The sequence below is a fragment of the Miscanthus floridulus genome, chromosome 18 (assembly GCF_019320115.1).
Source record: "Miscanthus floridulus cultivar M001 chromosome 18, ASM1932011v1, whole genome shotgun sequence".
Classification (NCBI taxonomy): domain Eukaryota; kingdom Viridiplantae; phylum Streptophyta; class Magnoliopsida; order Poales; family Poaceae; genus Miscanthus; species Miscanthus floridulus.
The window spans coordinates 86,321,553-86,393,641 of NC_089597.1; the positions used below are offsets into that span (position 1 = coordinate 86,321,553).

The 72,089-nt window shown below is 45.1% G+C and overlaps 3 long non-coding RNA genes and 1 pseudogene across 3 annotated transcripts; 2 read left to right on the forward strand and 2 right to left on the reverse strand.

Moving 5' to 3' along the window:
- The first annotated feature begins 25,552 nt into the window (after nt 1–25,552).
- Nucleotides 25,553–28,803, forward strand: LOC136522274 (uncharacterized; annotated as a pseudogene).
- Nucleotides 28,804–39,258: 10,455 nt separating this feature from the next.
- LOC136519498 (uncharacterized) lies at nt 39,259–41,934 on the forward strand. The gene is made up of 3 exons (XR_010774939.1): nt 39,259–39,848; nt 41,117–41,222; nt 41,334–41,934. It is a non-coding gene; the product is annotated as an uncharacterized lncRNA (long non-coding RNA).
- Nucleotides 41,935–65,943: 24,009 nt separating this feature from the next.
- Nucleotides 65,944–67,296, reverse strand: LOC136519516 (uncharacterized). The gene is made up of 2 exons (XR_010774943.1): nt 67,087–67,296; nt 65,944–66,098 (listed from the first exon to the last, which is right to left on the reverse strand). It is a non-coding gene; the product is annotated as an uncharacterized lncRNA (long non-coding RNA).
- Nucleotides 67,297–67,370: 74 nt separating this feature from the next.
- LOC136519515 (uncharacterized) lies at nt 67,371–69,710 on the reverse strand. The gene is made up of 3 exons (XR_010774942.1): nt 69,627–69,710; nt 68,941–69,516; nt 67,371–67,662 (listed from the first exon to the last, which is right to left on the reverse strand). It is a non-coding gene; the product is annotated as an uncharacterized lncRNA (long non-coding RNA).
- Between the last annotated feature and the right edge of the window lie 2,379 nt (nt 69,711–72,089).

The following is a 72,089-nucleotide window of genomic DNA, read 5'->3' on the forward strand; positions in this document are numbered from 1 at the left end:
TCACCGTAGCAGCTCCCGTGCCAACGCCGTCGTCTAGCTCCATGCGCTGCTAGCCAAGCACGACCGCGCGCCACCACAACCATGCCGCCGCTGTCCCGCGCTGAACCGCCGCCGCCACCTGTGCCTTTGCTCCCGCGCGCCTCCCGTGAGCTAGCTCCACCGCGCCGATCTGCCACGCCAGCGTACTCAGGCCAGCCTCATCGTGCCGCCGTCTGATCCCGTGCTCCAAGCACCACCGTAGCCACACTTGCCGTGCCCTAGCCCTGCCTCCTCGGTGGTAAGGCCATAGCATCCACTCTGCTTGATCTTGAACCTTTCAATTTTCAATGTTGTGACCTAGATCAATTTCCAAGCATTGATTTCAAATCATCCAGGGCCGCTGATTCATCGAAGTGCTTCACCGACCCTAACCCTAGCCGGTTCCAAGGTTCCGCGCGTGACGTCTCTTCTTTTCTCGGATCGCCGGTTCGTTAGGTAGAAAGCCCGTCGCCTCAATTTTGTACCTACATTGCTTGCTTCCTAGGGTTTTCACATCTGTTAGATATATTGTATTTATTTGTATATCCATCTATTCCATCGTGTAGTGAGTCCATGCCGTTGAGGTTCTTGTGGCAGTAGTCAGTTAACTTGGAGCCAAGCTCGCGAGTACGGATCGAGGCCAAGCCTCAGGAGTGTCAGTTTGACAGTTGATCTTTGTCAGCGGCAGTTCATCCTCTTGTCAGATCAGATGGCTCGCACGAAGAATGTTGGGGGTGGTCCAAGAGATGACGATCGGAGGCCCCCGCCTCGCTTGCTCGCAGGAACCAAAGGCAAGGCAACGAAGCAGGTTATATCTAAGAAGCGTAAGTACCCTGACGTAGAGACAGCGAGAGCAGCAGCAGTCGCTGAGGCCGCAGAGCGTGCCGAGAGAGGAGGTGCCCGTAGTGGTGTTGTCATAGCAGATCATCTGGCACCAGACGCGCAGGGCAGACTTAGGGAGATTGAGCGACTTCATGGTAGTCCACCTGGGACTGTCATGATGGTAGGACATCGTCTAGCTATTGAGGAGCCTCAGCGTCAGGGGGAGTCTTAGTAGGAGCCACAACAGCAGCCCCCACCAGCAGAGCCTCAGCCAGCTCAGGAGACTCAGGAGGGCCAGTAGGCCGAGGAGACCGAGCCAGCACCCCAGCTATGCTGCTCTGGTCGTACCAGTGCTACAGTTCCACCGAGGCCAGCTACACAGCGTAGGGATTCACGCCCACCACCTAGACCACAGGGTCCACCTCTAGTGGTACATCTTGACTTGAGGGCTGCCATAGCCAGATAGGTTCGCCAGCTGAGGTTTGTTGAGTTTGACATGTGGTTCCCTCCGAGGAGGGATGAGAGAGTAGTAGAGGGTTTCTACACGCCACTGCAAGAGGATTTCTACAATGCTTATCTCAATAGTGGGGCAATGTTCAGATCTCAGAGAGTCTGTAGTATAGAGTCTATTGTGGCAGCAGCCGAAGAGCATATCCGCCCCTACTTGTCATATTTGCAGAGGCTGACAGATCTGATTGGCTGGACATGAGTATATGTACCATCCTAGGTTCGGTAGTTTGATGCTTCACTCTATGTTGACCTACAGCATAACTTCATACACTTTGCATTCAACGACAGAGACTACAGGGTGATGAGTTTCAAGGCCTGGAAGATATTGAGGCTACAGGATCAGCCTGTCAGATTGCATGAGGTATGTTATGGACAGTAGGAGCCTCCCAGGCGTCCTCATGGAGGGATGGTGCCCCCTACAGATCTTGTGCGCCATTGCTTCATGGAGCCCTTTGGTGAGGGGTCGAGGAGGAACCCCAGTGATCTTACTCCTATAGCTCATGTGCTAGAGGCTATCATCAGGAGGACACTACTTCCTAGGTTGGGATACAGAGAGGGTCTAACTCACCTATAGCTCTGGCTCCTTAATGCCCTGATGCAGCAGACCGTGTTCGACATTTGGGACCTCCTTCTATCAGAGATGGAGGATACTATAGCTAAGGGCTTCAAGGGTCGTAGGCAGCTTCCGTATGCACATTGGATCACATTCCTGATGCTTAAGTCTATGCAGGTCAGGACCCCAGAGATGGTTGCCAAGTACAAGGGTGCCACTACTGAGTTTCTAGCTTATAACATGGCACAGAGGATCAAGCACATCACACCATAGGCACCCACTCAGCCTAGCCATCGGCTAGATGTTCCAGAGTCAGCAGCTCAGTAGGACGAGATCATCAGAGGCATAGCCGCTACTAAGGAGGAGCAACTTGAGGCACAACAGGAGATGACCGAGTCCAGTGATAGTTCGGATGATGACTATCAGCCGATTCCTTAGATGCCTCCATGTAGACATGATGCAGATGCCGGTAGTTCTAGCTCAGCTCTACCTACACCATAGATGGACCCTGCTTTGATTGCTATTCTTGAGCGGATGTAGCAGGATTAGGCATGACAGGCTTAGGAGACCGCTACCAACTTTGCACAGTTTCAGGCTCGTCAGGATGAGTTCTAGCGGCAGCAGCAGATCCTCCAGCAGCAGCAGCAGATGCATCAGCAGCAGTTACTCATGCAGCAGCAGCTTATGGGATTTGTGTAGCATGTAGTAACAGCACTTGGGGCCCCACAGCCATAGCCTTTGCCCTAGCTTGCTTAGCCTGCCACCACTACGACGACTCCAGCAGTACAGCCTAGTGGGCTTTAGAGTCAGGGACAGCCTCTAGCTCCATTTGCTTCACCCATAGTTTAGGTGTCCTAATGGTTTTCCTCACCCTGGTAGCCCCGTAGTTCACACCATATCATATGGGCTTCTCACCGGATCAGTCTTCCTCGCTATTTGTGCCTGACACGTTAGTCTTCAGGAGTCTTGGAGCATCCTTCAGCGAGTTGATAGGCATGCCTACACCGCCACATATGCATGCCGCTGGTCCTTCTATAGCAGCTCCAATTGTCATGACTACTCAGAGGCTCCCATCTTCTGTCGCATCTTCAAATCCTACGACAGACGTACCAGCAGCATCACAGGCAGCACCTGCCCTAGCTCAGACCCAGACCGCTTCAGCGACACTTCCTGCCATAGAGGGTCAGTCAGTATAGAGCTCAGGGTCAGATGATGATGGCGCCCAGTTCCAGCTTGCCCCTCGTACCTCAGCGCCCGGCTCGTCCACTGCAGCCCCGCCGACCAGCCCTTAGGTTTTGGTGTTTGATGCCAAAGGGGGAGAGGGTTCGAGTATGTAGACTCAGGGGGAGCGACATTTAGGGGGAGCTAGTTATCTATTATTAGCTTACTATATACATTTGGAGTCTTATTTGTGTGATACACTATTACTATTATGCATTCGTGTGTTACTTTCATGCATATTATTATATCTATGTGATAGTGATATCTACGTGATTGTGATATATGACATGTGTGCTCTCTACTTTACATTATTTATATGTCATATCACTTGTGTTATGCTCATTTGCCTTTGCTTCCATGTTTATACTCCGATGCAAATGAGCTTTATTACTTATACTCATGCTTATTTCATATCTTTTGAGTATATTGTGTTGGCTTGGGTCATATAAGCTTGACTAACACTTTTGTTCTTATCAACAAAAGCTTATATGAACCAAGCCTATCAAAAACCTCACTCTTTTACATACTCGAGGTGGTATTGTCATCAATCACCAAAAAGGGGGAGATTGAAAGCATCTAGGCCCCTAGTTGGGTTTCGGTGATTAATGACAATAGAAGATTACTATGACTAATGTGTGTTTTGTAGAGGCAATTAAGTTAGGTCATGGTAATGGAGATCAATTGGGCAATCAAGGTTGTCATGCCCCTACGATGAAAATCGTTTTGGTTTTCAAAGGATGGACGACAAGGTTAATGATGACTAGTTCTAAGTGCCAATTGGAGTTGGAGTAACACTTAGAGTAGTTTAGGACTTTGTTTTTCCTTTGGCCGTACTATTAAGGGGGGTATGGACTGGTAGCTTGACCTAGATGAGTCTAGTGAGTTAGGTGTGGTGCACACTTGTTAAAACTAGCACTAGGTAGCTCCACAATAGCCCTATGATCCTATGGAGCAAACTTCATTCACATATGTTCGAGAGTTGGAAGTGAATGGAGGGTCAAATGCTGACCGGACGCTGGCTCCGGTGCGATCGAACGCTGGCCGCAGGGTCCGGTCAATTCATTTGATCAAGAGACTGTGTTCGGTGTGACCGGACATTGGAGAGGTCAAGTGACTGAACGCTAAGTGGCAGCGTCCGGTCGACTCTAGTAAGGTTCTAGAGAAGGGAATCTGCGATCGGACGCATCCGGTCAGTGCTGACCGGACCCTGGGGGTTCAGCGTCCGGTCGAGTATAGTAAGGTTCCAGTAAGTGTCTAATGCGACTAGACACGTCCGGTCAGTGGTGATCGGACCCTGCCTGCGTCGGATCAACACATTTTCACTGCAATGTGGGTTGAACTGACCGGAGCATCCGGCCAACATGACTGGAGCATTCGGTCCCCCACAGAAGCTCATAACGGTTCGTTTTTCAAGCTGCCTTTTAAATAGAAGCTCCACTCGTGTGTGGAGTCACTTTTGCTCATTCCAACAGCTGAGAAACATGTTTGTGAGTGCCAAGAAGAGCAAGGTCCTAGTGAGGTGATTGAGATTTGAGAATCCAAGAGAGTAGCCTCATTAGTGAATCAAGAGTAGCCAAGTGTTCATCCATCTTCTCATTAGGCTTCGTGTGGTCAAGTGAGAGTTCGTGCTTGTTAGTCTTGGTGATCGCCATCACCTAGATGGCTTAGTGGTGATTGGGAGCTTGGTGATCATCCGGCAGAGCTTATGGGTGACCCAACTCAAGTTGTGAGCGGCTTTGGGTGATTCACCACGACAGAGTGTCGAAGAATCAACCTATAGAGAGCACTTAATCCTTGCGCGGATCAAGGGGGAGCTACACTCTTGCACGGGTTCTCCAACAAGGACTAGTGGGGAGTGGCGACTCTCCGATACCTCAGCAAAACATCGCCGCGTTCCTCTATCTCTATTTACTTTGAGCATTTACTTTGAGCAATTCAATACTTGTTTTTACATTCATAGAATTGCCATGCTAGAGTAAGTTTAGAACATAGGTTGCAAGTCTATTGTGCGTTAGATCAATAGAAACACTTTTCTAAGCACAAGGGGTTAGTAGGATTTGATTATTGCAAGAAAATTTAGAATTAGCCCAATTCACCCCCCCCTCTTAGGCATCTTGATCCTTTCACTACCTACCAACACGCCATACAGGCCTGCCTCAAAGACAAGATAAAAGACAACCTCGTCGAGGCTTATGTTGACGATGTTGTTGTTAAAACCAAGGAAGCATACACCCTTGTCGACAACCTAGAACGTACCTTTGCAGCCCTTAACACATTCCAATGGAAATTAAACCCAAAGAAGTGCATCTTTGGTGTTCCATCTGGTATACTGCTCAGCAACATCATCAGTCATGATGGCATACGCCCTAACCTAGAGAAAGTAAAAGCTGTCTTGGAGATGAAGCCGCCCAAAAAGGTGAAGGACGTTCAGAAGCTTACTGGATGCATGGCCGCCCTCAGTCGTTTCATATCCAGATTAGGTGAAAAAGGACTATCGTTTTTCTAACTGCTCAAAGCATCCAAGAAGTTTGAGTGGTCGGAGGAAGCAGACGCTGCCTTTACACGGCTAAAACAATTCCTTACATCACCTCCGGTCCTCACTGCTCCCAGAGAAGACGAAACCCTCCTACTTTACATTGCGGCAACTAATCGAGTGGTCTCCACTGCCATGGTGGTCGAGCGCGACAAGCCCAACCACATCTACAAGGTACAGCAACCAATTTATTTTGTCAGTGAGGTGCTTAATGAATCCAAGACCAGGTACCCACAGATTCAGAAACTGTTGTACGCCATACTAATTACATCCTGAAAGTTGAAACACTACTTTGACGGATATCGTGTGGTGGTCATGACCGAGTACCCTCTAGGAGACATCATTCGCAACAAGGATGCAAACGGGCGCATCGTCAAATGGGCAATGGAGCTATGCCCTTTTTCCTTGGAATTTACAAGCCATACTACAATCAAGTCTCAGGCACTTGTCGATTTCATCATCGAGTGGACAGACTTAAGCACACCTACCTCTTAGGGGCCCATCAAGTATTGGAAGATGTACTTCGACGGCTCTCTCAACATCAATGGTGCAGGAGCAGGAGTCCTTTTCGTATCACCATCTAGGGAGCAGCTCCGATATGTCCTCAGGATCTATTTCCCGGTGTCTAATAACGCCGCCGAGTATGAAGCATGCCTACACGGTCTGTGCATTGTGGTCAAGCTCGGTGTCAAGCGTCTCTATGTTTATGGAGACTTGGCTCTGGTCATTAACCAACTCAACAAGGACTAGGATACGACCAGCGAAAAGATGGGCGCATACTGCAAAGCGATCAGAAAGTTGGAAGGCAAGTTCTATGGCATCGAGTACATACATGTGGTCTGGGACAAAAATCAAGCAGCAGATGCGCTGTCAAAGTTAGGATCATCCCGAGCCAAAGTCCCACATGGCGTATTTGTTCAAGACCTGCTCACGCCCTCCATCAAAGAAGAAGATCCCACGGTCGACAAGCCTCTAGACCAGCCATTGGTGGCTATGATTCTAGCGTCGAACACAACCAAACCATCTTCAACCACAAAGAAGCCTGACTGGAGAGTACCTTTCATCAAGTACCTGACAGATGGTAGCGGTTACACCGATCAAACAGAAAATGAACGCCTAATGCATCGTAGTAAGCAGTATCTGCTCGTCGATGGCAAATTGTGGCACAAGAACGTGCAGAAGGAAATCTTGATGAAGTGTATAACCTAGGAGGATGGTGAACATCTCCTAGACAAAATCCACTTTGGCTCCTGCAGCAACCATGTGGCCTCGAGGACGCTAGTAGGCAAGGCTTTCTGAGCAGGGTTCTATTGGCTGTCAGCCGTAGTCGATGTAGAGAAGCTAGTCCACCATTGTGAAGGTTGTCAGTTTTTCACCAAGAGAATCCACGTACCAGCACACGAGATTTAGACTATACCAGCCTCTTGGCACTTCGCATGTTGGGGACTGGATATGATTGGGCCTTTCAAACTAGCCCTTGGAAAATTTACATGCATCTTTGCGCTGATCGACAAGTTCTCCAAGTGGATAGAGTACATGCCCCTAGTCAAGGCATCTTCAGAAAAGGCTATCGTGTTCCTCGACCAGGTCATCCACCGCTTCGGCATACCCAACAGCATCATCACTGATTTGGGTACTTAGTTCACCGGGAATGTTTTTTGGGACTTCTATGATGAAAGGAGCATAGTAGTAAAATACGTCTTGGTGGCACACCCTAGAGCTAATGGACAGGTCGAGCGGGCAAATGGTATGATTCTGGACGCACTTAAGAAGAGGATGTACAGAGAGAATGAAAAAGCTCCTAGAAGATGGCTCAAAGAATTACCAGCCATGGTCTGAGGTCTTAGAACCTAGCCCAGTCGCAATACCAGCATATCACCATACTTTATGGTTTATGGCGCTGAGGCAGTGCTCTCAGCAGATATAGCCTTCAGATCGGCACAGGTAGAGAACTTTGATGAAGACAAGGCCAATGAAGTGAGGGAGCTAGAAGTGAATAGTGTAGAAGAGAAGCGGCTTGATTCTTGCATACGTACAACCAAATACCTTGCTGTTTTACGTAGGTACTACAACAAGAACGTCAAGGAGCGGTTCTTCGTGGTCGAGGACCTAGTCCCAAAGTGGAAGACGAATCAGGCTGGTGTCCACAAACTCGCAACCCCATGGGAAGGACCCTTCATGATCAAGGAGGTTACACGCCCTACATCTTATAGGTTAGCTCACCTAGACGGCACAGACATACCCAATTCCTGGCACATCAACAAGCTTAGGTGTTTCTATGCTTAGCTACTAAGATATGTACTCCTCTTGTACTCTTGATTTATTTTAATAAAGCTATTATGATTTCTCCGACCACTCTAATGTGTCACTTCAAAGTCTATTGTTATTCTAACTCTACCAGTTAAAACCGACCACCATTCCTTCTTGGGTTCTCGAAGCAGGCCCTGTCTCTGGTTTCTCCCAACACATGCATGGGATCGCTCTCTATGCTACGGGTGATCGGTAGGTGCTCTCTGGTTTGACTTGTGTGTTTCTACGTGTGCACAAGCTACGCACCTCACACTCTGACCACAAGGCAAACCATGTCCATACAAACCTTTTAGGATGACATGTCGACTAAACTGGTACAACTAAACAGAATGCCAACACATTCTAACTTAGTTACATCAACATGATATCCGAGCTTAAACACGTTTTCTACAAAACAAACAAGCTTATGTTAAAATACAGTTACGTTATTACAAGCTTGCCTGAAAAGGTCCAAGTTTACAATAACCCAACTACATCTTCTTCTATAGCTATAGCCTACACTATTGGCTGGTCGGGGCATGCGGCACCTGCTGCTCGCTAGACCTGACATCGTGCAAGGGTCTCGGGGACTCTAGCATTGATCGAGTTAAAGAAGATGGCCCCGCCGATGCCTGGCTGGTCGAGACCGTAGGCTTTGCCGGTTGGCTTGAAAATGACGGCACTCCTAGCTGACTTGTTGATGGCATTCCTTGTACGAGTGGTGTCGCACCTCCACACAGGTTAATATCACCAATTATTTTCATCGACAAGTCTAGCTGGGTCATTCGTAGCTCCTCGGCCTTGTCTAGATCTACCTCCTTTGGGTATCTAGCCTCTAGGCGCTTGAGATCGATCAGGGGGTAGTGAGCACGTACCATGCTTAGCACATGTGCACCTGCGTACTCCCCCGCCTCCTTCACGAACTCCTAGAACCATCCCCATGCCCTTTGGCATCTCTCGATCAACCCCAGCTGTGGTGTCCTTGGCACATCTTCTGCTAGTGTCGGATCGATGAGGTTAAGGACTGGCAAAATGCCCTATGCCACCTCCTGGGACCGGCTTTTCTAGGTGTCACAGTCCTTGGTGATCTCTTGGCATTGCGCCTTCCAGCCATCTCGATCTTTCATCATGGCCTCTAGATGCTTCTTTGCATTGATTTTTATAACTGCAAACCGCACAAGCTGTTAAGACGATATACCATGACAAACTACGGTAGGCAACAAAAATGAGCAAAGGTGGTTGGACAACTTACCTTTCAGCTCCTCTGTCATCTTGGTCGTGTGGTCCCGGAGCTACACTGGTCTTGCGCTAGTTTTCTGTTGTCCTCATTTAGGCGATCACACTCCCCGACCACACGACTGTTCTCCTCTCAAAGATGGATCACTTCAGCTTCTAAGCCTGCACTATAGTTGTTACTACCAACAACACAACAACACTTGTTAGTAGTCGGTATGATAAAATGGCTATTTACTTGTTCTTTCCCGCTCTTTCTTACTAAGTTGGATGACTAGGTTCTACTTCTAGGAATCTTGCATCATCTTTTCATGATCGGTGGCTTCAAGTCGCTGGCGCAAGCGGTCCACCTCCGCCGTTAGCTCCTTGTTGTTTGCAACGATTCCCTCAATCTAGTCAAAGCATCTCTTGCGGTACCTTGCAGTCTTCATTAAGTCCTGAGTGCAGATAGCTAAGTAAGACAACTACGACTAAACTGCAAGACCAATGGGTGAAGCGAAGCTTACCTGCACTTCTGTAACAAGCTGCTTTGCCGCACGTTCAACTTTCTTGGTTTCTTCAACCTCTGGGATTTCCTCATGGATAACCCATTGGTCATTCCACCAATGTGACACATAAATATGTTGTCGCTTGTCTTGCGGATGGCCCAGGACCTCCTCCACCTTGTCCTCTTTGGGCCCTTCTTCGAGTCCTGGTACTGGCCCGACGTCAGCAGCATTTGTGATCACCACAGCCTTCCTACGAGCTGCAGCATCGGTAAACATGGTCTGTGCTCTCACCTCCGACCACTGCTCCTCGGTCTGCTCTGTTACCCTCGACGCTGAGGTGTTGCCCTCAGCAGGTTTAGCGCTCGGAGCACTCGTGCCTAGCTCGGCTGGTCCCTCAACCACCTGCTCGGGGACTGTTGTCTGACTGCTCGCTTGCCAGTGCCTCAACGGATCTTCTACTATGGCTTCCTCGGTGGTCGGCTGCTGGGTAGTCTGCTCCGTACTTATTGGCGGTGCCACGCCACTTCCGGCTACCTAGTCCGGACTTTCTATGGACACCGAGCTAGTACATCCAAGATAAGTTCAGAAAGCAATCATATTAAATGCAAATTGCTAACTTATAACAAGGTTATAAATACTTACATGATGGAAGCACGGAATGATGTGGAGAAGGCGTGTCTCTTCAGCCGTACTTGCTCCACGTGCTGTGCGGGTGACTCCTGGTCTCCCTCTACATCTAGCACTATCACTGGGCCTTGGTGCTCGAACCCTCCGCTGCTTTTCCTTCGCGCTACAGTGTCAGTGGTGTGCTCGATCGAGTTGTCGCTCCCATCGCCAGTCGCGTTCCTTTCCCAGGTACTCTCGAGGTCGACCTGGCTGCATCCTTCACCGCCGTCGGCGATGTGGGTCCCACAGGCATGGAGGAGACACCTTGCTCCATCGACTCCAGTTGCTTCCTCCTTTTTTGAGGGACAAGTCGAAAGGTGTCTACATCCTCTCCCTCCTCTACGTCATTGTCTGACCAAGCAAAAATCACCTACCGATGCTTGCTGGCTGGGTTCTCCTTCGGGCCCCCCTCGGGCTCATTGATATTTAGCACTCCCCCGGTGAGCAGGGTGGTTACTAATCTCTTCTTCGACTATTTATGGGCAGCCGGATGCTTACTAGCTGCTTTGGCCACTGCCTCCTCTCCAACTCCGAGCATCGCCTAGTCGACATCCTCGTCCTCGATCTCGACGCTGGTCTGGGTGATGGGATCAGCTCCTTATGGCCAATCTACTCTAGGGGGTGGCAACACAAACACTATCGCTCTATCACGACCATTAAACTGGGTAAAAAAAGGGAGTGAACACAGTAAGTTTCCACTTACCCTACCACAATATAAGACTACCGGTACGCAACAAGACGAGTTACCTTTGGGGGAGGTCGGGCAAGCTTGAAAGCATGCTCGATGTCGCTCAATCTAGCATAATTTGGATCGGCTAAGTTAAATAGCTCGCCAATTCTATCTTTGACTTCGATTTTGTCAAGCGTCCTCTGCCTCGTCCTCGTCGGGTCTGTGCTCCCTTGATACTCATAGCCAGGATGTACCCTCCTCTGGCAGGGCTAGACCTATTGGCTGATGAAACTCCTGACCACGCTCGGACCATCCAGTTTTTTCCATGGGATCATTCCAAATATTTCTAGGATTTGTCCAAGATGCTCGAGCTTCTTCGACCAGCTTGTCTTCTTCTCCGGAATGTAGCCCGTGTCGCACAGTGGGATAGTGTTCGGCTCTTTGCGTCTGTAGAACCATTTCTTGTACCAGTCGTCGAGTGATGTGTTCCATGGGTAGTGGAGGTACTGGGCTTTCATGCCGTCACGGAGGTTGAGGTATACACCCCCAGCTATCTTCGAACCACCGCTTCCTTTCTTCTGCAGACAGAAAAGATGGCGGAAAAAATTGAAATGGGGCTAGAAGCCGCCATATGCTTCACACAGATGAATGAAAGTGGCAACAAGGAGGATCGAGTTGGGATACAGATTGCAAATCCCAATCTCATAGTAAAGACAGAGCCCCTGAAGAAATGGATGTACCGGAACCCCAAATCCCTGTTTAAAGAAATCCTCGAACACCATGATCTCACCTGGTTGTGGATCGGGGTACCCCTTCCCCTCCGGCGCATGCCATCCTGCGAGCTCCTTGTTGTGGAGTACCCCCATGGTGACGAGGTCTTCAATGGTCTGCTCGTTGCTTCTCGACTTCCACCATTCCTTCGCCATGACCCCTGTTTTCTTCTGCGCATCACTTTTCGCCATGACTCCGGCCTTGTTGGTGAACGGGGAGTGTTCTGATCTTCAACAGTAGCGGGGGATTAGTAGAGGCGGCAGTCGAAGCAGGAGCAGATTGATTGGTGGTGATTTCAGATGTGTTAGGGTTGGTTGGCGAGAGGAAGAAGAAAGTTGCGGTTGCGAATGGCAATGGGGTTCAGTAAATAGTAACTGACCTATCCTATACTGTATTTAACCCAAGAGTTATGCTGTTTTGTCTGCTTGGGTTTCTTGGGAGACGTGCGCACATGCCACAAACGGTTGTTTTCATAGCCTCGAGATCTACACCAATATATGCGCCTCTTCGTTGCTAGTGTGGGAGGGCCCACGCTGACGCACCTACTAACAGGTGCCACACAACTGTTTGCTTGACAAGAGAAAAAGGCAGTATGACATGCTATACTCGTCTACTTTTTTGACCAGACGTGTCAGACCGGACTTGTCGGAACAAATAAATAAATAAATACATAAAATAATAGTAAAAGTGGCATATGGATTTTTTCACACTTTTTGTGCTTGGGGACTGTCCCGACCAACCTAGTGCTCAGGAACTGTCGTGACTATCCTCGTGCTCGTGACTGTCTCAACCACTCTCATGCTCGGGACTATCTTGACCACAATCGTGCTCGGGGACTGTTTCGACTACTCTCATGCTCAGGGACTGTCCCGATTACCTTTGTGTTCGAGGACTGTCCCAACTACGGTTATTCTCAGGGATTCATTGTTTTCCCATGTTGTGTTCGGGGACTGTCTCGACCACTCTCTGGCCATTGCTCAGGGACTGCTCTCCTCAGCTACATGTGATTTGTACTCACATACAGTTGAGAGGCATTTATTTTTTCTCTCCAGCCATTGCTCGGGGACTGCTCTCCTTGGCTACATGTGATTTGTACTCACATACAGTTGAGAGGCATTTATTTTTTCTCACTTAGACCTTGCTACAAGGCTAGTACCTCGTCTTCCAACAAGCTTGGGGACTACATCGGTACGATGCACCTACCGGTGCAGTTCGTATCGCTTGTATGACGATTGGATTCACAGCTTAACTAGAAATTCTGTTTAGACCCTGGCACCACGTGCCTACGTCACCTACTATTAGGCTCAGGGACTAAGTGGGCACACTTCACCTTGCAATGAATGTGCTTATTTTATCGACCCCTACGCTCTGATTGTTGGCCATATCTATTGCTGTACAAGGGTCACTTACATTTCTTTTCAGAAATACAAGTGGGCACACTTGATCAGGAAAGAAATCTTTTTCTTTTTTCTTTAGAGCACCATGCATTCTTCAGACAACTAGAATCTTCGGCTATGATCATGGTCTACTGCTCTTTGTGCTGACCAAAATACTGGCACATTTGCTTGGTCAATGTTTCAACCAGTTGGAGATGAAGACAGACTGCATTAGCCAAAGAAGATCAAATGGCGTGTCGCAACATAATACATGGTGCTCGGGGACTAGCTGTGGGGGTATTAACCCCTATACCCTTATGACTAGACTTAGGCCGGCTTGGACCAGGGGGTCCGGCCCCCCAGAAGACAACATGCGGCCCAGCCGATCTGCTCGGAGTCCCACACAAGGAATCAAGGCAGATTTGGAGATCAAGCAAGATCCTGGTCGGTTAGAATAGGAATCCTTATCCGGTCACCTATGGCAATTGTAACTGATTAGGATTAGTTTCTGGATAAGGCGGGCAGGGGACCCCTCTCAAAAATCATCTGATATACATACAACAATACAACAATACAATCAGACATAGGACGTAGGTATTACGCCTTCGCGGCGGCCAAACCTGGATAAAACCTCATGTCTATCTTGCATCACCATCTCGTTTGTAGCTTGCGCACCTGTCTGCCAATAATCTACTACCTTGGGCATACCCCTAGGTAGACTACCGACCATATTTCATCGACAATGACCGATATACAAACAAGTTTGCCCCTCTTGATAGTATGGCCATCTATCCTAAACCCGGTCATAAACTTCTCTATACACCTATGACCGGTGAAATGAAATGCCCTATAGGTTATACATTTTCCTTGCACATTCCATTCCATCTTCTCCAATATCGATGCAACACATGCACTAACATGATCAACAATGATATGATCCACTTCATATCATCATGTTACCTTATTGGTTCATCGATCTTGACCTCACTTACTCTTCACCATTGCATCGGCCCATTGGTGCCAAGTCTTTGTTCAAGCTTTACCACCACATGGTCCATCGCTCTAAAGCCTCCAACTTACCCTTCACGCTTGCAACTGGTCCATCAAGCCAAGCCTTATCTTGATCTTCTCCACTTTAGTCACATGACTCCATGTCATGTCTCATATGCAATGAGCTCCTTCTTCACATGTGTGAGCTTTGCAACATCTCCGAGCCATTTTCACCACCATGACATATGTTGCTCACACACATGTACCTGTGGACTAATTTACTATGTATCTCACATCAAACACGATTAGTCCACCTAGGTTGTCACTCAATTACCAAAACCAAACAAGAACCTTTCAATCTCCTCCTTTTGGTAATTGATGACAACTCTATAAAGATATGGAAATTAAGCTCTTTTGGATTCATGTTGCTTGCCCAAGCAATTTTCTCATGTGCAAATGAGTTTGGACAAGTACCACAAACCCTAATTGGTAATATTAGCTCCCACTACATACGTGCTACAATATTTGGTTTGAAGCTTGCACATATGCATAGATTGGAACTGTGGGAGAGAATTTACTATCAAATGATGCTAAGGTGTATAGAGTAAACCTTTGAAGCATGATACCAATCGGAGTTACACCTTTAAGTTCATCCTTAGCACCATGGTTAGCTAGATATCACTTGGAAATAAAAGCACTAGATACCTTATGAGATCAACATTAAAAGTAAGGTACTAACATTACTTGAAAAGTATACCAAGTGTCTAGCTATCATCTTATACATGCTAGTTTACATTCCATCAATCAAATTCTACAACTAGCATACACCACATAAGCATGCATATTGAATTTAAATGCTTATGCAATGCAAGCAAACACATGAATATGCACATATCAAATGCAATCAATCAAAGTTCATGAGCTTGCTTCCCCTACTTGTGTACTTCTCTTGTTCAAGAATTTTGATCCTTTCACATCCTTCAATGTTGCTCCCCCTCTTTGTTTATGTCTATGTCCAAACTCTACTTCTTTGTCTCAATCTTTCCCAAAACTTTCATATCTTTGTAAAATCTCTCCCCCTTTGGCATTAATTTTCATAAAAGGTGTGCTTCTCATTGATGCAAAGACATACTTTTGGGTAGATGGTTGAGGCTTGTATCTTGCATTTTTTATGGACATCACTTGATTATTAGAATGACACCACTTGTATAGCTTCTTGAGATACCACACATAGAATCTTTGACCTTGATACCAATTGGTGGGACACCTCCCCCTAAGTCATTTTATGGGTCATCCATTTGATAAACTCGAGCTCTTTGTAGTGAGGGATGCATTCTTCATTTGATGATCTCTTAAAGTTAAGGATCACTTATGGAACCATCTTCTTGTATGGTTGATATCATGTGTAGAGATGTGATACCACGCATATGATTGATTTGTCAATAAAAACTATTTCTTTAAGATATGCTATTATCATGACTACCATGTGTAGGATATCACTTGTAAGTTGATCTAGACACCACTTGTGAATTCTTGATAGAATACTTGAGTCTAGATGCCACTTGAAACAATTCAAACTAGATATCCATTTGCATTGTTGTCTTGTGCTTGTACTCTTGTCATTATCATGAGCTTTTAATTTTGACTGGACTAAATTGATTTGCCTAAGCTTTCAAGTCCAGTTTGAACCAATAACAAGCTTCTTCACACCTCTTGTAAGGGTTATCTTGCCAATGTTACACTTGTCACTTGTTAGCAATCCAAATTAAATTAGGTACTTAGGTTCACTATCTCATGAATAAATTCATATACTAACCACTAGATCAATTAATCATTCAAGCAATAGTGGTAGGCTATGAATTTAAAACTTTCATTTGTTATGCATGATCCTATGAAGTATGAACTATATGTACTAACCACATACTAGTAAGGGATGAAATAATCATGCACATTATAATGATACATTTACTATCTTGGAGCAGAGGATAGTCACTAGTTTCCAATTAAGCTCCGCAATAGCAATGTAAAGTCCAATTTATAGCTTGGTGAAGACCAATCATCATAGATATAGTCCATTCTTCATCCATATGAAATGAGAACCACTAATGATCAAGTGCACTTTCTTGTTGTGGTTGGCTTGCTTTATCTTTTGATTAATGCTTGCATGAGAGAACTATTTGGAATACCACTTGAATTACCATGACTAGCTCTCTTTTAGGTGTTGCTTACTTTTCTTGATCAACCCTTTTGATTGCTTCAACTAAGAATCTCAAATATCCCTTAGATTACCACTTCCATGTTAGCCTTCCAAGTACCACACTTGGTTTACCTACACATAGGAGGCAAGCCCCTATACTAGGAAGAAGTGACCTCTCTTCAAAGAACAATCCTTGATACTCACTTGAAATAACTTGATTGATTGATACAAGTGATGAACTTAACTTGATGAGTAACCTTGATTCATTCTTTAAGTTTTTTTTTAATATTTTTTTTAAGTCATTTTTTCTACCAAATGATTTCCAATAGTCATTAGAACTTAAACTTCATCTTCATCTTGAATTTGATCTTGATCTTTCAATTTGAGCACCAAATATGTGCAAAGTACACTCCACAATCAAATAGCCTTATACTCTTTGCTTGTTATGCTTCTAGATCATCTCAAAACCAAATTTAGGGACGTCAAACACTTAAAAACATATTTCTGATTTGAGGATCTTTCAATCAAAATGACTCCAAATAAATCCAATAATTGTCACTTTTCTAGCAGATTCTGTACTCTTTAAAGAAAAATGCATATCTCCCAAAGTACAGATCCAAATACCACGAAATTTGGTGGAGATGTGCTTCACTAAGTTATCTAGCCGATAGAAAAATTTGAGCTTCATTTGACTTCTATATTGCTACCATATTTTAATTCTTCGACCACTACTACATGCTGAAAACTGCTGCACTATAGTTAATAAGATCTACTCCAAAACCGAAGCATCTTTTATCTAATTGTCATGAAATTTGTACAACATCTTATACCATAAGTCTAGAGCATGTACACCAATTTTCATGCCAATCCAATAAGTTTAGATGACTCAAACATGGCTCAGATCACAGCTCACTCAGATTTTCAATATAGGACAGATTTCAATCACTTGAGCTATACTTCAACAAATGTGAATCAAACTTGAAATCAACTTGTTTGAATACTTTCACAAGACATAAATCCAATCAATCCACTTACTAAATGTTATTTTATGACCTTATCCAACACAAATCAATTCAAACTTGATTACTAAGCTATTTATCCATTCAAACATCTCAGAGGAAGCAACATTGCATATTTATCCAATTCAATTAACCCGTACGCACCCAAATAAAATGATTAGTAAGAGATATACCTCGCTTAGCTCATGGTCAATCAATTTACAAGCTTTAACTCAAATTCTTTCAAGCCATCAAATATATATATCTAATAAATCATCCACAACTTGAATATAACACTTGTATGTTGTTGCACTTTTGAACTTCACTAATTCTTGGCTTGGTATTGGGATAGGATTGCAATAAGCTTCAATACTTGGCTCAACATACGATGATCAATGTGAAAATCAATTGAATCAAGCCTCCAATGCTGATAGTACCTACAAACAATCATCCACTATTTGATGGTATCCAAACAAGTTTGGGTCCTCTCAAGTTAGGAGCAATATACTTAGGCATAGCCTTAGTATGAGTAGCAGGATATTTTGTAATCGTAACCAATGAGGTACCATTGTCATCCTTTCTAAGCATATTATTATCAATAATTGAAATAGGCTTAGAAATATTACCTAAGGGACATGAATTAGCCATGTGTTCCTTTTTTTGGCATGAGTAGCACTTTCTCTTTGCTTGAGCCTTTTTTTTCCTTGCTCATGTTGTGCTTCTCACTGCCTTGCTTCTCCTTGTTTGCTTGAGCCTTCTTCTCAAGCTTGTTTGGGCAACCTGAAACTAGGCGATCCAATATGTCACAACTATAACACCTCATGTGAGCAATCTTCTTCATTTTCTCTTCTTTGTTCTTGCTTATTTGCTTTGCATCTTGATTCATCCTTGGACGCATTACTCTTTCTCTTACTTTTTCACCCCTTCTAGTTTTCTTTATTTTTATCATTAAATCACCACTATCTTCATGGTTGATCTTGATTTGAGTTTGGGGCTTCTTTTCTTGCTCATCTTATGGCTCTAGTTGAGGCTTCACTTGTTGCTTTACCAATTACTTGGTTGGGCACATAGAGGTGAGTTGACCCCATGTACGGCACTTGAAGCATTTTACATGCTTGAGCCTCTCTTTTTCTTTTATCTCCTTGAGCTTCTCTTTGTTTGGGAAAGTATTTGTAAGATGTCCCACTTCATGGCAGCGATGGCACATCAAACGAGAAAGCTTCTCTTTCTCTTGCTTCTTTATCTTTTTTCTCCCTTTCTTTCATCCTTTGTCATCTTTTTCTTGAAGCCAAGGCCAAACTTATCACCATATTATCTTTGAGTCTTCAACATCTGCTCAAAGATGACTTTTGAGTTGTAGCACCTCTCTAAATTATTGCTCAAATTCTTCACTTTACTTTTGAGCTCATTGTTCTCCTTCAAAAGGTTAGTCTCACAAGACATAGAAGTAAAACAAGCATCTATTTATGAAGAACATGGCATTTCTAATAAGTCATCACAAGAGGTGGATACATTGCCTACATCACAAGGGTTAGCAACAATATGTGATTGATCAATTAACCCATGTGATGAGTTCTCACTAGTTTTAGTTTTTCCATTGGAAAGCTCCATAGTGAGAAAAGCGTGGTCTTGTACCAAGTTATCATGAGCAACACTAAGTTCCTCATGAGTCAATTTTAGCTCCTCATATAAACAAGTAGTAACATAAAGTAGATGCTTTTGTTGTTCATATGTGTTTTTTAGAAAAAGTGTTTTCATTTTTCAATTTCTCGGTTTTAGCCATATCTTTTTCTAAAGATTTGATCATGCAACTATTTCTATCTAGAAGGTCATCATATAAATCAAGATCAATCACATTTACATTAGATACCTTAGTGTCACCTTATGACATGAAGCAATGTGATGTAGTTGGAGAGCTTAAAGAAACATCACTCTCATAGCCCAAGCATGATCCATCATTATCACCATCAAGTGTGCATGGAGTAGCATCATTATTGGCATCACTTGTGGCATCATCATCAATCTTGTCAAGTGATCTTATGGTATGATCATCATCATCATCATTTGACCATGAGGTGGAGCAATCTTCCACAATTACCGAATTATGGCTATGCTCAATATCTTCATGTGCCTCTTTCTTGGGCTCATCATCATCATCGAAGACTATCCCATACTTCTCATTGAGATAATTCCAAATCTCATGAGCAGTCTTTATGTCAATGATCTCACCAAATATGCTATCATCCAAAGATCTATACAAGATGTCAATAGCTTGGGTGTCGAGATCTAGGCATTTATCTTGTGCTTGAGTTAGATTATTTTTATCCAACACATGAGAAAAGCCTACATCTATTATCCACCATATTTGAGCGTAAATAAACTTGAAATTGCATATCATCCAATTTTTCCATCGTGCAAAGTGTGTGCCATAAAAAATGTGTGGACTTACATCTAGCCCATAATTCATCATCCTCTCGGGTCGGTGAAGACCACAAATGAGAGACCTAGCTCCGATACCACTTGTAGGTCTAGATGGCGGACTAGAGTGAGGGTGAATAGTCCTTTCTAAAACTTAATCGCGTCGACTAACTAAAACAAGTGCGGAATTAAAACTATCGGTCTAGCCAAGATTACACCCCTCTATCTATGTTCTCTAGCACCTTTCAAAGATCCTAATTAAACAACTAAGGTGCTAAGCTAGCTAGAGCTTACCTATCCAATTCTAGGAGCAAGGTCACGCAAAACTATGCCACTAGTATTTTGCACATCAGGGAGCTCCTATACAATTCTAGTAAGCAAAAGCACAAAGCTCCTAAGCTCACTGGCAATGCTCAATAACAAGGCAACCAATGTCAAATTAGAGAGCGCAAATACTTAGCTACACAAACTAAGGAATGTGACTAATAAGGTTACACAAACTAAATTAGCCACATAAGGGAGCTACTTCTATGCTACACAAGCAAGAAAGTAACTAGTGAGCTACACAAGCTAACTAATTACAAAAGCAATTACACAAGCACAATCTATATGAAAGTAATTATAAGCTTGTGTATGCAAACTAACAGGAAGAACAATGTTGACACGGTGATTTTCTCCTAAGGTGCACGTGCTTGCCAACACGCTACGTCCCCGTTGTGTCACCGCTCACTTGGTGGTTCGGAGGCTAATTGGCATCACCCGCCAAGCCCGCATGTCGGGCACCGTAAGAACTTACCACAAAAGTGAGGGTAGCTCAATGACACGCTCAATTAGAGTTGCTCTTCGCGGCTCCCACGGGACAAGTACAATGCCCCTCACAAAGCTCTTCTCCGGAGCACCGTACAAGCTTCTTGTAGGCTTCGATGGAGACCACCACCAAGCCGTCTAGGAGGTGGCAACCTCTAAGAGTATCAAGCACCATCGGCTTGCAAGATGATCACCTAGTGCCACTTGATGCAACCTCACGATGCAATCGCACTAGAATCGCTTACTCACTCGATCGGATGAACACTATCAAGCTCAAGTGAGTTAGAGGGCTCCCAAGCACTACCACATAAGCCACCAAGGCTCTAGTCTGCTCAGCAACTAGCCCAAGGCCAGCCAATGCTTGGTTTTATAGCCCCCAAGAAAATAGAGCCGTTGTACCCCTTCACTGGGCACTTTTCGTACAGACCGGACTCGCAGGTCATAGAGTCTGGACGCTACAATGACGCCACGCGTCCCCTCCTTTTGAAGCCAACTATTGGGCTTCAACGGCTAGCTCCCGCGCGCACATACTCTTGACCGGACGCGCCGAGGCCAAGTCCGGTTACCAACGCATTTTTGCACAACTGACCGGACTCACCTTTATCCTATGACCGGACTCGACTCTATCAGCGTCCGGTCACTTCAAGAGAGGTTCTAGAGAGCTCTTTTGATGACCGGACTCTCCGTGCGTCCGATCACTCCTGGACGTGTTAAAAACACTGACCAGACTCTGTGATCGGATTCGCCGGTGCTGACCGAACGCGCAGGTCGCAGAGTCCAGTCACAGACCTTTCAGTGCTAAAACGGCTATAACTCTTAGCTTTGAACTCCGATTTCGATGATCTTGAATATTTTGGAAAGCTTACTCAGAGGTCTACATATCTCACATGCATACTTGATCCAAATCACAATGGATCAAAATAGTATTCTAATCCAAAGACTATCCTATAGTTCGGAGTACACCAAAAAAACTTTTTCTCTTCTCTAAGTTGATCCACAACAACTCCAACTTCTTCTCCTTTGCAAATGTGACAACACCACCAAATGCAAGTGTGTTAGCATTTTCACAAATATTTTTCAAAGGATTAGTCACTCAATTTACCACGCCACTCGATCCGAGCAACATTGCAAAGTTAGATCGCTCAAGTGGCACTAGATGACCGATATGCAAACAAGTTTGCCCCTCTTGATAGTATGGCCATCTATCCTAAACTTAGTCATAAACTTCTCTACACACCTATGACCGGTGAAATAAAATGCCCTATAGATTATACCTTTTGTCTTGTGCATTGTATTCCATCTCCTCCAATGTCGATGCAACACATGCATCAACATGATCAACAATGATATGATCCACTTCATATCATCATGTGACCTTGTTGGTTCATTGATTTTGACCTCACTTGCTCTTTACAATTGCATCGGTCCATCAGTGTCAAGTCTTTGCTCAAGCTTCACCACCACATAGTTCATCGTTCCAAAGCCTCCAACTTGTCATTCACGTTTGCAACTGGTCCATCAAGCCAAGCCTTGTCTTGATCTTCTCCACCTTAGTCACATGACTCCATGTCATGTCTTATATGCAATAAGCTCTTTCATCACATGTGTGAGCTTTGTAACATCTTCGAGCCATTTTCACCACCATGACATATGTTACTCACACACATATACCTGTGGACTAACTTCCTGTGTACCTCACATCAAACAAAATTAGTCCACCTATGTTGTCACTCAATTACCAAAACCAAATGAAACCTTTTAGGGCCTGTGTAGGAAAGAGTGAGATACAGGTACACGGGGAAGAGGGGTACGAAGTACAAGCATGGGCATCTTTCCGAACATCTGGGTGCCTTGCTGATTGTCTTCGTTATACGGTTGTTGGTTACGACTGCTCCTAGATGAGATGCGTGGTCATATTTGAAATTTTACACAGCTATTGCCGGAGTTGTGGGCACAAGCTGGAGACTTGAACTGCCATGTTCACTTAGCTAATAAGCCATGGCTGAAAATACTGTTGGTTAATTTATTGTGAGAGAAAAATATTATTTCATTGACTAAAAAAAGTACACCTTATAAGCCAAAGTAGCATACTGTAGCCCCACCGCGGTCAATAATGCCGGCCGGACCCGGACGGGAAAAGATAGCCCTTGTTTAGTTCGCGAAATTTGGAATTTGGGGTTACTATAGCTCCTTTGTTTTTATTTGGCAAATAGTGTCCAAACATTGACTAATTAGGCTTAAAACGTTCGTCTCGCAATTTTCCACCAAACTGTGCAATTAGTTTTTCTTTTCGTCTACATTTAATGCTCCATGCACGAGTCGCAAACATTCGATGTGACAAGTACTGTAGCAACTTTTTGAACTTTGGAGTCCAACTAAACAAGACGATAGCAACACGACAGGTGGCGTCCAACCACAGCCTGAAACGCGCCGGGGCGCAGCGCGAACTCCAAAGCCCACCTGTCCAGCGGGGGGGACCTCGCCGTTGCTGGAGCGGCGGCGCCGCAGGCGGCAGGTCCCCGTCGGAAGCGTCCACGTCCCGGAACGCGAGTGGCGCCCGCGGCCGTCACTGTAGGTGCCCCTGCCAGCCCGCTTGCACGCGTGGGCCAACGGGCGAGGCGCACGCCAGCACGCCCGTGCGTTGTCCGGACGCAAGCAACCGCAGGCTGTCCCGTCGCTACAGACGCTGGGATGTGCGCATCTGTACTCCTACTCGCCCAGGGCGACCGGGACATCAACGTCGGTCGTCGGAGAGAGCTCCTTTCCTCGAGAAATGGTTGCCATCTGGCTACCGGTGGCACCGGAGCGGATCCGAATTGTTTAGTTGCCGCATTACCAGATATGGAGGCATAACAAAACACTGGAAAATGCTTGTAAAGAAAACATCTTCTACACTATTTCGAAGGTTGAAGGTGCGGTGCGGAGGCAAGCAAGCAACGGAGCCGTAGTACTGGTACCAGCACAACTGCACAAGGCAAAGGCAAGGACACGCCGCGCGGTGTCGGCATGGCAACAATGGCGCCCCACACGACCACGAAATCCACGATACGGCGAAAGAACGCAGGGGTTTTCCAGTGCACTGCATTGGCGCGACAGGTCACGGACGAGCGAGGACGAAACGGGGGCGAGCGAGCACGTGCTCTCTGGGGTGTGTGGGTGTGGCAGCGGATGGCGCTGGGTCGCAAGCGGACACCGAGCTCGCTCGGCGACCTGGCTATCACCGGCAGGAGATCAAGATGGGAGGGGACTTGAGGATTGGATTTGGAGGGAAGCGGTACACGGTTTCGGTGGGAACACAGCTCCAGGCCTCCAGCGTTGCTTGTCCGCATGCGTTCGCCTGGGGGTCGAGGTCTCGAGGACGAGGAGCGCCGACCCGACCTGCTCTGGTCGTCCGCGTCCTTTGTTGCATTCAAGACAAGTTGATTCTCGTAAAATTTCTGTATCTATAAAAAAAATTCTGTGTTTCAAAGGGGCTTTAAAATAGATTTCCTACTTCAAACTTTTTGAAGGCGAGTATTTCAATGAATCAGTGATGGTGGATTATCGGTGTCGACGATAGTTAGGGCGGCAAAAGTTTTGAGGGCAACGATGGAGACCCCATTTTTTTTCATAGGAGGTCATATTCCCTTGTTGTCTTATCTCTGAATAAAAAACTAGTCTGCTTTCTATGACAGATGACGACAGATCTTTTGCGTGCTGTTCTTTCTAGAAAATGTTGCCTGTGCTCGCTGCAGCTGAAACCGTAGCTTTTTTTTTCTTGCTGCTCCGACAGTAAATCATGAGAGGAGTTTCTGCATCTGTAGCTGCAGATAAGCTGCAGCCAGCACGGCCAAGTAAGGGCCTGTTTAGTTCTCAAAAATTTTCACCCCAAAGTGTCACGTCGAATCTTACGGCATATGTATGGAGTACTAAATGTAGATAAAAAAAACTAATTGCACAGTTAGATGAGAAATCGTGAGACAGAACTTTTGAACCTAATTAGTCCATAATTAAATACTAATTACCAAATACAAACGAAATTGCTACAGTAACCAAACAGTAGCCAAAACCCAAAAAAATTTGGGAACTAAACGCGTCCTAAGGCTCGTTCCCTTTGGTTAGGATTGAAGCTAGATAATATTCCAACTAATCAATGTAATATAAAAAAAAAACTTGACCGGGGGTTAAGACTGCCCCGCAACATTAGAAATAAGAAGAATGACCTTCTCATCCGGCCGAGAAAACCCCCGAACCCCCGCCCCTACCCTTACACGGTGGCTTTCCATCGCCCAAGTGAGAATTGGGCCGGTGCCCCCTCAGTGCTTTGGTTATGGAGATGGACGAGGAGATTTGTTTAACCTCAACTTGAAATTCGCTCATACGGAGAGTCGAACCCAAAACCTGAGGAGTGCCACTGGATCACCTAACCGTTTGAGCTAGGCGTCCTTTGGCAATCAATGTAATATAAATAAGCCTAATCATTCTGAACCGTTCCAAAGTTTACGAACGAGCTTAAAACAGAGAGTCGCCCTATTCGCTGGTTGGTTTCTGGGTTGATAAGCTCGGCTGATGCTGGTTTATTGTGAGAGGAAAACACTATTGACTGGCTAATAAACTCTGGCTGAAACCAACAAGTAAACAGACTGAGTGATACTTTGGTCTTTGGTGGATGCACTCTTCCGTTACGTTTGAACCCTCTTGCGGGCTCTCTGTCATCTCTCGCCTCGGCCTGCAGTTATTATATTGTGATAGAGACCTTTTAGTCTTATTATAATGTCTTGTTCGTTTGAAATTATCAACCCGGCCTGTTAGTCATAGTACAGTGTTTTTCTCTAACAACAAAATAGCATTAGCTAACTTATTAGCCGTAAAAACTATCGGGCGCAAAAATCTTTACTTGATTTTATAAACTTGCTTCTCGGTCATCTCTCTCTGATACTTTTTGGTCCGTGAGGCTCGTTGGGCTTGCCATGATAGGAACAAGCCCGTTCATTTTCTTTCCTATCTGAAACCATGGGCCGGCCCATCACTCGGATCCAAAGCCCACTAAAACCCCTGCGTGTTGGGATTGATGGCCATCGCCGCGGACGGATCCATCTGGCTCCGGTCGTCACAAGTCAGTCAGTGCATCGCGGCGGCGACACGGAGACGAGACGACGAGGCAGGCAGAGCGGGCGGCGACTACAGCGGCTGCAGATCTCGCGGAATGGTGAGCCCTCGACTGCCTTCTCCTGCGTAGAGGGTTCTGCTTCGGAGCCCGCTGTGCTGACCCAGGGGATTCGTGTCGCAGGCGGCGAAGGCGATCTCGAGCCCCGTGCCGGTGGAGTGGTACCCGACGCTGGCCGTCGTCATGGTATCCGTAGGTCTCATGTTCACCGCCTCCTTCTTCATGTGAGTGCCCCTTCGTCCGCCATCTGTTACTGCCCCTTGTACCTTGCGATTTGGCGGATCAGTCCTGGTGCCCTGATCTGATCTGATGCGTTTAGCCGCACTCGCCTGGTGCCCTGATTTGATGTGTTTAGCCGTTGAGTTTTATCGGTAGGATGTCGAATTGACCTGTCCGCTCGTTCGGATTGGAGATCTCGTCTGTTGCCCTGATCTGATGTGTTTAGCTGCCGAGTTTTAGTGGTAGCATCCCTGTCCCTGTTCTATGCCGCTAGGGGAAAACTCTATTCATGGCGGGGCAGTCATGGATTACTATTAGTCGCCATGGATGTTCTGGAATGTTGGATGACAGTAACACAGGGGTTGGTGCTTACTGTTTTCATGAATTGGAGTGTGGGTTTAGGTTTGATGAGAGCATTCTTGTCTGTGGGATTTTGGGGTGATTTTGAAGTTGCAGCAGCGACCAGTGGAATGTGATGCAATTGAGTCCTTGCTATCGTGTAGGTCATTTTGGAGTTTGTTAGCATTTAACTCTATGCTGTGTGTTGCAGGGGGATTTCCTTTTTGACCTGTTAATTTTTTTATACTGGGCTTGTAAGTTGTTTGCTGAAATAGAACATGCACCATATAGCTTTTTAACTTGAGTTAACTATTTACTGGAGAAAAGCACACATACCTTGCCTGACTAGGCATACACAAACTGCTGCCTGGTTTGCTGGTTTCATGGACCTTGATTAACCTCAGTGTCAGTGGTGCTGACTCTGACCAACTGTTCAACAAACTTTTTGTGAATGCAACTGACTATTTGTTTCTTTCTTTTTTATGTGTGAATTCAATAATTCATTGCCTAACCGAATTATCATTTCCAGTCTAACAGTTGTACTAACAAATTTATAAAGATAATGTCTAGCACTTTCAGTACAAGAAGGCTCTATTGATTAAAGTCCCGAATTTAATCTTGTGGTTGCTTTCAGTTACATGAAGATCTCCTTGTATATTATTGTACTTGTTTAAAATCCCAAATTTAATCTTATGGTGTTTTCTTTGGTCAAATATCACATGCTGGCATACACATCCTATATTGTGCACTTCTGCTTTGATTTTGGTCTTTGATTTACATTTCAATTTCATTGCAATGTATTTCCATCAATTTGTGCTCAAGTGCCTACAGTTTTGAGCCCTGAAATCCTGGTCAAGATTGCAGTAACCTAGTAGCAAGTTGCAGGTTCTTTTGTCCAATATGCGCTTGTTATGGTGGTTGTAGTGCATATGACAATGGAAGGGTGGAAGCAGATGGTAGGGGTCAAACGGCATGGCGAGGTCAAACCTAGTTGCAACGAAACTTTCTTCCCCATCTCCTTACATCAGGCCTTATATAGAGCAGGCCCCAATACATTTGCCCTTAATTTGAGCTACTACCAACCTAGTAAACCGAAACCAAATCTCCTAACAAACCAATCTTCCATGTAATTCGATCTCCTAACTACCAAGCACTCCAATCCTCAAACAAACTAATTCGAAGATAACTCATGGCGGCGATCCTGCTGCTTCTCTGGCTTTCTTGTGATGCTTCTGTTGAGTGCAGCGCTATATGCCACTAAAGGAAATAACCAGGCATACTCCCTCCGTCCCTAAATAATTGTCGTTTTTTGTTTCCGTGCCGTAAGTTTGACTAGATTTATAGAAAATGTGTGCAACATTTGTATATCCAAATAAATTTATTATGAAAATAGATTCAACGATCTATCTAATGATATTAATTATGTAATAAATATTAATATATTTTTTATATAAAATTAAAGTTATTTCTTGGGAAGCGAGAACGACAGTTATTTAGGGACGGAGGGAGTAGGTTATAGGAATTGGCATTTTACTGCTAGCATTTAACTTGATCTGTTTGGAAATTGTTTGCCAATATGGAATCTGGTTATCTGCCCCTGGACATAACAAATTGTTCCAAAGAAGCAATGGCATGAATTATAAGGGGGTGTTTAGATGCTTTTGGAATGACAAAACTTTTGCCCCTAATCTTTTGCTGCAAAACTTTTGGCATTTGGTGTTTAGATGCATGGCAAAACTTTAGCCATATGGTGTTTAGACGTTTTTTGCCCTAAGACGTTTTTTGCCTAGTTTTGGGCCTCTTGGGTCCCAAATGCCCAAAGTTTTGCAGCCCAAGTTTTGCTGTTTTTGCCTATGGTGTTTAGATCCATTTTGCCAAAAGATGGGATAACAACAAAAGTTTTGGCCAAAATGGGGAACTAAACAGTCCCTAAATACCATGAGATGAATGCAGAACAAAGCCATATGCTTCAAATTCCATAGATAGATAGTAGAGCTGTAGTAGAGCTTTAATGAGAGCAAAGTATCCACAATTTGTTGCTAATGTTTTTTCTGTTTCAGTTATGAAGCAACTTCATCCAGGCGGAGCCGTAGCGTGCCAAAGGAGATCGCAACGGCAGCTGTTGCTTCTGTTTTCCTGGTATAAACCTTATGCAGAACATTTTGGTTCTACAATTCTGCATAGTGTTGGGTCTCTATTCCATCCTTAGCTTTTGGTTGTTTTATACAAATTCAGAAAGGTGATCAATTCATGCCTAAGTTATCTTTGATTGTTCCACAGGGCTTTGGGTCTCTGTTCGTGCTCCTTGCAAGTGGTGTTTATGTCTGATGACTGGCTATGGGCCGTGTGCTTGTGTTCTGCATCCCTAGTTGTAGACTTGTAGGATACGCCAGATCCTCAAAGTTCGTGTTGTCCTAACGAATATGGAGCCTTTGAACTTATTCTAGAACAATGTATGAGAGCAACCGAGTTAAGCAATGTTCAGACGTTTTCTTCCAGGTCTGCATTATATCATCAATCTAAATCCCAGTTGCCTGAATTTCTATGTATTACAGCTCAATATTGCTGCTTATTTATTATGTATTACAACATATTTTGCTGTTTTATGCCTTGCATTGTGACTGAAGAATGATCTGGATAGGACATGTGCTATAAGCATTGAACATACGATGCTATGACACGATGATTTCGTCCAAAGACAAATCCAATCAGTACCCAAACACTGCCCACAACCAGTCCAAGGTGGCCGGTTCCGAAATATTCTCGGTAATGCCCACGTCTTTCCATTGGTTTTCTTTTTTCTGTCAAAAGGGAGTATGTGAATGAAGAGCAATTTTGAACTGCGAAGAATGTACTCCGTCCGTCCTAAAATAAAAGTCGTTCTTGCTTTCTTAGGAGTTAAATACTTTTAACTTTGACCAAGTATATATAAGAAAATATTAATTAATATTTATAGTACATAATAAATATCATTAGATAGATTATTGAATTTATTTTTATAATAAATTTATTTAAAGATATAAATATTGTCAATATTTTTTATAAACCTAGCTAAACTTAAGTTTGACATGCACAAATATCATAGCAATATTTAGGGCTTTGGCACGGCTCCTCCCGAGGAGCTCCTCCGGAGGAGCCGGAGCCGTTTTAGAGGAGCCACAAATTATGGCTCCTCCAAAACGGCTCCGGCTCCTCTGTTTTTTACTGAAAAACGGCTCCTCCAAGAAAACGTTTGGCAGGGCTCCTCTGGAGGAGCCGGAGCCGAAGCCGGAGAGGAGTCCTGCCAAACAAGCCCTTATTTTGGACAGAGGGAGTACGTGCCTATAAATATACTGCTTTGCGTCCAAAGCAATATATTTCCCATGAATCCATGATGTAGCTGTAGACTGGATAAGGAAAGAAAGGAGATGCAACGTATTCATCATCTTATGTAGGCTCAGAACCAAATTATGTTGCTATAAGAGCATCTCCATTTGTAACGAAGAGAGTATCTTAGAACTAAAACGACTTACAATTTGTAGGTACTTAGAAAACCAAAATGACTTATAATTTTGTAACGAAGAGTGTGTCTCAGAACTACATATGGCCAATGGGCCGGCCTGGCCTGGCACGGGCCCGTGAAAGCACGGCCCGATTGCCAACGGGCCGGTACGGCACGCCATGCCTCCCGGGCCGTGTCTCACAGGGCTACGGGCCTGGCCTTCGGCCCAGGCACGGCACTATGGGCCGATTTTCATGCCGGGCCGGTCCGAGAAGCACGACCAATTTCACAGGTCGTGTCAGCCCGAGGCCCACTGGCTGTCGACAGAGAGAGAGGGGAAGGGCGACGCCGCTCGAGAGGTGTAGGGGGTCGCCGCCGAGGAGATCGACGTCGGATCCAGAGGAGGCCAGCGTGCTCGCCACTGAGGAGCTCGACGCGGATCCGCAGGAGCAGGAGGCGTGGAGCGGTGGAGGAGGCCGATAGAAAGAGAGGGGAAGCGCGAAGGGGAGCCCGAGAGGCGTAGAGGGTCCATCGATGAGCCCGCCAAGCCCATCGCACGTGCACCGCCGCAGTTTGCCGGAATCCCACATCCGTCGTCGCCGCTCGCCGGATCCGTTGCACCGGTGCCAGATCCGCCGCTCCCGAGCCCATATCCACGCGTCGCTGCCGCTATTCACTGGATCCGCCGGAGAAGGGAGAGAGGGAGGACGCGGGGAGCAGATCCACCATGGAGGAGGAGATCCGCGCCATCCCGTGCTGGATCCGCGCCTCCCTTGCCCGGAGACGTCCGCGCTGGAGGAGAGCCGCCCTGCTCCATGCCGCCACCTCCTCAGGCCGGATCTCGCCGGCCGCTTGCAGGGGAACGCCGGATCTCGCTGGCCACTTGCAGGGGAACGCCGGATCCCACCGCCTCCTCGCTAGAGCACCGCTGCAGGGGCCACGCGAGCTCCACCGCGGAGCGCCGCTACAGGGGCCGCGCGAGAGGGGCTGCCGTCGGGAGGGAGGGAGAGGGGCGCCGTTGTTGCGCCGGGAGAGAGAGGGGAAGGGAGTTAGGGTTCGCCGGTTCGGGACTGCGCGGGGAGGGGGAGGGGAATCGGGGATTCAGGGGTGGGAGTGGGAACTGGGAACTAGGAGCATGGGGCTCGCGGAGTCGCGGGGGAGGCTGTGGGCCTGCGTCCTGCGGCTACGACAGACGAGCAGGCCGGGCCACTAGCGGGCCGCCTGTTCTGTAGCGGGCTGTGCCGTGCCGGCCCACGTGCCTAGGGTAAGGCCTAGGCACAGCCTGCACCTCCGTGCTGGGCCAGCCCAGGCCCGCTAGCCGTCGGGCTGGGCCGTGCTTGGGCTGGGCCAAAAAAACGGGCCTTGGACCGGGCCGATGGGCTCGGGCTGTATGGCCAACTATACTCTGAACACATCTTCTAGACCGATACTTTCTCAGACCTAAAAACTTGATGTTATGAGAGTTTTAGAACATATTAGTGCTCAACAAAAATTACATATGTACCTTTATTTATTAAAGGTAAATTATGCCAATGAAGGAACAAACCTCTCCCATTAAAATAAATGCATACAGGCATGCAGATCACAATCTCAAACTAATATGGCCAAACCTATTATTCAACAAAACTAAAACATCATGTTTCTATGACACTTTTTGAATCTTAAAACACCATTTTTTTTAAATTGAGGGAGTAACTTTTAAGAGATCTTCTAAAGCGCCGACTCAACGCTGAGCCACCAGACTCGGTGTGGCCCGACTCAACGCCGAGGTCTGGACTCTTGAAGCCGCGCCGCGGCCCCCTTCTTCTTCCTCCCTCCATTCTAAAAGCGCTGGCTCTCTGTTCGTCTCCCCCCATGGCCCCCACGAAACCCTAACCCCCAAATGCGACCCTAGGTGTCCGGATCTCGTCTCCCGAAGCTTCCTCAAGGTAATGGTCCCTCCCCTCCTCCAATCTATCCACGTAGATGTGCTTGCATTGTCTCTAATCATGTGGAATCATGGGTGTATGGTGTTTTGGTATATGTGTATTTGCATTTGCAAAATGTATGGCTTAGGTTGATTGAGTGCATTGTTGTTTAACTGTTTTATGTGCTGAACATGTTAGGTTAGTTTGGTTTCTAGTTATTTTGGTCATTAGGGTTCTTTGTTTATTGTAGGTGTCATTAGGGTTAGTTATTTGTTGGTCACTAGGGTTAGTATGTATTTTAGTTATTTGTTGGTCATTAGATTTCAATTTTTTATGACTAGAGATGATTATGTTGTTGGGGTTGAAAAAGATGAAATGATATATTTTAGTTTCTACTTATTGGATTGAAGCTAGCATGATATATTGATATGTGACACTACTTGTTGTGTGATGGCTGTAGATGGATAAATTAGTGAGGTTGCATCATGGAGGCCGTATTGTTAGGACAAAAGATGATTGTTTGGAATTTCTAGACATGTGTGAGGAGTTGTTGATTTTTTCTGAAACACCATCTTTGAGCCAGTTAGTGGAGCGAGTGAAGGTTAAGTTAGGCTAGAATGAAGGAGACGTGCATGTTCAGTTTGAAGGTGTCGTAGATGTTGGGTCGTCGAAGGGTCCTCGGATCAAGCGGTTGCTCAAAATTACAAGCGAGTCTGAATGGAATGATTACAAGGCAGTTGTATTGGCCTTAGAAGTGCGATATTTGGATTTAGTAGTAAGTAAGGAGTCTGGCTTAGGAAATGATAACTTCGAAGCATGCCCATCTTCCCCCACTCACATAGGTTATGGTCCTTTGTTTGAAGAAGAAATACTTGTCACACAACTAGGCTACAGTGGTGATGAAGTGTTTGGATCGCTCGAGCATGATGGAGGTTGGTTTGAGGGCGGTGGAGATGAGGAGGAGAATACAGTTGCCGATGGTGAGGGCAATCATGATAGTGATAAAGAGGATGATGATTATGTAATTGGTGATGCAGAAGAAGGTTTGGACGACGCTAGCGGAGACTTTTCTATTGAGGATGAGCTTAGCGACGAAAATGATCTTAGTGGTGAAGAAGACTTTGGTGATGCTAGGGCTACGAACCATTTTGACATGGAGATAGCTGGACATGATGAATCCTTCGTAGAGCAGATAGCCGAAGACTCTAATGACGATCGCCCTGTTGGTCGTCTCAATTTTAGGGAAATAGAGATATTGTCTAGGGTGCATCACACTGTTCTAGGTAATAAAGCTAAGTTGTACAAGTTTCCACTATAATTCAATGTTTTTTCTTAACAAAAGTGATTAACATGCAAGTTTCCACTCTTTTTTGCAGATTTGGATGTGGGAGAGGCTTCCAGTTGGGAGACCGCATCAGCTTGATCCCCCACAATCTTGGTTTCCTCAAGGAGACGCAGTTATCGCCCCTACCGTGGCACACCTCTTTGAGCGAGCCCACGGAACTTACCACGTGTCACGCCACGCGTACATCAGCTTCAAAGGAAATACAAATCCTCGTGGGCATCTGAAGAAACGACGGCCTCCACCGTCACAGTCGTTGTACATCTACACAACGCAATCCAAACTGTGGCGACATTTTGGCCAATCTTCAATGCGCTTGTCGTATGATCTAAGAGGTCTCTCACGGGTGAAGTCACTCTTCCTCTCCAAAGGAAATTCCTCTATTGGTTCTTCAAAAGAATTAGGACCTAGAGAACCCTCCCACACAATCGGAGGTTCCTTCCTCACCCCCTTTCCTCTTCCTCCGTCGAAACCCTTTCCACTCGAGGAACCTCCGCTCGACATTTGCTAAAACTAAACCAGAAAACAAGTTGTGTGGATGTGGAGCAAGACATGGAGCACTATATATAGAGATGAAGGCAGGTTCACCATGAATGCTACTTGACAAAAAACTTGTGTGCGTACTCATTTATTGAATCTACAAAGGCTAGATGCTTCATCTGAAAAGCCTACAACCATGACTGGTCATTTCATCTAAAAAGGCTACACCTGTGTTTTGTCACTTCATCTAAATACAGTACATCACTCTGATATTAATTCATTGCATATACGGATACAACAGTAAATGAATCTAGGCTTTTCAATAAGTTTTTAGATAGACTTTTCATTGACAGCAACAGTACTTGTAGCCCTTTCAGTGACTGCAACAGCACAAGTAGCCTTTTCAGTGATACAAATAGTAGCACTACAGTCCTAGGATAGTTAACGAAGTACAGGGCATAAGACCATCTGAAATAAAAGCATAGTGCATTACAACATAATAAAAAAAGTCCAGGGAATAAGTTCATCTGAAATAAAAGCAGAGTGCATTACAACATAGTAAAAAAAGTCCAGGGCTACACGACATTGCTCATGAATAAACCAAATACCTACTGAGTGCAATGAGGCCACTTTCCCTTCCTCTGGGCATCGGGATTCTCCTCCATTGCTGCCTTCGCTCGGCGCACACGCACAAGCTTTTTCTCCCTCTCCGCCCTGTACGTAGCAACACGCCTCCTTTCCTCCTCTTCCTTATGCTCCTTTTCTATAGCCTCCTGTCTGCGTCTCTGCTCAAACCTCTCTTTAACCTCCGCATCCCACTCCTTCAGGCCTTCTAGATGTTGCTTGTCCAACTCCTTGATCTCAGTGTCAATCCACTGCTCAAAGTCACATAGTGGTGGAATGGTCTGCAAGAAAAACAAATTATTACAAAACAAATAAATAAGCAATACTTAATATCACAAGAAAATTAATTAACACACAATAAAAATTCCTCACAATCGATGCACGACGCTGTTGCTTTGTAGGTTCCCATGCATAATTGGGACACATCCAGTACCTCTGTCTATATGTTTCCTCATCTTCAGAGATGTCTACCTTACAAGGATCACCACAAAAGCACATGGGTCGAGGAACACCTTCAGGGAGAGGCTTTAGGTCGTAGGGATTTGCCCTCTGGCGACCATAGCTACAATTGAAAGAATTTAGTCATATTAATGGAGAACCAAACCTAAACCTAGGGTTTTCTATTTGTTGCACAAATAATGAATAAACATTAGGATTACCTTGGAATACGAGCTTTACCACGCCTTGGCATCCTAACATTACGTAGAAAAAAAATCAATCCAAAGTACCTTGCAACGAATGTAAAGCTACTAACACTAAATCACCATACCTCCCAAATAAGCTTTTCATTACAAACCCTAAGCAAATTTGAATCCCAACAAACACAAAATTTAACTCAATGATTATAAACCAGAACATATACAACAACAACAACAACCATACATTTGGGTCCTTCAATCATTTGAACCACCATACATTGCACGAATGACATGAACATGAACCAAACCTATAATGCCAAGTTCAAAAAAAAACACAAACAACCAAATCTAAATGGATTAAATGAAAGAAGGGAAAGAGGAGTACCTTGGCAAAACGTCAAAACCCTCGATCTGGCGTCCCAAGAGCTGGATTTAGGATTTAGGGTTCATGGGAAGAGAGAGGGAGTGGAAAATGGCCACCTGTTGGTTCTGAATGGAGGGAGGAGGAAGAAGGGGGCCGCAGCGCGGCCTCAACTGACCGAACCTCGGCGTTGAGTCGGGCCACGCCGAGGTTAGCGTCTTGGCGTCAGCTGATCGCACACCGACCTCTTGGCCCACAAAGCGTTGTTGGGCCGCCTGGGCCGCGCGCCAGATGGTGCCAAGAGCTCGACATGACTCCCCACCGCGCCGAAGTTAGGCCTGTGGCGTTGGCTGACATGACACCGACGTACTGGGCCCCATGCGCCAGCCCCGGACTCGTCGGTGATGTGGCAAGGACTCGGCGTCGTGTCAGTCGACGTCGACCTTCATACCTTGGAGTGATTTCCTAAGACGCTTAAAAATGGTCTATTTATAACAAAAGTTTTGACAGTGGTCTTTTTGTAAAAAATATTTTAAAAAATGACCAAAATACAAAAATTTCACTCCAGAAGCATGGATCCGCATTGTGGCCCCTCACGACGTCGAAGGAGAGGGATCCGAAGCACACGATGAGGCTATCGTCCACAATCTTGGCGCCGGTAGTTGGGTGGTCTTCAGGTGACGTTTGAGGCACCTGCCCCGTGATCTCCGGCGGTGTGTTTTGAATTTGTGGTGGGACCGGCGCTCTAGCCTCCTAGTGAGCGGTCTTTGGTCTCCAAACTGCCATCTTCTGCCCGGGATTTGCGCTCCGCTTCTTTTGCTTTTGACGACGCGGCTGACGTTTCTGGTGACGCTGCGGGCCTGCTGCAGCAGCCCCGATTGGAGCCCGCCTGGAGCCGTTGGGGCCTGGTGCGGGTGCCGTGTGGCCGCGGCTGCGTCCGCCATCATGGCCACCATCGTCGCCATTGCACCCTGGAGCGCCGCTGTACTCGCCGTCGATGATGCCCCTCGTGCAATGGAACCCTGCTCCCCGACTGAAGTGTGTGTTGTCTGGGTTACCGTCGTGGCCGCTATCCCCATCGTCGGAGGGCAGCGTTCCGCTCGGCGAAGGCAGCCTGGGCGTGAAGTCCGCGATGGAATTGATGTGGATGAGGACCTTGTAGCTGAGAATCTTCTTCTTCCTCAGGTATGGCGGCAGCGGCGGTCCGCCGACGGTGAGGTAGCACAGCGCCTCATTCTCCGTAAACCCAGCTAGCATATCAGCGAGATTGTAGAGGGATGTGTTGTCCATGCGATCACCTTGAACATGGAGAGGTCGCTGCCCGTGGCCGTAGCCTCGTCGACGCTCTATACCTAGCACGATGGCGCGAGGATCCTCGCCGCGGTGTCCTCTCTCCATGTGTGGGGCAAAATCCCCTCCAGCACGAGGTTGACACGGTACAACAACGCCGACATGTCAGCATGCACTAGGCGCGTCCATGGATGCAGCACCAGTGAGGTTGCTCCCAGCGGCTATGGAGTTGCCCCGAGCACTCGATCATTGACAGCGTGAGACGCACAGAGGACGATGAAGTTCTCCGGGTAGAAGTACCTGAGGATGATCTCATCAGCTTGGACACCCGCCGCCACGGCAATGGCTTCCCTGGCGGTGTCGATTGGGATGCCGGTCGTGCCGCACCGGGTCTGTGCAACCATGGAAAACCGCAGGATGGCCTCGGCGTTATCTAGAGCAGTGTCCCACTGGATGTAGCACCAGGACAACCTGGGGCGGGTGGCGAGTGCCCCTGGCAGTGCGTCGTCGGAGGTGGTTGCGGAGCTGTGTCCCAGCGAGTGCGGCGACGATGGTCCATGCACGCCCCTGTGGCCCGGCGAGCGCGGTGGTGTCGGGCCGTGCGCGCCCCGTGGAGTTTCCGGTGAGCTTGCCGGGGATGGGGTGCGGCCGCCAGCGCCTTGCGGCGTTTCCAGGCTCGGGCTGTGCCGCCGCTGCACGAACCACCTATCGTCGCCCCCGCCTGACGTGTTGTCGACGCCGACAACGTGTCGCGGCCTCTTGTAGTCCCGCGCGAAGTGCCTAAAGCCATGGCATCTGAAGCACCGCTTGGGAAGCCTGCAGGTGGCGACGCGGTGAGCCGTGGATAGGCAGTTCAGGCAGCGGCCGTCGACCTCGACAGGAAGCTGATGTGAAAGCCGTAGTTTTGTTTTGGATAATTGATGAAACCTACTTGACTAATCCTTGATCTAAATGTGTAGACTAGATAGGCTGGTCCAAGGCGGAGCAAGATGAAGTTCACGGTGATGATGGTGGACATGTAATGATGATCAAGTTCTAAACTTGGAAAAGAAGAAAGAGAAAAATAAATTAGGCTCAAGGCAAAGGTATATTTGATAGGGCCATTTGGTTTTGCCACTCAAGGCACCAAGTGAGTGTGAGTGAGTTTAGGATAGATACCCATACTATGAAGAGGGAATAATCATGGTTAAAGCGGTTGTCAAGTGCCACTAGGTGAGGTAATTCATGCATATGCATTATGACCTTGTGTGCTAACAATTAATCCTTGAAAATTGCTTAAAAATGCTAACACACGTGTACTTTGGTGAGACATTTTGTGGTTAGCAACTTGAAAGCAAGGGTGAAGTAGTTGAAGAGATATAAAAAGAAAAGGAGTAGAAAACAGGGACTAGACCGCTGCTAGAGTGACCGGACTCACACCGTAGGCCGAAGGCAAGGGTTTTGCTCCGGACCCTATCGTGAAGGGTGACCGGACCCTGATCGCTGGGTCCGGTTGCAGCGCAGTTGGGCGTGATGGCGATGTGGCGCAAGGAGATGGACCAGACCCTACTGTTGGTGGGTCCGGACGATGGGTCCGGACGTAGGCGAGAGTTCGAAGAATTATTTGTTGAAATAGAGAAGAGTGATTTCTCTCCGGACTCTACTGTTCAATGTTTGGACCCTCTGACCGGACTCGGCCCGGAGGGGTTTTGGCACTCTGGATCGTTACTGGAAGTGACCAAACTTTGAGTGACGAGGAACCGGACTCTGACACACGAGTCCGGTCCGGAGTCAACTACGTGCGCGCGGTGTGCTCTGACGCAGGCAGCGAAGCGACCGGACCTTAGAGGTCTGAGTCCGGTCCGGAGTAAGCTAACGTGCACGACTTAACTGTTGAGATCTGATACTCGCCGTTGATTGGAGATGACACGTGGCTGCATCCAAGCGACCGGACCCTAGTGAGTTGGTCCGTACTGGACTCTGTCAGGGTCCGGTTAGTGCGTAGTAAGCCCAATAAAAGGGTATAATGGCTCTATTTTTGGGGCTCTATAAATTGTTGTTGGCCAGCTCTAGCTCAGACTCTTGGACATTTTGATCATCCTTACATTCATTTGAGCTGAGCCAAACCTCTCCCACTCATTCTCTTGCTTGGTTGTGCATCCAAAGTGAGTTGAGAATGATTCAAAGTGCATTTGCTTGAGCGATTCCATCTAGTGGCATTTTGTGATCGTTTTGCTGTGGTTTTTTTTGTTACTCTTGGCGTTTGCCGACGCCTAGACGGCTTGGAGCAGCGGAGGAGTGTTGGCTCGAGTTGGTGATTGTTCGAGGCCACACCGATTATGCTTGTGAGGGGTTCTTGACCTTGTTCGTAGCTCGTGGATCCTCATCTTGTGTTGGTTGTGCAGCACCCGGTTGCGGGTTAAGCGGAGTGAGTGTATCACTATAATAAAGACGTAACTTGCCGGCAAACAAGTGATTAGGGCCGGTCCTGAGTATTTTTGACCTAGAACGAAACTAAAATTCTGAACCTTTTTATATAAACATGATAATACTACTCACACTACTCATTGCTAGTATATATATACACATGTATAAAAATGTTACTAATAAACAGTTAAATAAATGCAAAAGCAATATTCATATAAAATAATTTATATATATCTATCTATATCCATCTATCTATCTATGCTTATAAAGTAGCGAAGCAATTGAAAATATATTATCCCCATAAAAAATCTCTATCCGTCTTAAATTGACAGGTGGACCCACGACGGCATAAACATATAAAACGTAGGTGTTTCACGGTGAAGGCAACTGCTCCTCTGCGTTTTCTTTCACCCTCGACAATCCCCGCCGTACCCGCATCCCCCTCTGTGTCGCTTTTTCCTTCGCGCCGCCCCTCACTCCAACCGTCCCGTCCCGAACGGTCGTCACTCCGTCCCAATGTCACCGTCCGTTCCTCAAGGTCGAGGAGGCGCTTCAAGTCCGCCGCCGTGGCGGAGTCGAGATGTCGCGCGCCCTGACACTCACGCGCTAGCGCAGGGTGGGGACAGGGAAGCCCGGTCCTGATGCCCGTGCAGAAGTCGAGGCGGCGATGGAGGATGCGGACGACGGGGCCGATCGCGACGCGCCAACCGGCAACCGCCTCCAGGCACAGCGAGGAAGGAGAGGCCAAACAAGGAGAAACCGAAGGGGTCGGCGGAGGCGCAGGAGCCAGCGGCTGCCGACGACGATGTGTGCACGGAGGAGCCAGACTCGGAGGAGATGGTGGAGGAGTTGGAGGAAGAAGCGGCCGCGTTGGAAGTCGAGGAGGAGAAGGCCAAGGCCGGAGGAGGATGGTCGGCGGAGAAGGTTGGGGCGAGGAAGCGTGTGGCACGGCCGAGCTCGGAGAGAAGGGCGGATGCTGCGGAGGACCACTTCGTGGGGGATCCGAAGCCAGACCACTAGGCGAAGCAAAGATGGCCGGAAAGGTACAATACCAGGTAAGGCGTTTTTCGCAGGATGCAGACTTGTTCAGCCTGTTCGTTTTTTTTTTAGCAATGGCTTATCAGCCAGCTAATGTTGTTTTTCTTTCATAATAAACCAATGGTGTTTTTCTTTCATAATAAACCAGTATCAGCCGATTTATTAGCCAGAAACCAACCAGGCGGTTATTGATCTCCAAATGTCGCTAGGTTCTGTAGACCGTTCTAGTTTATCAATCCTCATCTTGTTTCACCATATCATTCATAAAGAGGTCACTATCAGATGGTAACATATTGTTGGGGAAACTAAAGTCCCCTTTGGCACGGCTTATCCAAAGCGGCTTCACCGGTGAAACCAAAGCCGGTGAAGCTAGAAAAACTGGCTTTTCTCGGCTTCTAGTTCATTTTAACCCCGGCTTACAAAACGGCTTCACGCTGCAGTGTCTCGATTTGCGCAAAATAGATGAAGCCGAAGCCGGCATAAGCCATGCAAAGCCCTAACTGTAATAACAAGGAAACAAAACAACACAGAATTGCTCCCAATGCAACAGCTGGACGATAGTAGAGAACCATCTGATTCTGCGCCAGAGATCTGCATATGCGCAATGATTCTGCTGTATTTTATACACAGTTAGCTTTTACTGCTGGTGTTGCAGGTTTACTACACTAAAAGTGCGTCATTTTTGCTGAAAGACATCTAAAAACTTATCTTTGCTGCTGGACACAACAAAACCATGTATATTTGGTGTGCTCAATGGATTTTCTTTGAACATTTGCTCAAAAGAATTGGCATGTAATTGAACACATCACACCTGTAATACTGCATATCAGATTAGAGCTACAAAGCCTTTTGGGGCTGACCAATTACACTTGTTTGCCTACTACTATTTCTTTGTGAACTATGTACCGCACAAAGCTAAAGTGTGCTGGTTTCAATAGGTTAAAATATGCTTAGTGAATAAAATAAACTTAAGAAAGCAAGGCACTTTTGAACCTACCTTCAGCTTAATTTTTTGTTCACCAATTCTAATCAGTTACTTGTCAGTAGCAGCCATACTATCTTGTGTTCGTTCCACTATATGCTTTGTCCTTCTAGATTTTGAATGATGTAGATGCTGGAATCCACAATTGTGTCATTTTCTCCCAATTTTCAGTGTATTATTTTTAGATGTGATAGTACTTTAGGAGTAGCATATACTTAAATAAATGCATGGTGGTAGTGTGATTTCAATCCGATTAGATATATGAAATCATTTATTAATTGTTTTGTTTTGATTTCCTTGCAGGCCTCCCATTCCATGGCTTGATGGTGAGTTCATCGACTCTTTGTGGTGTCGTCTGAATTCAAAGTGGGACCAAACGTCCGTGAGCTGTTGACAACAAGCGAGAATGGTATTTAAATGCCGATGAATCTCGATCATTCATATTTGTGTGATTTAGGTTTAGCATTGTTACAAAATTTTTTAAGGTCTATCAATTTCCATTGATTTTCTCATGAATCAGATCTTGGGTACCGTAAAAGGCTGGTGGACTGCCTATCGCCTTAGGATAGTGGCTACAGAGAAATAGTTTGAATGATCTTCTTCGCCTACCAACTTCAACGTCATTCATGTAAAATTATGGTTTGATAAAAAGGTATGTGCATATGCACCGTTTGCTAATTGTTCACCTATTCTGCTCCCAGTACAATTTTGTGAAATTCATTTACAAAACAGTATTCCAAATGTTGCCTCCACAAGCTGCTCGTGCAAATGCCGCACCTAGATAGAGCTAACTGAGGTCTCTGGCCTCTCCTGAGAAGTGGTTACGTCAGCCTAATTAGTTTCTTGTAATTTGCCTGTTGAACCTTTGCGTGACGTGCAGTGCAGTTTTCCCAATATATTATGACAGGAATACCAGCTTCAAGCTTACATCTATTGGATGGATTAGAATCAATTGAAGAAGGCACTGTGGAGACCTGTCTAAGCGCTCCAAGCTTTTTCTCTATTCAGTTATTGTTTCAGTTATTTGCATTTTTTATCCTTATTATTGAGATCAATTGGTAATCTTTATCACATAGCTGTGCTCAACATTTTAGTTCATTTGAACAAGTGAATTGAGACATTTGTATCCCCTTGCATAATGTTATATATGTACGGCAAGGAAATATGTTGACATCAAACCTGTGATAAAGAACAGAATAAATGGTTCTTTCTCACATGATATTGTTAGTCTAAAATGGAAAAAAGAGTGTCTACATAAAGTTTGAAGTCCACCTTTTGACAATAACCTCTCATGCAGTGCAGGGACTGTGTTGCAGTGTCACATGAAGTCTTTTGGAAAATAAATTGAATTCTTAGTTCTTCACATGGTAGAGAACCCAATGTGTGGACTCCATTGAACTATGCCATACTATGTGTTTGAGTAGACATTGAATTTAAAAACTGAAGCCCTAGATATTTTTTTTTACTATGAAGTTCTTCGAAATTCATGAATGGTACACCACATAACTAAAAAATTATAATGTTCTAAAAAATAAAAAATTATAAAGTTTTCCAGCCTATTGTCACAACTCATAAAAGAAAAGGCCTACCATAATAGCTGCATACTGACGTGATTGATGTCCATTGCTATACAAATTAATTTGCTAGGTTGCGTGTACGGATCGTTAACTTTTTAATACAATATAGGAATTATCTTTCGCAATCTGATGGTTATTCATCTATTATGGAGGAAAAAAATCATAAATACGTACGTGTCACATGTGCATGTCAACTATATGTCTATATATAATGTTTTGTCTGTAGTGTCATAAGAGCAATTTTCATCACATTTTAAGATATGATATGAATATGTCTTACCATAGACACGTGCATGCCGCACGTGCATTGCCACTAGTATATTAAATTACCTCAAAAAAAATTTCTAACATTTGTCAATGCGAAGTTATCGACGACGGTGGCAATATCAATATCATTCAACGATCACTTCTCAATGCATAATGTTGTCAATCCATTTAACCTCTGTTATGATATTGTAGATCTCAAATAGTTCTTCAGCAATTTTAATTTTAAGAAGCTTCTTTCAACTGATCTTCTAGATTAGCATTAGTTGGTTCCTCCAGAGCAACTGTCACCAAGGCATCTAAATATGTTGAAGTGCTTGTATTGCTCTTAAGAAATTTATGAAGAGCCCTATCTGTGATTGTATCAAATCATCTATTCACCCTTTCTTCTTTCTTTTGTCATTCCGAGAAGCATACTTTCTTGATGACATAGCACTGTTAAAATTTAGAGAAACAATTGATTAGGGATCGTGGGACTGCAACCGGCTGTACATGATTAATTGATTAGGAATAATCCTAGACTAATTAGGGATAAGAGATACGTACCTCATGGAGTGACGGATCTAGAACCGGCTCGCCCTATGCAGTGCCGATGTGCGGTGCGCGCGGACGTGCCCGGCCGGCGGGAGACGACTCGCTGGCTCGCTGCCTTGGGCGGTTGCGGTTGGGCCTTGCGGCGGTGGCGTCTAGCGAACTGTCGAAGGAAAGGCAGCGGAGAAGTCGCGACTCGCGTGGCGCGTCAGAGCGTGAATGCGTGTTCCGTGATCGTCGATTCTTCTACTCTGGACTTGCGCATGTTAGACGCTGAGTACTACTGTATCCATACCTGGGGAGGGGCCCATTGGATCACTGGGCCTGGGACGGCCGCCCCTCCCGCTCCACCCCAGGGCCGGGTGTAGTGAACCTTGGTAAAAATTTCGTGAGTAAATTGTACGGCCGGTCTTTAAAGTATTTGACGAATTTTATCTGAGTCCCCAAACTATGAAATCGCACGTTTGGCTCTCTAATGTATTTAAGTGATCTCATCTAGATCCAAAATAGACACGAGGAGGATTAGAAGCTGACGTGATCATCCATGTGGACGATTTAAGCACAAAACCCTAAGACGTGGCATGCGCGGCCAGAATCTTCCAGCCTAGTCACCACCAGGACGGCCCTGTCTTCCAGCTTTAGCTGCCGCCGGCCTACGAGCTCACTAGGTGAGCGCGGGGGATGCGGGTCACGCCGTCGTGTCGGGGCTAGGCGAGTGAGTGCATTGCCGGTCGCGCAGCCACCGCTGGCACGCAGGGGCGAGTGTGCAAACCCGCGGGCCTTGCCATCGCATCGGGGTAGGCGACCACGGGAGAGTGGTGGCAGCTCGGCCATGCGCCTGCCGCTTGCTGCTACCTGCTGCGTCACGCCGCCACGCCACCGCTTGCTGCTGCTGCGTCACGCTGCCTCGCCCCTCCCTGTGATCTCTCTCTTGCTCTAGCGCCCGATTCCGCCGCCGCCCCCGCCATTACCAAGCACACAGCCGAGCTCCCGATCTTCGTCCACAGCTCACCTCCGGACTCGATTCCTCCTCCATTGGGTTCAGATGCACGACGAGGCCTCTACACCACTCCACGATGTCAATCTGAGCCGGCAACTCCATTCCTGACCTCACCGGAGCTTCCAGACCGCCACCGTCTGCCCCACCGCCTTGATTCCCTTCCCCGCTGCCTCCCCATCATCGAGATCGCCGCAGACGACTTCGTCGTGGCCTCCTCTTCCTGCTCCGCCGCTCGCCGGAGATCATCGTCCGCCGGAGTGCCATCCTGCCTCGACCCCAGCGCAGCTACAGGGGAGGACGACTCCTCCTACCCTGCCCGATCCAAAACCGACGGTCCAGACCGCTTGCTGACTGACAGTCAACAAACACCTTCCCTCCAATCAGGATACGCCATTTCACCGGTCAACCGCCACCTCGGCAAGGTCAATTTCTGGTCATCGAGGTGGCGGTGACTAGGTTAAATCATGTCCACATGGATGGCCATGTCAGCTTCTAACCCTCCTCATGTCTATTTTGGACCTAGATGAGATCACTTAAATACATTAGGGAGCCAAAGATGCGATTTTATAGTTTGGGGACCCAGATGAAATCCGCCCAATACTTTAAGGACCGGCCGTGCAATTTACTCAAATCTTGGTGTCATTTTATATAGTATTCACTGTGTGATTGATCATCTATTGTATCTTGCCACGACAGTATAATCACCTTGATGCTCTCTTGTATTACATTCTTATTTATCTTGTGTAGATCTCGTGGTAGCCTTGGTAGTTGAGTAGCTTGGGTTAATTAGTTGTAGTTAGCTTTGTTGCTAGCTCTCAAGTTAGTTAGAGTAGTGACTTAGCTATTGTGTGCCTAGTGATCATAAATAACTAGAATTGTTGGTAGGTGGTTTGCCTTTTAAGTAGAGCTAGAGCAAAACACATTTCACCATTTAGTTGACTAACAAAGTTGCTCTCGTGTATTTATAGAAATTTTTATAAGCTATTCACCCTCCTCTAGCCATTAAGACATTTCATCGGGGCACTGAGGGAACACACGCTACCAGTCATCGGTGTTCGTAGCGGTCGTCCAGTGCCTTGGCCCCAGGTGCTGATGGACAGGGACTTGCTCAGGCGCGGCGACCAGAGCTCACTGCTACACCGCGTTCATGGCAAACCCGCCTCCTCATGTGACGCTGGCTCTGGCGATGACGTTTGGGCACACGCCCTCCATCAGCTCCCTCGATAGGGAACCAACAACGACAGTGGTGGAGGAGCTACCCTCCTCACGGACCAAGGTCACCTAGGGTGGCAGGGTGGTAGAGATGGCGCGGTGCGTGGTCTGGAGGTAGGGGGCTCCTCGTCGTCAGAGTAGCCATTGACGGAGATCTCATCCCAGCGCATGCTCTTGGTCCTGCCGACAGAGAAGGGGATGAAGGGGGGGCGTCGGGGGAGAGGGCCTTACCAGAGCCGCCAGCCCGGTTTAGGTTGGTGGCTGCCATCGCTAGAGTGGCTTGCGGCAGGCTAGGGTTGGGGGAGCAGGTGGGAGAGCAGGGAGCCATCACGTCCTACATCGCTCTCATTCTTGTTGTAACCAACAGCACTATGACTCAAACTAAATGTTCTGGGTTCTTGACTTCAAAAGGCACGTGACGCCCTTTGCTGCTAGTAGAAGCAAATATGGGGGAAATAGATCTCCTTGTCGTATACCCCGCGCCGGTCTGAAACTCTCAAGCTTGTTGCCATTAAAAGGAACTGAAAACGAGATAGACGTGACAAACCTCATGACTGTATCCACCCAATGTTGATGGAAGCCTAACCGACCCATGATGGCAGCTAGATATCTGTAACACCCTCAGTGTTACACCGTAAATTATTTACTAAAACATATCATGAGCATCATGTTTAGGTGTTAATGCATGTAATAAAGTGTGTAGATAAATTTCCGTAACTCGAAACGATCAACAAAAATGCGAAGCAAAAGTTGATTCGATAGTCATGTTATATCACTTAGGGTTTAAAAAAAAATTTATTAAGCAAAAATGCTATAGAACATGTATGTGATACTTAAATAAAGTCTGTAGTACAAACTTTGTAGATGGCAATAAAATACTTGCGGTCAAAAAATGATATTACTAGCTAATATTTCCACTAGCTTAGAAATCGCAAATGGAAATCAAATTCAGCTCAAAAACTTAGAATTTTTCAAGTCTGCCGACAGCTAGACATTGCTATGTTTAGCAAGTTATTATGAGAGATTGGGTTAAAGGGTGGTGTAGTGTTATAACTCAATTTGGTAGTCTCATATGCCATCTTGAGCATAGTGAAGCTGGTTTGCCTCCTAGAGCAACCGTTTGGTCGTGTTGAACACTTTAAATTTCGTGCACGTCGCTGTCTCAGGTTGGTTGGCGCCGGGTGCGCGATCACCGCATGGCCTTCTAAAAGGTCCTAATGGCTAGAGGGGGAGTGAATAGCCTATTAAAAATTTCTACAACAACACTTGGTAAACCGGTTAGACAAATATGAGGCGAAGCGAGTGTTGCACTAGCCTACTAAAAATACAAGCCACCTACCATAATTCTAGTTTATATAGTCTCTATCCACACAATGGCTATGTCACTACACAAAGTTAGTGTGCTCTCAAAGGCTAACTAAAGAGCTACATTAATCAAACTAACAAGCTCTCATGACTAGCTACACTAAAGAGCTCGATAACTAGTTTGCGGTAATGTAAAGAGAGAGAGCAAGATTGTTATACCGCCGAATCGAGGAATGAACCAATCTATCACAACAATGAATACCAATGAAGACCAATCACCTCGAAATTAAATGGTGACACAATGATTTTTACTAAGGTTCACTTGCTTGTCGGCAAGTTAGTCCTTATTGTGGCGATTCACTCACTTGGAGGTTCACGCACTAATTGGCATCACACGCCAAACCCTTAATAGGATGCCGCACAACCAACACAAGATGAGGATCACACAAGCCACGAGTAATTTACTAGAGTACCTTTTGGCTCTCCGTCGGGAAAAGGTCAAGAACCCCTCACAATCACCACGATCAAAGCCGGAGACAATCACCAACCTCCGCTCGATGATCCTCGCTGCCCCAAGCCATCTAGGTGGTGGCAACCACCAAGAGTAACAAGCGAATCTCGCAGCAAACATGAACATCAAGTGCCTCTAGATGCAAACACTCAAGCAATGCATTTGGATTCACTCCCAATCTCACAAAGATGATGAATCAATGATGGAGATGAGTGGGAGGGCTTTGGTTAACTCACAAGGTTGCTATGTCAATGCAAATGGCTAAGAGAGTGAGCTAGAGCCGGCCAAATGATATTTATAGATACCCCAAAACAATAGAGCCGTTGGCTCAATTATTGGGCTGACTGCGGGACGACCGGACGCACCGGTCGTGTGCACCGAACGCATCCGGTGTGGCGATCAGACGTGTTCGGTCGCTGCGTTCAGTCACAGCTAGACCGCCACGTGTCCCTTTCAAATTGTTTAGCCCTCGAGCCCAATGGCTATCTCTGTGTGATCGGATGCGCTGTTAGAAAATGACCACGCTCCCAGCGTCCGATCAATTATAGCTGAAAACCCGAGACTTGCTGGTTCGGTGTGGCGACTGGACGTGTCTAGTCGCTGCGTGCGGTCGAGTCCAGAGAGCTCCTAGAGCCGCTGAACTATGACCAGACACGTCCGGTGTTGCCGACCGGACGCACCCCTGCGTCTAGTCCTTTCTGGACCAACACCCACGCTCCACGTCACCTTGACCGGACGCTAAACAGTGATTTCTCAGCGTCCGGTCACTGCTACGACCCAGAGTCTGGTCACTTCGTCAACTCTGCCATGCCTGGCCAAATGCGTCCGATCTGACGCGTCTGGTCACATTAGGAAGATACCAGACGTGTCCGGTCCTCACGTCGGACATGTTCGGTCACCCCGTGACCAGCGCATTCAACTCCTTTTCAACTCTATCTTCTTTACCCTTGCTCAAATGTGCCAACCACCAAGTGTATCACCTTGTGCACATGTGTTAGCATATTTTCATAAATGTTTTTAAGGGTGTTTGCTCTCCACTAGATCCTAAATGCATACGCAATGAGTTAGAGCATCTAGTGGCACTTTGATAACCGCATTTCGATACGAGTTTCACTCATCTTAATAGTATGGCTATCAATTCTAAATGTGATCACACTCACTAAGTGTCTCGATCACCAAAACGAAAAAGCTCCTATCAAGTTTCACCTTTGCCTTGAGCTTTTTTGTTTTTCTTTCTTCTTTTCCAAGTCCAAGCATTTGATCATCACCATGCCATCACCATCATCATATCATGATCTTCATTTGCTTCATCACTTGGAGTAGTACTACCTATCTCATAATTACTTTGATAAACTAGGTTAGCACTTAGGGTTTTATCAATTCACCAAAACCAAACTAGAGCTTTCAATCTCTCCCTTTTTGTAATTGATGACAACCCTTTCACAAAGATATGAATTGAAATTCATTTGAATCCATGTTGCTTGCCCAAGCATTATTTGCCATGTGTAAAAGAATATGGACAAGTTTCATGAATCCCATATAGTAGCAATTGCTCCCCCTATATATGTGCTAAGAGTTTGGATTGTAGCTTGCACATATGCTTAGATAGGAAATATAGGAGACAATATCTATTGAATGATGCTAAGGTATAAAAGATGGACCTTTGAAGCGTGATACCAATCGAAGTGCACCAATATACCATCCTTAGCATCATTAGTAACTAGACATACACAAAAACTAGAATACCCTATGAGATCAATATTAGAAGTAAGGGTCTAGTTTTCATAATATGAGCATGAGTCTAGTTACTTAACCTATGCATGCTAGTTTTTTATTTTATCATTCAAACCTACAACTAGCATACACCACACAAGCATGGATATTGAAATTTAAAACTTGTGCCATGCAAGCAAATATATGAAATGCACATTCAAATGCATCAATCAAGTTTATGAGCTTGCTCCCCCTACTTGTGTGCTTAAAAATTTTAATTGATCCCCTTCCTTTGTCATATCTCTCCCCCTATGTCAAGTTTTCCCCCTATCACTTATATCTTTGTTTCTTTCCCCCTTTGTTGTCTTTCACTATCTTTGTACACTATTTTCTCCCCCTTTGTCATCAATGACCACAAATGTTTAAAATGTAGATAGGTTAGGATTATCAAAGTCAATCAACGGGGTGAAGATCATTTTCCCAAATATGATTCAATCTAGATCATTTGCTAAAGATATTTAACTTAGTTTGATCTAAGAACAAACTTCTTCACACCTCTAAATAAGGGTTATCTTGTACCATGTTTAGTTAAACACTTATAGTTCATTTTCTAGATCAAACACTAGGTTTACAAACCCACAAACATGTCATATGCTACCACTAGATCAAATTAAGCATAGAAGCAATAGTGGTACCATGCAAACATCAAAATCATTTGATTTTTATGAATGAGCCTATTAAATGTGAAAGATGACTCAATGCACTAAACATGTCCTTAGCAAGGATGTATGACATGCCAATCAACTTTTACCTTGGATTGCTCGAGGGAGAGGCATGTCATATAAGTGGAGGGTGCATCAACACATATTTGAAAAATCCAATATGTTCAACTCATTCCTTAGCTTGCAAAACCTTTTATCATCCAATGGCTTGATGAATATATTGACAAGTTAATCTTCAGTGCTTACACTCTCAATGCTAATGTCCCCTTTTTGTTGGTGATCTCTTATGAAATGATGGCAGAAATCAATGTGTTTTGTTCTTGCATGTTGAACCAGATTGTTGGTTAACTTGATTGCACTATCATTGTCACATAGCAATGGCACTTTCTTGAACTTGATTCCAAAGTCATTCAAGGTGGCCTTCATCCAAAGTATTTGTGCACAACAACTACCGGTGGATATGTATTCGGCTTCAGCGGTTGATAATGCAACACTATTTTGCTTCTTTCATGACCATGAAACAAGTGATCTTCCCAACAATTGACATGTGCCCAAGGTGCTCTTCCTTTCAACCTTGCATCCTGCATAATCCGAGTCTGAGTATCCAACTAGCTCAAATTTTGCTCCTTTGGGATACCACAAACCAACATTTTGTGTATGCTTCAAGTACCTCAATATTCTCTTTGTAGCCTTCAAATGACTTTCTCTTGGTATGGCTTGAAATCTTGCACACATGCATACACTAAATATGACATCTGGCCTTGATGCGGTCACATAGAGTAGGCTTCTAATCATAGACCGATACAATTTTTAATCCACCATATTGCCACTTGCATCACTATCCAAGTTGCCATTTGTTCCCATTGGTGTACCAATGGCTTTGCTATCACTCATGCCAAACTTCATGATCATGTCCTTGATATACTTGCTTTGACTCACAAATGTACCATTCTTCAATTGCTTGATTTGAAGACTAAGGAAGTAATTTAACTCTCTAATCATAGATATCTCAAACTCATTAGCCATCATTTTTCAAAATTCTTCATAAAAGTCTTGATTGGTTGATCTAAATATGATGTCACCAACATAGATTTGCAACACAAATAAATCTTCTCCAATCTTCTTGATGAAAAGAGTGGTGTCAACCTTGCCCATCATGAACCCTTTAGAGAGTAGGAAGTCCCTCAATCTCTCATACCATGCTCTAGGTGCTTGCTTCAAGCCATACACTGCCTTTTTCAACTTGTATACATGGTCGGGCTTCTTGTCATCTTCAAAACCGGGAGGTTGCTCAACATATACTTCTTCATTGATGTAACCATTGAGAAATGCACTCTTGACATCCATTTGATAGAGCTTGATGTTGTGGGTACAAGCATAGGCTAATAGGATTCTAATTGCCCAATCTAGCAACCGGGGCATATGCTTCTCCAAAGTCAAGACTTTCGACTTGTGTATAGCCTTGTGCTACCAATCTTGCTTTGTTCCTTACTACTATCCTATATTGATCTTGTTTGTTTCTAAAGACCTATTTGATTTCAATCACATTGTGTCCCTTTGGTCTCTCTACCAATTCCCATACTTGATCTCTTATGAAGTTATTCAATTCTTCATGCATAGCATTCACCCAATCAATATTCTTCAATGCTTTATCTATCTTCTTTGATTTAATGGATGACACAAATGAGAAATGCTCACAAAATGAAGCCAATCTTGATCTAGTTTGTACACATCTTAAAATATCACCAATGATAGTGTCCAATGGATGATCCCATGAAATATTGGTTGGTTGGAGTATTAGAACTTGATTGCTTGCACTTGCTTGATCATTGGATTGAGATGATGTACTAGCCACTTAATTTTGTTCATTGTCATGAGAGCCATTTGTACTAGCTTGATTTGTATCATTTTGCACATTTAAGTTAGAGAGCACTTATATTTGATCATCTTCATCATCATTCACTTGCCTAGGCCTCAATTCACCAATATCCATGTTCTTCATGGTATTTGAAAGTTGAACACCTCTAACATCTTCTAAGTTCTTATTCTCATCTTATGAACCCTTGGTTTCATCAAATTCAACATCATGAACTTCCTCAAGAGTACCACTATCCAAATTCCAAACTCTATATGCTTTGCTAGTAGTTGAGTATCCAAGTAGGAATCCTTCATCACATTTCTTGTCAAACTTACCCAATCTAGTGCCTTTCTTCAAGATGTAGCATTTGCAACCAAAGACCAAAAAATATGCAATGTTGGGCTTTCTACCATTCAAAAGCTTATATGGTGTCTTCTTTTTTAATGGGTGACAATAGAGGCGGTTGCTACAATAGCAAACCGTGTTGATAGCTTCGGCCCAAAAAGATTGACTCATATTATATTCACTAAGCATAGACCTTGCCATATCAATAAGTGTTCTATTTTTTTCTCTCAACAAGGTCATTTGATTGTGGAGTGTACTTGGCTAAGAATTGCTGTCTAATTCCAAATTCATCACATAGCTCATCAATTCTAGTGTTCTTGAACTCACTACCATTGTCACTTCTAACTCTCTTGATGGTTGTTTCAAACTCATTATGAATGCCCTTGACAAATGATTTGAATGTTACAAACACGTCATTTTTGTCCACTAGAAAGAATACCCAAGTATATCTAGTGTAATTATTCACTATTATGAATCCATATTTGTTACCACCAATACTAGTGTATTGTGTTGGCCCAAACAAATCCATGTGTAATAACTTAAATGTTTTACTAGTGCTCATCATGCTTTTCTTGGGATGGGTGTTTCTAATTTGTTTGCCGGCTTAACAAGAGCTACAAAGCTTATCCTTCTCAAACACTACATCTTTCAAACCTCTAACTAAGTCATGCTTAACTAATCTATTCAATTGTTTTATTCCAATATGACCAAGCCTTCTATGCCATAACCAACCCATGCTAGACTTAGTGAACAAATATGTAGATAGTTGAGCTTCACTAGCATTGAAATCAACCAAGTATAGATTCTCATATCTAAAGCCTTTGAAGATCAAGTTAGAGCTATCTACACTTATGATCTCAACATCATCTACCCCAAATATGCATTTGAATCCAAGATCACACAATTGAGCCACAGATAGCAAATTGAAGTTCAAGCTCTCTACTCGCAACACATTAGATATGCTTATGTCATTGGATATTGCAATCTTACCAAGCCCTTTGACCTTGCCTTTGCCATTGTCACCAAATGTGATACTATCATAGCCATTATTGCCATTGGTATTGATTGAGTTGAACATTCTTGTATCACCGATCATGTGTTGAGTGCATCCACTATTAAGAACCCAATGTCTTCCCCCGGCTTTGTAATTGACCTACAAAAGAAGATCAATTCTTTTTAGGTACACAAACTTGCTTGGGTCCTTGAAGGTTAGTGATCAAGCTCTTTGGCACCCAAATGGTTTTCTTCTTTGAGCTCATCTATGGTGTACCAATAAACTTAGTCTTTACACCATTTGCACCCTTGGTAAGCACATAGAAAGAATTAATCTTAATTGATGACACATTAGCATTTTTCTCTTGTTCTTGTATTCATGCTCTTTATGACCAACTTGCTTGCAACTAGTGCAAAACCGACCATTGTTCTTCACAAAACTAGTCTTGTGAGGAGCAAAGGCCACCTTGCCTATCTTAGTGGTATAGTCCAATTCCTCTTTGTAGAGAGAAGCTCTTTGGCTATCCAAGCACATAAGCAAGCGGTCCTCACCACCATAGGCCTTAGCCAAGGTATGAGTGAGCTCATTGACCTTCTTCTTGAGGGTCTCATTCTCAACCATTAGTGAGGCATCACAAGTGAAACCATCACTACTAGATGAGGTGAAAATAGAAGTGCTACAAGAAGGGTTAGTGGGAGCAACAATGATAGGCTTATATAATGATTCATCAATTAAGTCACAAGTTAAGCCTACATTACATGTCTCAACATGCTTCTTCTTATTTTGCTCATCAAGCAAAGAGGAATGAGCTTTTTCAAGCTTCTTGTAAGCTTTGTCAAGCTTCTCATGGGCTTCCTCTAGCCTCTCATGAGATGCTTTGAGCTTATCAAAGGCTTGCTTAAGGGCTTTTATTTCCTTACACAAGCTTTTGCATTCCCTTCTCTTAATGTCAAAGTGTTCTTTAGCATCATCTAGCATGTCAAGTAGTTTATCCTTAGTTGGTTCATTATCATCACTATCACTTTTATTTTCATTTTTATTTTTATTATCATGTTCCTCATCACTTCCATCATCACAAGTTTGTACCTCAGTGGCCTTAGCCACGAAGCATGATAGAGTGTCGAAGAGAGAAGGCTTCTCATTGATAGCAATGCTTGCAAGTGCCTTCTTTTTGGTGGTCTTGTCATGATCACTATCATCATCATCACTTGAGGAAGCATCACTATCCCAAGTGACCACAAATGAACTACCCTTGTTCTTCTTGAAGGTCATGTTGTCCTTCTTCTCTTTTTTTCCTTCTTGTCCTTCTTCTTGTCATCATCATTGTCACCATTGTATGGGCATTGAGCAACAAGATGATCTTTGCTTCTGCAATTGAAGCACCTTCTTGACTCTTCCTTGTTCTTGGATGAAGACTTCTTTCTTCTAGCACGGTAGCCCTTCTTCATTATGAACTTGCCAAATCTCTTGACAAAGAGAACCATCTTCTCATCATCCATCTCATCAAAGCTCAAGTCTTCATCTTCACTTGATGATTCTTACTTTGCTTTGCCCTTGGATGATGTGGCCTTGAATGCCACACTCTTCTTCTTGTCATCCTTCTTGTCCCTCTTTTCTTTCTTCTCATCATCATCTCTATAAGCATCATTGGTCATGATATCTCCTAAGATTTGGTTTGGTGTCATTATGTCCAAACCGGTCCTCACTAGCAAGGTGACCAACATGCCAAATCTTGTGGGTAAGCATTTCAAGAACTTATGAGAGAAGTCCTTGTCTTCCACCTTCTCACCAAGTGCTTTGAGATCATTGACAAGCACTTCCATCCAATGGAACATGTCCGGCACACTCTCATCTTCCTTCATCTTGAAGCTAGCAAATTTCTCCTTGAGAATGTATGCCTTTGCACCCTTCATTGCCTTAGTGCCCTCGAATGATTCTTCAAACTTCTTCCAAGCTTCATGAGCCATCTCAATATTCTTGATTTGCTCAAATGTTCTCTCATTAATTGCGTCATAAATGGCACTTAGAGCAATGTTATTGTTTTGGAGAAGCACTTATTCAGCTACAGTGAGATTCTCTGGATCGGCAATCTCGATTTTGGTTTCTACCACCTTCCATACCCTTCTATTGATTGACTTGATATGTGTGGTCATCTTTGACTTCCAATATGGATAATTTGCGCCACCAAATTGGGGTGGCTTCTTGGTGTTGTTGATTTGAGATATTTTTACACCAAAGGTTGTTAATCCTCAAATCATGGTGACATTGGCTTTGATACCACTTGAAAGGTCCTAATGGCTAGAGGGGGGTGAATAGCCTATTAAAAAATTCTACAACAACACTTAGCAAACCGGTTAGACAAATATGAGATGAAGCGAGTGTTGCACTGGCCTACTAAAAATGCAAGCCACCTACCATAATTCTAGTTTCTATAGTCTCTATCCACACAATGGCTATGTCACTACACAAAGTTAGTGTCGACACGAAAATTCATCCCATGCCGAGGCACACGAGCAAGCCGGAAGGGTCTGCTCGATGGAGCTGTAGATCCGCCTAGCTTCAACGCAGGGATTATCGATCTTGCGCACTCCTCCCGAGACGTGCCAGTCAATTTGACCCTGCAATTGACAAGAAGAGAAAGCTAATCAATAATTTAAGACGGAACATGCCGGTGTTGCCAGACACTCCCGAATATGCGGCTCTAAGAGCCGATGTGGAAGGAGATCGACTAAATAGCCGATTCTAGCATAATCATAAGAATAAATCAGTTAAAGCTCATGGAATTATAGAAGAAAAATTGGTTATCATTCAGGATGAATATCGTTATTTAGACAAACATTAGTCAATGTGAGTAGGATGTCGACACTAATCAGTTTATGCTAAGCCAATGACTGTAAGCAACCGAATCCCTTTTTTATATAAAAATTTAGCCCATCATCATTAAACCATTTAATAGAGATAGATCAAATGAACATATTAGATCTCATCTATCGCTATGACCAGTGGGGCATGAGGCAGAATCATGTAGACCGTAGAAACATCAATAAATTCGACGACCCTAACTTATTACTAATATCAGTGGGGCATGAGGCAGAATCATGCAGGCCATAATACAATAATAAGATCATGGGGCTAACATATCTTTCAACCTACCCTTACTTCAACGGTCTCATGGCGTGAACTGCATATGTGAAAGCACTCAATATCGACTAAAACAGCCGATTCAGGCATAGCGCACAATTAAGGTCATGCCCTATCAGGAACATATCTACCAAATAACGATCCCCGCTCCACGGTGCTAACAGTGGGGTGTGAGGCAAAATCACACAGGCCATGATAATGGGCCATAGAATGGTTTTTGTTAGCTAATAGATCTATTCAAGACCAGGCATGCCTTAACTGCACACTATACACGATCAAGATTGATACAAAACAGCTGATAAAACATAACTCATTGTTTAAGGTGCGGATCAGATCAGTTTAAATTAACAAATGATGGGTAAAACAAGATATAAGGCCGATCTAGATCTATCTCAATCAGGCAAAGTGTTATTGCCATAATTAAATAAATAATGAAAGTAAAAAAGCAATATCGGTAACTTAATGAATCTATCCGAAGGATGCCACCCTTAGATAGAGCCGATAACTTGACCTTAATCTAGTTCGAGCAGTGGAGGTCGACCGGATCGATGCAGCCGTACTTGAACTAGACAAGAATCGATAACTAGCTCATACTAGAGTCGCAGTGGAGGTCGACCGGATCGATGCAGCCGTACGAACAGAAGTATAAGCCATGATGGTACTTACAGACAAGCCAGAGGTTAGCTAGACCAATGCAGCCCTGCTCGTTGAAGAACTCGTCGAGATCTACTCTACTCCTACTCCTAAGGGGTGGTCGGAGCCAAAAAAAATAAGTAACTTGTATTTGTTTGATTGTGTTTTTTACAATAGCCAGGGTCCAATATTTATACCCGGAGCCTAAACATGAATCCTATTCGAGTACGACTCATTACAATCTTTGGTATAAACGAGAACATTCCTAATCTTAAGATAACTTGGACCCTCATCTTCCCCTTTTTGTAGAGTCCGATATGCATCTCCCGACACCAACCGTAGCCCATTATCATTACTTGTTGATGACATTCAAAGAGAGTCGATTCCAGTGTCTCCTCTGAATCAACTGATGTCAATCTTCATGCAATCGAGTCCTTGATCGATGCAATTTTGGAAGCTTCGAGTTCCCATGTTCTTCTCCCAAATTTTGGTGTAAACAGTTAGTGTGTTTCTCAAAGGTAACTAAAGAGCCACACTAATCAAACTAACAAGCTCTTACGACTAGCTACACTAAAGAGCTCGACAACTAGTTTGCGGTAATGTAAAGAGAGAGAGCAAGATGGTTACACCATTGAGTCGAGGAATGAACCAATCAATCATAAGAATGAATACCAATGAAGACCTATCACCTCGGAATCAAATGATAACACAATGATTTTTACCGATGTTCACTTGCTTGCCGGCAAGCTAGTCCTCGTTGTGGAGATTCACTCACTTGGAGGTTCATGTTCTAATTGGCATCACACGCCAAACCCTCAATAGGGTGCCGCACAATCAACACAAGATGAGGATCACACAATCCACGAGCAATTTACTAGAGTATCTTTTGGCTCTCTGCCGGGGAAAGGTCAAGAACCCCTCACAATCACCACGATCAGAGCCGGAGACAATCATCAACCTCCGCTCGATGATCCTCACTACTCCAAGCCATCTAGGTGGTGGCAACCACCAAGAGTAATAAGAGAATCTTGCAGCGAAACACGAACACCAAGTGCCTCTAGATGCAAACACTCAAGCAATGCACTTGGATTCACTCCCAATCTCACAAAAATGATAAATCAATGATGGAGATGAGTGGGAGGGCTTTGGCTAAGCTCACAAGGTTGCTATGTCAATGCAAATGGCTAAGAGAGAGAGAGCTAGAGCTGGCCAAATGATATTTATAGACACCCCAAATAATAGAGCCATTGGCTCAATTATTGGGCTCATTGCGGGACAACCGGACGTGTCCGGTCGCAGCCAGACCACCACGTGTCCCTTTCATATTGTTTAGCCTTCGCGTCCAATGGCTATCTCTGTGTGATCGGACACGCTGTTAGAAAACGACTGGACGCAGGAGACACAGCGTCCAGTCGAGTCCAAAGAGCTCCCAGAGCCGCTCTGGGCTGATCGGACGCGTCCGGCCACACCAGACTAGATGCGGGAGACGCAGCGTTCGGTCAAGTCTAGAGAGCTCCCAGAGCTGCTCTAGACCGATCGGACGCATCCGGTCACACTGAACCGGACGCTCCCAGCGTCTGATCAATTATAGCTGAAAACCCGAGACTTGCTGGTTCACACCGAACACGTCCGGTGTGGCGTTCGAACGCGTCTAGTTACTATGTCCGATCGAGTATAGAGAGCTCCTAGAGCCGCTGAACTACGACCGAACGTGTCTGGTGTGGCCAACCGGACGCACCCCTACGTCTGGTCCTCTCTGGACCAACACCCATGCTCCACGTCACCTTGATCGGATGCTAAACAGTGATTTCTCAACGTCCGGTCATAGCTATGACCTAGAGTCCGATCACTTCGTCAACTCTGCCGCGCCTGGCCAGAATACCAGACGTGTCCAGTCACGTTGGGAAGATACTGGACATGTCTAGTCCTCACGTCGGACACGTTCGGTCACCCCATGACCAGCGCATTCAACTCCTTTTCAACTCTATCCTCTTTACCCTTGCTTAAATATGCCAACCACCAAGTGTATCACCTTGTGCACATGTGTTAGCATATTTTCACAAATCTTTTCAAGGGTGTTAGCTCTCCACTAGATCCTAAATGACTATGCAATGTGTTAGAGAATCTAGTGGCACTTTGATAACCGCATTTCGATATGAGTTTCACCCCTTTTAATAGTATGACTATCGATCCTAAATGTGATCACACTCACTAAATGTCTCGATCACCAAAACGAAAAAGCTCCTATCAAGTTTCACCTTTGCCTTGAGCTTTTTGTTTTTCTTTCTTCTTTTCCAAGTCCAAGCATTTGATCATCACCATGCCATCACCATCATCATGTCATGATCTTCATTTGCTTCATCACTTAGAGTAGTGCTACCTATCTCATAATTACTTTGATAAACTAGGTTAGCACATAGGGTTTCATCAATTCACCAAAACCAAACTAGAGCTTTCACCTTCCCACGCTGCGCACATGGTCATGTCCCGCGCGTTCAACCATTCCGACTGGGCTCGGCCGAGGCCAGCCACAATGAGCCGCTAGCCCCATGCCCTGCTGCTCTGCCTCGCGCTGTCGTCTTGGGTGCCGCAGCGGCCGTGCTGCGCTGTCATCATGCCGCACTGCCGACACTCCTCATGTCGCAATGCTGCCATTGTCGTTGCATCATCATCGCATCCACGCCGGTCTGCTGCACCTCTGCACTGTTGCCAGCCATGTGCGTGTTGCCTCTACCACGCCGCGCGCACGTGGGTGAGCCGCCATCGCCTTGTCTTTGAGGCGCTACGGCCATGCAGGCCATGCCGGTCGGGAGCACATGCACCTATCGGCTACCATCAGCGCGTGGGTCTCCTGATCTCTCCACTCGCATCCCGCAAAGGTGAGGACGAGCCGAGCCCACCTGTCGCGCTTGTTCTCTCTTCTCTCTCAGGTTTTCGCCGTCGTCGTGTCACGTCACGGTGAGCTAGAGAATGGGCAACTCTCATCAATTCCTTGTGCTTGCGTCTCCGCCCTCATGTCCCCTCTCTAGCCGCCCCACCCTGCTTTGATTGCAGCTCAGCCGAGCTCCAATTTTGTAGTTTTGTCCACCACCGTGCCGTTATGAACCGTCGTCGCTCGCGTCATGGCTAGCCTTCACCACTTCACCTCATGCAAATTCCTCTACACCACTAGCTCACCTGGGCTCCCTCTCCATCGTGCGCACGCCCGTGGGAGTGCTACCGCCTCCCCTCTATCGCTGACGCGGCCGTGTCCACCGTGGCTTGTCGCCGTGCTCGTCGTGCGCACGTGGCCAGCACTGCTCAGGTAGTCATCGGCCGAACCACCACTTTGAATAGGTTCAGGGTGTGCCCCTGATACTTATTCCCTATCTCTACTGTTCTGTTAGTGTTGTGGCTCACCGGAACATGGTTGCCGCTGTTGTAGGTCACCCATCATCGGGGAGAGCCCGCTTTGTTTCACCCCCATTTGTGAAACCACCGCCCATCATCGCTCGTCGGCCTATAGGTGAGCATCGGTCCCCTAGCTAGGTCTGCAAGGGTCTAGGGTGGCCAGCAATGTCACCAGTGCCGCTGCTCGCCGTGCCACCGTGCACGGAGTCACCGAGGATGTGCGCGGGTGAATTAGGGAAAGTCCAAGGGGTTAAGTGAGAAGTTATGAGAGGGGGAAATAGTGTTAGTACTTAGTTGTAATTCGGGAGAAGTGTGAGGGCATTTTTGCAAGAATGCCAGTGCGCGCGCGGGCTCCCCACCGCGGGCCGCCTCTGCACGTGGGGCACGCCCCATGTGGGCCGCGTTGGGCCGAATTGAGTTTGTCTTTTTCATGGAGAATAGAAATAGCTTTTTATTTTAATTCTGAGCTGAACTTTGGTAAATCATATAAAATCATGTAGGTATCCAAAAATTATGAAACAAATTTTGTTAGGTTTCTAAAATTGTGCTCTATCTGTTAGTGTATTTAGTTCATATATGTGCTTGTTGATACCAGGAGCTATTAAATCATTTAAGGGTGCTTAATATTATTAGGTTAAATATTGTAGGAATTTTTATGGTAAATTGATGATAGCTTTAATGCTAAAATTTTTATAGAAGCATCATGATATTATTATGTGCTCACTGTAATTTTTATAGCTTTAGAATAGACTAGACATAAGGGTAGTTAAATGCTCTTTGTTTCAAATATACATTAAATCATTAGTTTATATCCTTCATTTGGAAAGCTAGGTGTTTGTTAGTTGAACCCAACACCTTGCTTGGTAGAGATGATAGTTAGCTTAGTACCTTAGTCATTAGAGCTAGCTTAGTGGCTTAGTAGATGTATTTTTATTTTGAGAATTGTTGTTGCCTAATATTAACGTGTTGCATCATCATCGCATGCATGTAGAGAACGAGTTGGCGGAGATCATGACCATCGAAGATTACAAGTTCGAGGAGGTGATCGAGGAGTACGAGGAGGAGATCCTCGTGCAGGAGGAGGTCCCAGAGCTATCACTGACTGACTTAGCTAACAATCCGCCTGCCCAAGGCAAGACCCGATGCATAACCCTTATTTTGAATAATCACTGGATATATATATGTGATGTGCATTTACGTTATAGTCTTATTGTTGAAACTACATGCATAGATATACCTACCTATGAGTCCTACTAGTTTAGGCCGAGTAGCTGCTATGCTTAAGTTTTTCGGTAGCGTGAGGAACCTGCCGTTACTTACAATAGGTGATTATTATTACTCTCATAATAAAATGGTGAAAGAAAATAGAGATCGGGCAGGGATATGGTAAGATATTGGTAGGTGTAATAGGTTGTGTCCTACGGCCAACGGGGCATAGCTTGGTTACACTATTTTTCCTGTCCGTGTCGGTTAAGGACCGGTCGTTGCATTGGATTCTAGTCAGGTCACAGACTTATTATCCTGAGCACATACTTGCTTATGGGAGCGGAAAAGCTCATTGCTCTCTTGTCGTGGGTTCTGGCTCTTTCCGGACCGACTGATTGGAGGCGGGGATGGTGGAGGTCTAAGCACCACATTGAGTCCGGGACTCAGGAGTGGGGGCTTAGAGTTCAAGTTTGAATGAGGACCTAGACCCCTTGACAAGAGAGTGGTGGGTTGGTCTTGTTTGTGCCTGGGGTACAAGCGGGGCCTGTGTTTCAGGGTACCCAGCTGGGATACATTGGTTCGTGAATCGCCGTGTGATACGGTATGACTTGTCTACGATCTAGCACCGTAGTAAGAACTAGAAGATGCAAGATGGTGAAATGGATCTGATTGCTCAACTCTTGCTTCAAAGTAGAACATGTGCTTACATAGAATGATTAGATAATGAACTAATCATGACTGCTAATAAGAAACATACATAAGGATTCACTACTAGTAAGGCTTTTCATAAAAAGGAAACCCAACAAACCATAAAGCTTATCATATCCTTTGGAGTCAGGAAATTATTCCCACTAGTCGGGTAAGTCTTACGAGTACATTGTGTACTCAGGGTTTATTTACCCCTGTTGTAGGTGCAGCTTGAGGAATGGTTGTTGTGTGGAGGATTCTTCTGGTGGGCACAGATGGATCCTTGTATCTTATCGTTAGATGTTTATTTCGATTCCGCTGTTTAAGTTCTGCACTCTGAACTTGGTATTGTAATAATGTATTTTTGAGAACTCTTGTTGTATGAAATAGACTAAGTATTGTAAACTCGTTCTCATTATTGGATCATAGAGAAAAAACGTGGATTGTTCGAGTTCTACCTTAGGGTGTGCTCGACGGAACCGTTCGATGTAGCTAGCTTTCGGGGTGCTTAGTATCTGGTGGAAGACGAGCACCTCCGAAAGCGTGCTATTTCGGACGATTCTACCATAATATCCACATTCAACACGATCATAAGTCTTCTTCATATCCAACTTCAAGGCTCAACACCTCAAGTCATTGGCCCTCTTCCGCTTCATGAAGTGCACGCACTCGTAGGCGGTGATGATATTATCTGTAATAAGTTGACCTGGAACGAAGGTTGATTGCTCCTCTGAAGCTATGTCCGGCGAGATAATCTTCAACCTATTCACCAACACCTTTGGAGGCTATTTTGTATATCACGTTACATGGGCTTATAGGCTAAAATTGACCGATCTCCTCAGGCTTGCCACCTTCGGGATCAAAACGATCAAAGTCTCGTTGATACCCGTTGGCTCTTCCTCACCATGCAGAAGTTTTAGTAACATAGCAGTAACCTCCTTGACACATAGCTCCTAGTGTCTCTGAAAAAAGTGAGCTAGAAACCCATCGGGACCTTGGGCTTGGTCGAAACATATGGAATAAAGCCTCCTTGATCTCTTTCATTGTAAGGGTCAAGTAATTTTCTATTCATCTCCGGTGTCACCTTTGTTGGTACAGTGGACAGCACCCCGTCCATGTCTTCGGTCCCTTCCGAAGCCTACAGGTTTTTATAAAAGTTGGAAGTCATCACATGGAGTTCGATCTCATCTTCACAGTCCATCTTCCTTTTTTAACCGTGATCTTGTTACGACTCCTCCTTTGACTCGCCTTCAGTGGCGAAGCTACTTTGTGTGATCGGGATCCACCAACCCCGATGACTTAGCATCCACTTCACTTACCAAACGAATTTTGGTCAGCCAAGACCCCGGCCAAAAAATAGTTTGACCCCGACCCCGGCAGAGCACATCCACACGACAAACGCGCCCAGCAGCCCAACGCAGCAGGGTCCAGCCGGCCCATCCTTGCAACGCAACACAAGACACAAGGGCAAGGCAAGCGGCAAGCCCAGTAGGCAATAGCCCAGTCCGTGGACATGCAGCACTAGCACAGCTGGAGCCCCAAACGCTTGGCCTTTGCACGATCGGCGATTCCTCTTCCTGACTAAGGATGGTAATGGGTAAATCCTCATCGGGTATGGCCACTCCAGACCCATTCCCGTCATAAAAAATTGGTACCGCTAGAATACCCATACTCATCATGGGTAAGGAATTTTCCCCAGACCCATACCCGGCCAGGTAAATCATACCCGACGGGTTACCCGTACCCACCAATAATTTATTCACGCACATAAAAATCAACAATTCAACAGCAACCACCACTAACCAGTGCACATAAAATTAGACGGCGTGGCGAGTTCTTGACGCTTCGATGTGATGCGAATACGCGAGACGAGGTCACGAGGGGCGGGCGGGCGGCGTAGTTTTTTTTCCTGCTGTGGCGACGTTTTTTTGGCGAGTGGTGATTGCGGTGCCAGGCTGCCAGCGCCGAGACGAGGTAACGACGCGCTTTACTCACGCGCCTATTTTTTCGGCGGCGGGAGGCCAGGCGTCGAGCCTCCCTCGAACGGTCAAGGGCTCCAGCGGCCAAGTCGCCAGGCGGGACCGGTGGGTGAACCTAGGGTTTTACATGGGCTGGTGGGCTTATTTTGTTTTGGGCCGGGTATTTTTCACCCATGGGTAAACGGGTACGGGGATTGCTGGAACATATCCATACCCGCGTACCCGATGGGTGAAGGGTTTGGTCCATTTACGTACCCGTGGGTAGTGTGTTTAGTCCATATTTAGAGCCTAATGGAGTAAATACCCGTCGGGTATCGGGTCGCGGGTCCCCATTGCCATCTTTATTCCTGACTAGTGTCCCCTCCATCGGTCCGAGTCTATTCTGCGTCGCCGTTCTCGGCTTCTCGCCTCCTGTCGTCGAGCGGCGCATGGCTCATCGCCTAAATGCATCGTCCTGGGTGCTAGCGGCGGCTGTAAGGAGACTCTCGTCTTCTCTACCAAAACACCTAGATGAGGTAACCCCGAAGGGCCAAATCCCCAATTTAGCAACTGTTTTTGATAAATAAGGATCTGATTTTTTTTCGATTTTTAGAGTTCATCAATCCCCTATTTGTTGCTTGCGTTATAGAAGTACTCCATCCGTTCAGAAAAACATGCAATTCTAGCATAGTGTCATAGTTTAGTATCTCAAGTTTGATTAGTTATAGATAATAATCAATGGTAATGAGTATAATTATAGAGAGATCAGAATAAAAATTACTTTTCTAAGAAAAATATGTGACGCTTGCCCCATGTAGCGTTTAAACGTTGTGTAAATGGGCTATATGACCGTTGATTATGGACAATGATCTAGTTATTTCGGAGGTGAGGAAGGGTAGCACAACTGATAAGTATTATACTCCACCGTCATAAGCTAAAGTAAGTATTTTTATCTTGGCTTCGCCCATGTTCGCCCTAAGATGAAAGAAGCGAGCATTCTTGTCTCCAGCCGCTAGGCACATAATTTGCGACCGTTGTCTCTACATTAGTTCTTTCCGATGATTTTTTTATTGCTTCAATCTTCAAATACAAGTTGTAGTATCTGAACCCACGCACTAACTCACACCACACACGTATTGTCTCCGGCCGCTAGGCACATAATTCGCGACCTTTGTCTCTACATTAGTTCTTTCCGATGATTTTACACCTCCTAGTACGCAAGCTAAATCTATAGCTATCTGAACCCACACACCCACACATTGACTCACACCTTCTAGTACGCAAGCTAGATCTATATCTATATCTCTTACACCACACACCTCCTAATACGCAAGCTAAATCTATAGGCGGCCGAGAAATATGACAATTGTGGCACATCTTTTTTTGACCTGCTCCGGTGAGAAACGGAGTCGATGCCCAGGATCGAACTCGCGTCCGGTGGTTCGCACACCAACGAACAAACCGTCCGAACTAGCGCTTGGTCTCTTCTTCCCGATGATTGAACTCACCTATGCGCTCAACCAGTTTCAGTTCCGCGTGGGATGGCCCCAACCGTAATATCACGGCCCAGGTTGCTGGAAGAATCTCCACAAGATGCGGTGGCCCGTGGGCTTCGCTTTGCTCGTTGGTACACTGAAATAATTTTTTTGTGGGAGCTCAGCGACGCGCAGCTTGTTCGCTTGTTCGTAAACGATCATAAATTTTCAGTCAGAAACAGTGTTTTTCTCTCACACCAAACCAGCCAGCAGTAAATAATCCACGATCGTTTACGGCCTCCTGAACATGCTGGCGATCACTAGGAAACACGTAAGGCAATAGGTCCAAGTCCCTTCATTCAGCTCACTTAGGCTTCTTTCGGTTTTGGCACAAAGGGGGCGTAGTCCGCGTGAGTTACAGTGGCTCATTTGGAAGCGACTTTGATTAGCACTTGGATTTGCTAGTTGCTGTCGTGCAACGCTCGTGCGCATGCATTGACTTTATTAAATTTCAGCATAGAAGTTAATCTAGCTTGCATGCCGCTATGTTTGTCCAGCATCATTAAACATTCAGAAATTTTTTAAACTGAATGTACAAAATTCGGGAAAAAAAGAAAAGGGAAATACTAACAGGTAGTCCCAAAAGTTTTGATCTATAGATTCATTAGATATTACTACAATACAATAAATCTAAATGTAACAAATGTTCTAAATCCTCCTCGTCTTTACAGAAGGCACTTGCAAAGAGAGCCCTAAATTTCTCCTGAAACACAAAATTTAATATTTATTTTAGAAATGGAAATACAAACGAGATTTGGCAGGCATTATGTCATGAAAAATATATCATGATACTTAATGTCACAGAAACTGGCCCCAACCAAACTAACAATGGCAAGACCACATGTTAGCAACAACCGAAACTAAGAAGAAACGTGATTTAACATTAACAGTAGATATGAGAAGAAAGATGTGATGGACCCACAAAAATTCAAACTTAGTATTTAGCAATGAGTTGTAACCACAAAAATTCAATCCTTTTTAGCCGGTATGGACCTGGTACACATGATCACTTCAAGCCTTCAGCCCTTCAATGTATGGATTCGGGGCAAGAAATGCCTCTCTGAAAACATATAGCTTTGGCCCTGTTCGTTTAGCTGAAATTTGGCTTATGCTGATTTGCTGTGAGAGGAAAACACTATTCATTCACTGAAAAGTACTGCTGAAGTAGTTCAAGCGACAGTGGTGCTGATGATGGAACAAGTAATCAAGGCTAAAAATTCAGTGATTCAGCTGGGATCATTTCATACTACACTGCTGGCACTAAGATCTTAAAATATACGTGTACTTAAAATATATGTGTATGCTTAACTAAGCAAAATGCACCTACCTTTATTGGTTCTGTAAGTAGGAATTCAACTATTATAATAGCTAAAAATTCTATTGTTATTGGTCCCTTGCTGCCAAACAAAGCCAATCCCGGCCAATTGGCAATTCCTTGTATGCTTCACTGATAAATTTTACTTAAGCAAAATGCACCTACCTTTATTGGTTCTGTAAGTAGGAATTCAACTATTATAATAGCTAAAAATTCTATTGTTATTGGTCCCTTACTGCCAAACAAAGCCAATCCCGACCAATTGGCAATTCCTTGTATGCTTCACTGATAAATTTTACTTCGGAATTCTACTGTTATATTAGGGAAAAATCATAGGCATGGAAAGTAAAGGGGCACAACTATAGGAGAGCATTACCTGAAGAACATTCTTCAATGTCCTCAGCTTCAGGGGCTTCAGTAGGTGTGAACATCAATGGTAGTAGGAGCTTCAGATGGTTGCCCAGTTGCAACACTGCTGCCTAAGATAATTTGCATTGGCATGTAGTTGATAATAGGCCTGTTGAGAAATTCAGCATCTTTTGGGTGTGACTACAAGTAAATCGATGCATTAGACACCAAATTTGGATATGAATGATTGTACAAATATGAAAAACGTGCAAACTGGAAATAAGAACGGACCTGCACATATGCTTTGTATTGGGACTCCTCAAAGGTGATCATGTAGCTTTGTTCATCCCAGCCAGCCCCGCTCAGTTCCTTCAGCTTGTGCACCTTGATCCAGCGAGCACGCCACTTGCTGAGATCGTTGTAGACCTGATTGCTTGTGCAAGGTTAGCCACTGTACTCAGTCACATCTCTTGCTACCGAGTCAAGGTGCACCTCCTTGAGGCCCTTGTTCATCTTCACGCCCTGTCCAACAAGTTGTCCACCCGTGTCCACGCCCTTGCATTGTCAATAGGCACATCATGTCCACCCATCTCAGCCATCACATCTGGATCAAAAGTTGTCAGTATAAACTTATAGAAACGTAACATACAAAAATTATATGTCAAGTAGCAAGCTAGGCTACGGGAAAAAAAAATCAGTTTTTTAACTCTAAGAATCAGCTCATCCACTGTACATAGTGCATTTTCAGCTAGTAAAAATAGCAGGAATTCAGAGGAAAAATATTCATGTTGCCAGGAAAAATATTATCACAAGTAGAAGAACTGAAAGACTACAATTCCTTTCACATGCAGAAAACAAAATGAGTGAAACAATCAAGCCACTGGTGAAAGAAAATGAGTGAAACAAAAATATTCTGCTAAAACAAGCTGTTTGCCTGCTTGCCTGGATGAATGAAATAAAATCATGCTGATGGTTATTAGCAGCAGTAGTTGATTCATGCACTTTGCATGCATGCCTATGTTTGATTTGACAAATTAAACAGTATAATAGTTTCAGTTCATTTCATTTATTTATCCCTCCGCCTTGCTCCGGCTCAGCTTATATCTTGTTCATCAAAAGTGCTAGCTTTTGCACACAGCCACTAGCTCGATGTAGTAGTGTTAGCTCAATTTTAGTTTTCTCCCAAAACAAAACAAAAACAATAGGAATGTACCTGTGATCTAAGTGCTTGCTGTGTGATCAGGATATTGGTTTTGATTTTTTCCGTATTAATTGTGAACAAATCAAGCACATCCATATATCAGCAATCTCATTACATAACAGTATACCCTTGTGCAAACTTTACTATAACACCAATGTTTCTCTACAATGTATTAATCACTATTACCTCTGTTGTTTTTTACATATCATTGGTGATCAATTAATCATCCCAGAACAATGCCTGTCAAAGTGACACCGTACACCCTTTATTGGCAAAAATATTAGTGATGTTTCAACATCAGAGCTACTGTAATGTCGGCATAAGAAGTGCTTAAGGTAATAACCTAAGAACAGACAACCTAGTACAATGTATGATCAAATCATCTGCAACATTGGTGAGAGAGTTATACGAATGTTGTGTCAGCCTGAAGAACAGATATGGATCTGCGTACCTACAATCTATGTTGCTCTAAGAAAAATATTACGCGGACACTGCAGATAGAACAATCTAGCAATAAGCATCTAAGACAAGCCCATGCAAGTAAAAAGATCAATCATCATCAACACATATCCACGGCGCTGGCGGCTAAATTTTCTGAGTGGCAATCTTTGGTCAACAGCACAACAAAGAATTTAGCAATACAACAACAGAGAGCAGAGAGGGAGGGAGATCCGGCCGGACCTGGAAAAGAAATTGCCCTTCTCGAGATGGTGTTGAGATCTTGAAGAAGATAGCACCTCACGACCTTCAGCTGCCACCTTCTCTCTCGATGCCGGCAGAAGCCGATGCCGCCGCCTCCGCAGTATGGTCAAACCCTAACAAGGGAAACAGGCTAAGGAGAAGGGGACGGAGGAGGGGATGAGACCAAGGAGGAGACAGAGGACATACCTATATCAAGCACGAGCGGTGGCGGTGCCCTCGCCCGCAGACCTGGCGGCGAATCGGGAGCGGCAGCGGAGTCGCTGGTCATGATTCTCATGATTTGCAAGTCACCAGAACAAAGCGACGCGATTTCCCGGCCTCGGGTGAGGACAATTCTTTGAGGCTTTTACATGTGTGCCATTAAAAAAGTTTATAATTACACACAAGTCATTAAAAAAGTTGACCGCAGACAGATGCCACTGCTCTAAACTTCTTTGCCTTACAATCCATTCCATCCATGTTCTGTTTGATTTTCGCCGTTTGGTAGCCCTTATAGGTGGGACCTGTCAATGAAATTGTCCATATTGCCCTTATGACTGAGGAGACCGTGTTGACCTGACCAAACCCAAAATCATCAGATTCTGATTTGAGCCCCCAAAGACAGAGTAGCATTGACTAAGTGTGTCTTCCATAGAATTGAATCATTGACCAGACACGAACCGTACCAGGCTGGATGTAGGTAGCGAGTCCAAAGTCAGCGAGCTTGATCGGCGACGAGGGCGACTTGCTGACGAGGAGGATGTTCTCGGTGTAAGGAAAATGGACCCTTGGCCCATTTACTTTGGATTTTGATGTTTGATGACCAACACAACCAAATTGGACTAATGAATTTGCAAGTGTTTATTTTGTAGTTCAATAGGGTGCAAGACGTGACTTGAACGAAGGTGACGTGGTGATCCGATGATCAACACTTTAAGAAAGACCTTAGAAGCACAAGAGAAGACCCAAGATATCAAGCAAAGTCCAACCACGAAGATTGGAACCAAGCCGTACGAAAGATCACGAAGAAATGAGCTCACTGTGGTGACCAGATGCAGGACCGGACGCTGCGACCAGACGCTGGGCAAGTGGCTCGGTAGACAGGCGACCGGATCCCAGACCGGACGCTGGCGGCAACCGACCGGACGTAGGACAGCAGCGTCCGATCGATTACAGTAAGGTTCCAGAGTGGCAAATCTACGACCAAACACGTCTGGTGGCAGGCGACCGGACGCTGGCCAGCGTCCGATCAGTATGTTGCTGGCTCAACAGTCGGGACGACCGGACATGTTCGGTCAGGACGATTGAGCGTCCGGTCAGTAGCAGTTTTTCGCAGGAATTCGACCCGAATGGCTACTTTCTCAGTGGGGCTTATAAATACAACCCCCAATCGGCCCTTTGAGAAGTGTGGAGCTAAGAAAACATACCAATGGTGTTGATACACCATTTTAGTGATCTCCACATGCATAGTGCTTAGTGTTTTATTAGGTGATTAGCATAAGTGCTTTGCGAAATACTTAGGTTGATTAGACCACCGCTTATGCGCTTGCTCTAGGTTTATGCCTAGTGTTTAGTGAGGTTTGCATACCTCTTGCCACCCCGTGCTTGTGAGCACAAGTGTTGTACATCGGAGGGGCTTGAAGTCTTACAAGATCACACCAACCGCGTTTGTGGTGTGGCCGCCACCGTGTACCGAAGGGAACAAGGCCCGCGGCGTTTCGGCCGGAAGCTTGATAGTGAAGACGGCGGGGAGCATCCGGGAGAGGCTTGCCGGAAGGCACGTCGGAGACCCACTTGTGCGTGGGGAAGGCCCGAGGCTATCCACGGAATTACCCGACCGGGAGCTTGGCCCTTGCGAGGGATTCCTTGCGAGGGGCTCCAACGAGGATTAGGGGGAAGCTTGCGCGCTTCTCGATACCTCGGTAAAAATACCGAAGTCGTCGACGGGAGTTTGTATATCTCTACCTTACTCTTTAGCTTCCGCATTTACATTACTTGTATTACTCCTTTTTGCGGTAGAGATAGCAATACACTAGCAAAACCATAGTTACATATTTAGATAGTTTATCTTTTACATAGGTTTTGCTAAGGTTAGCAAAAGAGGCCATAGTTTAGAGTTAGAATTTTAAGTTGCCTAATTCACCCCCCTCTTAGGCGTCACAGTCCCTTCAATTGGTATCAGAGCCGGTTGACTTAATTTGGATCTTTGGTTTAACCGCCGTTGAGCTGACACTATTTAGAGTGATTGGGATAGATACCGCTAGGCCTCCGCACTTTGACGGCACTAACTTCCCATGCTATAAAGCTAGAATGGCTTGCCACCTTGAGGCGGTTGATTTGGGTGTATGGAGAGTCACTCGTGATGGGATGAAACCCATCAAGAATCTCAAAAAACCCACAAAGAGTGATAAAAAAGAAATGCACTTCAATGCTAGAGCTAAAAATTGCTTATTTGAATCACTTAGTATGGATGTTTTTAACCAAGTATTCACTTTAAATACGGCACATGAAATTTGGTTAAAACTCCAAGAGCTCTATGACGGCACAAGCAATATCCATGAGCAAAAATATTGTCTAGCAAAGTAAAACTATGATTTCTTTACTATGAATGATGATGAGCTTGTTCGTGATATGTATTCTCATTTGAATCTAATTATCAATGAGCTCCATTCTATAGGATTATTAAAGCTAGATGATGCGGACATCGTGAGGAAGATCATCTCCATGCTACCATAAAAGAAATATGCAAGCATCATCATCATCCTTCACAACATAGAGGACTTGAGCAACATGACCCCAGGCATAGTCATTGGCAAGTTAGAGGCATTTGAAATATCACATAAGATGGGTCAAGAAGAAGCTTCTTCATCAAGCAAAGGCAAAGCTCTCGCTTGTAGCGAGAATAAGAAGATGAAGGCAAGCAAGTTGAGACAAGCTCAAGCTCAAGTTCCTCAAGTGAAGATGAAGAAGAAGATGAGGACGATGATGATGATTTAAGTGATGATCAATCTTCCTCCTCCACCTTCGATCTTGATGAAGAATCAATCAAAGTGATCAACAAAGTGGAGAAGATGATCCAAAGGCTCAATGTCAAGGGTGTGCCCATCCAAATTCAAGATTTCATTTTCACAAATCAAAGAAAAGAGCAA